The sequence below is a fragment of the Musca vetustissima genome, unplaced genomic scaffold (genome assembly GCF_032173495.1).
Source record: "Musca vetustissima isolate MV318-11 ecotype Yass unplaced genomic scaffold, APGP_CSIRO_Mvet_v1 utg36737, whole genome shotgun sequence".
NCBI classification, from domain to species: domain Eukaryota; kingdom Metazoa; phylum Arthropoda; class Insecta; order Diptera; family Muscidae; genus Musca; species Musca vetustissima.
In genome coordinates, this window is record NW_026885582.1 from 1 (window position 1) to 66,381 (window position 66,381).

At 37.4% G+C, this 66,381-nt stretch overlaps 4 protein-coding genes across 4 annotated transcripts; 2 read left to right on the forward strand and 2 right to left on the reverse strand.

Annotated features, from left to right (window-relative positions):
* Positions 1 to 2,420: 2,420 nt before the first annotated feature.
* On the reverse strand, positions 2,421 to 15,113 carry LOC133332824 (pickpocket protein 19-like). Its single transcript, XM_061541195.1, has 7 exons — positions 14,893 to 15,113; positions 6,774 to 7,410; positions 6,568 to 6,717; positions 6,301 to 6,433; positions 6,182 to 6,235; positions 5,845 to 6,087; positions 2,421 to 2,713 (listed from the first exon to the last, which is right to left on the reverse strand). Exons 1-7 carry the CDS (start codon positions 15,111 to 15,113, stop codon positions 2,421 to 2,423), a joined length of 1,731 nt encoding a protein of 576 aa, XP_061397179.1.
* Positions 15,114 to 19,305: 4,192 nt separating this feature from the next.
* LOC133332821 (pickpocket protein 19-like) lies at positions 19,306 to 23,155 on the forward strand. The gene is made up of 6 exons (XM_061541192.1): positions 19,306 to 19,466; positions 19,535 to 20,192; positions 20,251 to 20,400; positions 22,398 to 22,584; positions 22,650 to 22,895; positions 22,956 to 23,155. The coding sequence occupies exons 1-6, from the start codon at positions 19,306 to 19,308 to the stop codon at positions 23,153 to 23,155; spliced, it is 1,602 nt and encodes a 533-aa protein (XP_061397176.1).
* Positions 23,156 to 29,676: 6,521 nt separating this feature from the next.
* LOC133332822 (pickpocket protein 19-like) lies at positions 29,677 to 32,189 on the reverse strand. Its single transcript, XM_061541193.1, has 5 exons — positions 31,617 to 32,189; positions 31,405 to 31,554; positions 30,235 to 30,334; positions 29,923 to 30,168; positions 29,677 to 29,864 (listed from the first exon to the last, which is right to left on the reverse strand). Exons 1-5 carry the CDS (start codon positions 32,187 to 32,189, stop codon positions 29,677 to 29,679), a joined length of 1,257 nt encoding a protein of 418 aa, XP_061397177.1.
* Positions 32,190 to 36,791: 4,602 nt separating this feature from the next.
* On the forward strand, positions 36,792 to 48,525 carry LOC133332823 (pickpocket protein 19-like). The gene is made up of 6 exons (XM_061541194.1): positions 36,792 to 37,237; positions 42,632 to 43,286; positions 43,354 to 43,503; positions 43,565 to 43,754; positions 48,036 to 48,281; positions 48,347 to 48,525. The coding sequence occupies exons 1-6, from the start codon at positions 36,792 to 36,794 to the stop codon at positions 48,523 to 48,525; spliced, it is 1,866 nt and encodes a 621-aa protein (XP_061397178.1).
* The last annotated feature ends 17,856 nt before the right edge of the window (positions 48,526 to 66,381 follow it).

Sequence of the window (66,381 nt, forward strand, 5' to 3'; positions counted from 1 at the left end):
TCCACGCCTTATATTGGTCCTAGAAAAAATTATTTTAAAAATCCACGACATTGGTGGACCTAGAAAAAATTATTTTAAAATAATTTGGTGGACCTAGAAAAAATTATTTTAAAAATCCACGCCTTATATTGGTCCTAGAAAAAATTATTTTAAAAAATCTTATATTGGTCCTAGAAAAAATTATTTTAAAAATCCACGCCTTATATTGGTCCTAGAAAAAATTATTTTAAAAATCCACGCCTTATATTGGTCCTAGAAAAAATTATTTTAAAAATCCACGCCTTATATTGGTCCTAGAAAAAATTATTTTAAAAATCCACGCCTTATATTGGTCCTAGAAAAAATTATTTTAAAAATCCACGCCTTATATTGGTCCTAGAAAAAATTATTTTAAAAATCCACGCCTTATATTGGCCCTAGAAAAAATTATTTTAAAAATCCACGCCTTATATTGGTCCTAGAAAAAATTATTTTAAAAATCCACGCCTTATATTGGTCCTAGAAAAAATTATTTTAAAAATCCACGCCTTATAGAAAAAATTATTTTAAAAATCCACGCCTTATATTGGTCCTAGAAAAAATTATTTTAAAAATCCACGCCTTATATTGGTCCTAGAAAAAATTATTTTAAAAATCCACGCCTTATATTGGTCCTAGAAAAAATTATTTTAAAAATCCACGCCTTATATTGGTCCTAGAAAAAATTATTTTAAAAATCCACGCCTTATATTGGTCCTAGAAAAAATTATTTTAAAAATCCACGCCTTATATTGGTCCTAGAAAAAATTATTTTAAAAATCCACGCCTTATATTGGTCCTAGAAAAAATTATTTTAAAAATCCACGCCTTATATTGGTCCTAGAAAAAATTATTTTAAAAATCCACGCCTTATATTGGTCCTAGAAAAAATTATTTTAAAAATCTAGAAAAAATTATTTTAAAAATCCACGCCTTATATTGGTCCTAGAAAAAATTATTTTAAAAATCCCTTATATTGGTCCTAGAAAAAATTATTTTAAAAATCCACGCCTTATATTGGTCCTAGAAAAAATTATTTTAAAAATCCACGCCTTATATTGGTCCTAGAAAAAATTATTTTAAAAATCCACGCCTTATATTGGTCCTAGAAAAAATTATTTTAAAAATCCACGCCTTATATTGGTCCTAGAAAAAATTATTTTAAAAATCCACGCCTTATATTGGTCCTAGAAAAAATTATTTTAAAAATCCACGCCTTATATTGGTCCTAGAAAAAATTATTTTAAAAATCCACGCCTTATATTGGTCCTAGAAAAAATTATTTTAAAAATCCACGCCTTATATTGGTCCTAGAAAAAATTATTTTAAAAATCCACGCCTCATAATAACCCTTAAAAATCATCTTGTTTTTTTTTGGAGATCATATCTGTTTCCCCATTTATGTAAAATGTTGTTACATTAAAAGTTAAATTTTTCATTTCCCTAGACGAAATGAAATACAGAGCAAATTTATCTTCTCCGAACCGAGTGCTAGTAAACATTGTTGTTGTTGTTGCTGCTGTTCGGTTCATTACAAGTCTCAAGAGGAGAGGTCGGAATATAAGTTAACTTTAATTTTGATTAAGTTTTATGAGCATGTCTGTAGGCACACCGAGACACACACAAACACACAGGAAGGACACCAAGTGACACAGACAACAACAGCAACAACAACAAATATTCATTTTTATTAACAAGCATAATAAAGACCTGAAGGAGCAGCAGCATGAATGAAAGGACTACCACAAGGACTTATTATGGAAATGAATGAGCAGAGAAAATTGAACTGAACTCTCAACCTCCTTGCTTATCGAGGAGGAGACATTGGGACATGTCAACTGACTACCAACCACCATCAGAACATCACAAAAGTCATTCAGTCAGTCTTTGACCGATATAAAGACATCCGTCACAGGCAAAAGACCGAACTTGGTCGGGCCAAGTGGCAAATAGAAAAATTGAGAAGTCAAGAGCGAAAAAGGGAGACGAGACGAAGCAGAGCAACAGCTAGTTGAAGCTAAGTGACAAATTGACAGCAATTTGTTTTATTTTTACACTTTTCCTGTTAAGGAGCAGTAAATAAATTTGATTCAAAAAGAAGAAGACAACAAAAAATCTGGAAAAAAAGATTGAAAGCCCTCAGGGATGGCTAAGGTTAATAAAAAGACCTGCAGGATATATTGAGATATCACATTAAGGCAAGTAAGTTAAGGCGATAATCAGCAGGAGGGGCAGGGGCATAGAAAAAACAATCCACAACAATTCCCAATCTAAACTCAAATAATTGTTTTTAAAAATTCGATTTTTTTATTTCGAATTTTTTTTTATTCGAAAAATTTTTTTATTTTTGAAATCCAAAATTTTGTTTAATATTGATTCAATTTATTGCCTGTCAAATAATATTAATTTATATAATTATTTTTATTTAGATTCTCCACAATTGATATGCGATTTTTCGGCAAACTTTTCCGCTCCGTCCTATAGTAATCCGATTGCCTGCGATAGTTGTTGTTATTGCTATTTTGTAAAATATTTTGATTGTATTGTTGTTGGGCCTCTGTACGATGTAATTCCTGCCTGGCTTTATATTCCCGATAGGCAAAGGTTGGTATCTGTATGAAGAGGAAATAGAATACCTCCACAGCACTGATGAGGGAGCAGCCCATAAAAAGGCCAGCAATGCCACCAAAAGCCACTGGAAGAAATAAAACAAAGGAAAAGGATTTATAAAAAAATGTCAAGGTCCCTGAAAAAATTATTTAAAAAATCTACGCCTTGTCAAGGTCCCTGAAAAAAATATTTAAAAAATCTACGCCTTGTCAAGGTCCCTGAAAAAATTATTTAAAAAATCTACGCCTTGTCAAGGTCCCTGAAAAAATTATTTAAAAAATCTACGCCTTGTCAAGGTCCCTGAAAAAATTATTTAAAAAATCTACGCCTTGTCAAGGTCCCTGAAAAAAATTTTTTTTAAAAAATCTACGCCTTGTCAAGGTCCCTGAAAAAATTATTTAAAAAATCTACGCCTTGTCAAGGTCCCTGAAAAAATTATTTAAAAAATCTACGCCTTGTCAAGGTCCCAGTAAAATGAAATTGGATCCAAAAAATCTACGCCTTGTCAAGGTCCCTGAAAAAATTTTTTCATTTGGTCTGATATAAAAGCTTTATCTAAATCTGAACCGATTTCACGAAACTTAATACATATCATTCTACACCTAATTCATTACGCTGTTCAAAATTTCGTGCAAATCGAAAGATATTTAGGGACTGTGGTACACCATTTACCTTAAATCGGACGAAAATTTTTATGGGAGCTATATTAAAAAATCTACGCCTTGATTTTCAGAAAACTAAAAAAACATATTATTGTAACCTAGTTCATTACGCTGTGCCAAAGGTCCCTGAAAAAATTATTTAAAAAATCTTTGTCAATTTACATGAAAAAATTATTTAAAAAATCGCCTTGTCAACGAAAATATATATGGAGCTATATTAAAAAATCTGAACCGATTTTCCCGAAACTTGAAAAAATTATTTAAAAAATCACTCTAGGCTCAAAAAAGTACGCTATGCCTGAAAAAAATTTCGGGCAAATCCCTGAAAAAAGATAAAAAACATAGGGACTTTGGTGTACCATTTACATTAAAGGACCAAAATATATGTGGGGCTATAAAAAATTAAAAAATCTACGATTTGCACGAAACTTGGCAACATCACTCAAGACTCAATTCAGTACGTCATGCCAAATTTCGTGCAAATCTGAAAATAAATAGATACTTTAAATAGGAGGTCCCGAAAATATATACGGGAGCCTATATAAAAATCTAAAAAATCGATTTTCATGAAATTAGCAACATCACTCTAGGCTCAATACAGTACTTCATGCCAAATTTCTACGCCTTGCAAGGTCGAAAAATATAAAAAATTACGCCTTGTCAAGGACTGAAAAAATTGGTGCACCATTTACAATCAAATTATATATGGGAGCTATATCTTAAAAAATCACGATTTTCCCGAAACTTAACACACATCAAGGTCCTGAAAAAATTGGCTAAAAAATTCATTACGCTGTGCCGAAAAAAATTTCGTGCAAATCGAAAGATATATAGGGACTTTGGTGCACCATTTACATCAAATCGGACCAAAATATATATGGGAGCTATATATAAATCTGAACCGATTTTCATGAAACTTGGCAGACATCACTCTAGGCTCAATACAGTACTTCATGCCAAATTTCGTGCAAATCGAAAGATATTTAGGGACTGTGGTACACCATTTACCTTAAATCGGACGAAAATTTTTATGGGAGCTATATCTAAAACTGAAACGATTTTCAGAAAACTTAACACATATTATTGTAGACCTAGTTCAATACGCTGTGCCAAATTTCGTGCAAATCGAAAGATATTATGGGACTTTGGTGCACCATTTACATGAAATCGGACGAAAATATATATGGGAGCTATATCTAAATCTGAACCGATTTGCACGAAACTTGGCAGACATCACTCAAGACTCAATTCAGTACGTCATGCCAAATTTCGTGCAAATCGAAAGATATTTAGGGACTTTGGTGCACCATTTACCTTAAATCGGACGAAACTATATATGGGAGCTATATCTAAATCTGGACCGATTTGCACGAAACTTGGCAGACATCACTCAAGGCTCAATTCAGTACGCTATGCCAAATTTCGTGCAAATCGAAAGATATATAGATACTTTAAATCGGACGAAAATATATACGGGAGCTATATATATCTGAACCGATTTTCATGAAACTTGGCAGACATCACTCTAGGCTCAATTCAGTACTTCATGCCAAATTTCGTGCAAATCGAAAGATATTTAGGGACTTTGGTGCACCATTTACATCAAATATATATGGGAGCTATATCTAAATCTGAACCGATTTTCATGAAACTTGGCAGACATCACTCTAGGCTCAATTCAGTACTTCATGCCAAATTTCGTGCAAATCAGATATATAGGTACTTTGGTGCACCATTTACCTTAAATTGGACGAAAATATATACGGGAGCTATATATATATCTGAACCGATTTTCATGAAACTTGGCAGACATCACCCTAGGCTCAATTCAGTACTTCATGCCAAATTTCGTGCAAATCGAAAGATATTTAGGGACTTTGGTGCACCATTTACATCAAATCGGACCAAAATATATATGGGAGCTATATACAAATCTGAACCGATTTTCATGAAACTTAGCACACATCATTCTAGGCCGAATTCAGTACGATGTGCAAAATTTCGTGAAGATCGAAAGATACTAAGGGACTTTGGTGCATCATTTACCTTAAATCGGGCGAAAATATATATGGGAGCTATATATAAATCTGAACCGATTTTCATGAAACTTAGCACACGTCATTCTAGGCCCAATTCAGTACGCTGTGCCAAATGTCGTGCAAATCGAAAGATATTTATAGGGCTTTGGTGCACAATTTACATGAAATCGGACGAAAATATATATGGGATCTATATCTAAATCTGTACCGATTTTTCCTAATATGAATAGGCTTCGTCCTGGGGTCAAATAAATGAGCTGTGCCAAATTTCATCCAAATCGGATTATAAATGCAACCTGTACGGTGTTTACAATTTAACACCAACAGACGGACGGACATGCATAAATCGACTCAGATTGGTGATTCTATGCATATTCTCAGAAGGAACTATGGGCCCGAAAAAATTATCTTTAAAAATCCACCGTACTGAAAACCCTGCATTTTTTAAATTATCCGCTATAAAAAAGCCTGACTTGTTAGTTTTCCCTCCCCCTCAACACCCTCCTTCAACTTACCCATTAAATCAATCCAACTAAATACCAAATTTGTACAATAGACCATCATCGTTTCCGAACGGAAATGTATATCCAAATCCACATATGATTTATTGCCACGTACATCCGGTGGTAAAAATGTCGGTCGGACATAGGTCATGTACTGCAGTGAATAGCAATTATTGAAGCATTTACACTTCATGCCGGTGTGGGTGTGACGGACATATTCATCAGCGCCCTCTTGATGAGTATAACGGAAATAATCTGAAATCAAATGCAGGTGGTGAATGTGCGGAATGGAAACAATTAATGGTGGGGATGGGTTAATTTCTATGGGAAAAATAATAATTCGACATACCATTGTTACGTGCCAGGCACACTAGATCGGTAACACGGCAGGGTTTGTGTTGTCCTGTGGCAGAGAGTGGAGAGGAGATTATTTTTAGTGGAATTGTTTTTGAAGACCGATTATCATACCTGGTGGAAACAGTATATCCATGCTGCAGTTGCAATATTTCTCCAAATAGTCCTGATGACATTCCGCCTGACAATTTTCGATCATGTAGTCAAAGCCTTGCAATACCTTGAAGTTATGGTATTGGTGTTCGTCCTGTAAGGAAAATATATTTCAAAAATTTGGAGTGGATTTTTCCAGGATCTTATAGAAGGCATGGATTTGTCAAATAATTTTTGTCAGGCTCCTATATAAGGTGTAGATTTTTAAATAATTTCTTAGGGACTTACATTGAACACACACTGCCTTTGGGCTGATGTCAAGCTCCGGGTATTTTCATCAAAGAAATAAATTGTGGGATCTATGCCAATTGTGGTATCCGTATTCTCGGGTATGAAAAAGGGCTCACTATGCCAGACATTGGGCTCAGAGACCATGACCTACGAAGAAAACAGAAATTAACACAAAAAATCTCCTTACTCCCATTCATACTCACCATTATCCCCTTCTCCACGTCTGAGCTATAATGGCCCTCCCGATTAATAAGCACCTTCACTGTCAAAGCACTCTGCGGTCCAGCACTACCGGTACGCCATGGATATTTTGGATCGTCTTTCTTCCTTTGTCGACCCTCTTCCGTCTCGACGGTATTAAAACTCCAGCAGATACCATTTTTACTACGTCTCTGCAGGAATATTTCACAACAATTCATTGCACGATGACGCCAAACACAATCTGTCAACAACTCATCACAGTTCCATGTCATAAATTCATAGACCAGGGAAAAATTCACATTCGCCACTAAATTCAGTGGCTGATTTTCCAATGGGTCAAATAAATCGAAATGGCCGAATTCCAAGCGATCATAGCGGCCGATAACCAATTCGAAGACATTCAGGGTTTCATTGTCCGTTACACCCGGTAAGAAACGTTCCTTGGCCTCATCGATCCGCTGCCAATTCAAACGATTCACATTACAGATGGTGATGGTGGGAAATGGTATCTTGTAGACTGGGGCACCGGTATCATCGACAATCGATTGGAGATTGCCGGCATTGAAACGATCCGAAAGAAAAATGCAAACATAGGTTGTACCAAATATGGCCAAGCTAAGGGTTATTAGCCAGAATAATCTGTGGATTTTGAAAATATTTTTTTAGGCAACCATTTTTTTAGGCGTGGATTTTTTAAATAATTTTTTAAGGGACCTATATAAGGCATTGCCCTTTAAAATAACTTTTTGAAAGGATGGCATTGATTTTTTTTTTAATATTTTTTTAAAGGACCTATAAAAGGTATGGAGGTGGCGTAGGCGATGAAAGATACCAAGCAACGGCTCTGATTGGCTTTGATATGATGAAGTCCAGGCTTATATTGGTCCCTCTTTTATCTCAATTATAGACACTGACCTCCCCGCGGTGTCACCTGGGGTAGCTATTTGTAACCTGACCGCTACATTTCACACCACCTTATTATATACCCCTCGTTAATAAAATAATAGGATACCTACATTTAAGCAACTCACTATGCAATATAATAACTAGATAATAGACTTCAATGAACAATCATGAAACTATTTTCGAGATATAGGAAAGTAATTCTCATTAACTTTGTGTTGTCGTACAGATAAGTGTTCCAGTTTTCATTGGCAGAAATGGTCGAGAGCTGGAGTTAGACCAAGTACGAGAGAAAGCGACTTGTGGCAGCACCTTGTACCGAACATAGCCGAAGCCTTCGACCTGCTTCCGCGACTCGTTCGCTTAATGAGATTCGTTCGCTTAATGAGATTCGTTCGCTTCCTGCGATTCGTTCGCTTCGATATAACTCTTCTCGTTTCAGAAGGAGTTTGAACGAAGGGCCCCACCGATTACTACAACCCGAGCCGACTACTACAAGCCAAGTCGACTACACAATCCGAGACGGCTACGGCAACACGAGCCGAATACTGCAACCCGAGTCGACTACTACAACCCGAGCCGATTACTACAACCCGAGTCGACTACTACAAGCCGAGTCGACTACACAATCCGAGCCGACTACGTCAACCCGAGCCGACTACTACAACCCGAGTCGACTACTTCAACCCGAGCCGACTACTATAATCCGAACTAGGACAACCAACGAATTAATAACTCCATCGTATTGATGATCCTGCATGTTACTCTCTATCTAAACACAGAAGTATTGCAATAAAGAATTTGAATTTTACCACTCGTGGATTTTTTAACTTAAGGTTTGTGGTTCCTTGAGTTGACCCTGGCTGCGACTGAGCTTACTTCAGCCTTAGACAAAACCACTCGTTATATATTTATACCCTACACAACTATGTTGTCAGGGTATTATAGCTTTGTGCAGACCCAAAAGTTTGTAACGCCGCGAAATATTGGTCCTAGACCCACCTTTAAGCATACCGATCGTCATATCTCGACTAGCTGAGTCGATCTAGACATGTGTGGCCGTCCGTCCGTCCGTCTGTCCATTATAATTTGTAAACACGATACAGGCCACAGTTATGGACCAATCTTCACGAAATTTTGCATGTAGGATGGGTTCTGGCCAATGAAGACCCCTGTTGTTTTTGATAAAGATCGGTTAATATTTAGGGGATGAAATGGACCAAATACTAAATTTTTATCGGTTTTTCTGGTCGCTCCAGAGGCCGCAGTTATGGTCCGAACATCGTGAAATTTTTAGCGGGTCAAATGGACCCTGACTTTTGTGTGAAAAATTAAAATTTTTATATTCTGGGGCGTATATACTTGCTCCTGAAGGACATATACTCGAGATGTTGATAGTATGTCCAAGATGAGTTGTTGTCCTTCAAATTGTGGTCAAGGACGACGCTTATAAATTTCGGTGAAGTTGAGATTTCATTCAGGGCGTACAATGAACCGAAAACTTTAAAATTTTTAATTTTCTAGTCGCTCTAGAGGCAATTATTATATACAGAACATCACATATTTTACAAGGTGAAGGGGATCTTACCAAATACTTAGAGCGGTTGTTTAGATGATGATCGGTCAATTTTCCGAGTGTCAAATCAACCAAAACCTAAAGTGACCAATTTTTTATTGTATGGCGTAAAAATGGAGAATAAAAGACCTCGTCTACAGATTCACTCCAGTGGATAAGCGAATTGCTATAAACCGCTTAAAAGCGAAGTTCTTCTACATCAGTCTTATTTGCACCCATGCTCCGACCGAAGACAAAGTTGAGCAGACCAAAGACATATTTTACGAGCGCCTAGAAACAGCATGACATCAAAATTCTGCTAGGATATTTTAATGCAAAAATCGGAAGGGAAAATATCTTTGGCCCCGCCGTCGGAAAATTCAGCCTCCACGAAGAAACATCCGACAACGGCATGAGGTTGATTAACTTCGCAGCAGCAAAAAACATGGTAGTTAGCAGCACCAGATTCAAGCATGTCGGATTCAAGCATCACGGAGGAGCGAATATCGATTCGGACCACTACCATATAGCCACGGTTCACGCTCATCTTAAAATTGCAGCAAATGTGCGATCTAATACAACACAGAAACTCGACGTCGAAAAGTTGCAAACACAACATGTAGCCGAAGCCTACTCCGCTCAACTTACCCACCTGCTTGACGAAAACACTTCTTGTCCCGATAATAATATAGAAGCTCAATGGCAAAGAATTGCCCACTCCCTAAAAACTGCAGCAAAAGCAGCACTTGGGTACCAAAGACCACGATCAAGAAATGCGTGGTACGATAATGAGTGTCGTAATGCTACTGATATGAAAAACGCAGCATATAGGGCAACCCTTCGAACAGTAATGCGATGGAGAACTATCGGGAGGAAAGGACGGAGGAGAAACGTATTTTCAGAAAAAAGAAGAAAGAACAGGAAAAACGTGAGCGTGAGCAAATCGAGATGTACAGGAGTCAGAATGATATCCGGAAATTTTACCATCGAGTAAAACACCAAACCGAGATGAAGAAGGACACCTGGTGACAGATACAGACAGCGTGTTGAGGATATGGAAGGAGCTTCTGGTATCAAATAGTAGCGGCGAAGAGGATACCCCAGAACCAATAAGAGATGATGGTATATACACTCTATACATACCACCTAGCCAAGATGAGGTCATAAAAGCAATTAATCGGCACAAGAACAATAAAGCAGCAGTAGCCGCTGGTTTACCAGCCGAACTATTTAAGACTGTTGGTCAGAAGCTGGTAAGGAGCAGCTGATTAGTACAATTTGGCTAGAGGAATGCATGCCCAATGATTGGAACCTCAGAATCCTGTGTCCCGTGCACAAGAAAAGGAGACAAGACGATATGTGCCAACTATAGAGGAATAAATCTCCTTCCCATCACATATAAAGTGCTACCCAATGTGCTGTGTGAACGATTGAAACCAATGGTCAACGACATTATTGGACCACACCAATGTGGCTTCAGACCTGGAAAATCCACCAGATTTTCACTCCGAGCCAAATCTAGGAAAAAAAAATCACTAAAACACATCGACACATACCACCTATTCGTCGACTATAAAACCGCTTTCGACAGCCCTATCCGTTCAGAGGTGTTTAAAGCCATGTCTGCGTTCGGCATTCCTGCAAAATTAATACGGCAATGCAGCATAACTTTATGTGGCAAAAGGTCAGCAGTTAAAGTCGGAAAGGACCTCTCGGAGCCCTTTAATATCGAACAAGGATTCAGACAATGTGACAGTTTGTCGTGTGACCTTTTTAACATCCTGCTGGAAAAGGTCATACGCGACGCAGAGGTGAACAGAAATTACACTCTGTACACCAAACAACACCTGTTACTCGCCTATGCCGATGACATCGATATAATGGGCCGAACATTGCGAGCGATAACAGTCACCTTTGAACAAATTGAGAAGGGGTCTGCCAAAGTGGGTCTGGCAGTAAACGGCGAGAAGACCAAGCTGATGGTATCAACGCGCAAGACGTCCAGTAGACTTGGAACAACTGTGGAACTTAATAACTACAGCTTCGAGGTAGTCAAATATTTTATATACCTTGGTACCGCAAAAATTGAAACGAATGACAGCAGTTTTGAAATTCGGAGAAGGATTGTGATGGCCAATAGAAGCTACTATGGTCTAAGTAAGCAGTTTAGAAACTAGGTCACCTCCCGTCAGACCAAACTCACACTTTACAAGACGCTGATACTACCCGTGCTGTTATACGGATCTGAAGCATAGATACTTGGGCAAGCAGATGAGACAGATCTTAGGGTGTGCGAAAGAAAAATTCTCCGAAAGATCTACGGGCCGATCTGACCAGCGACGGTGAATATCGGCGAGCTTTACAATTTATACGCGAACATCGACATAGTCAGTCGTATTGAGCTTCAGCGACTACGATGGCTAGGCCATGTTGAGCAAATGAATGAGAATGCCCCAGCTCAAAAGGCATATAAAAACGAGCCTGCTGATGATTCCCGTAGAATGGGAAGGCCACGAATTTGATGGAAATACTAAGTAGAAGACAACATCTTGGAACGTGGTGTTTCAAATAGGAGGAGATGCGCAAAAGGCCGACGACCTTGGATATATATTCTTTAAGCTAGGCTTATGGAACAACCATTTTGTAACAAGCCAGCAAAGTAAGAAAGTAATGTAAGGCGTGGATTTTTAAGGGGACCCCCCCCATTCTCGGGGTCAAAATTTTTGTTGATATAATTCGAATCTACCCTGATTAAAGAATGTCTCTACAAAATTTCAAGTAAAAATATCAATAACTCTTGAAGATATAGCCGATTTATTGTGTCAGCATCAAGTGACGGCTGAAGGGCTTCTCAAACTTTAAACGCGTTTTTCTCTAAACATTTTTTTGCGAATGGCGGGCACGATAACTCAAAAACTAATAGTCCAATCGGTTCCAAATTTTGCAACGTTTCTCTGGGAGTGTAAAGCTCTCGTATGAACTAGGATAAAGCCAATCGGTGAAGATCTTCCTTATTTTTTAACTTGGTTTTTGGTAAAAAATCGGCGATTTTCCCAAAATATTTTTTCAAAGGTCCACCATTTTGTTAATTTTAGAGCGAAGTCAATAATCCTAGTTCAACGAGAGCCAGACATGTACTCTTTTAACACCGTTGGAAATATGGAGGAGTTATCATGCCCGCCATCAAAAATAAGGACTTTTCTTTAATTACAAAAAACAACAACAAAACAATAACAAAAATATATATTTTTCTTCTCTTTTAAATCTTCAAATATATATGTGCAAAGTTACAACCTTAACAAGCATTGGTATTAATTTACCAGCCCATTGAAATTCTTGAAAAATTAAAATCGAGAATGGGTGGGGATTTTTAAAACAAATTTTTAAGGGACCCATCTTAATGTAGTTTCTAAATATAAATTGGCTTTTGTGGATACTTCCTTAATTAGTGTTGATATTTGCAATGAGTGTCCGGCATAAATTTACACGCGACAATTTTGCAAAGCCACGTGCAACGTTGCGTGATTAAATCGTATATTTTTCACAAATAAAAATTTATAATATGAAAAAATGTGTCATATGTTTGAGGAGGTTATACAAAAAATATTTTAAAAATAACTTTTAAACCAGTGAGCGGAGCAGTATAGTCGGACGGGGCCGACCATACGATACCCTATACAACTACCACGGAACTCAAATTTTTTGCGGATGTTTATTCCGAGCCTGGGCAATATTTCGTGATATTTTCCCCCTCGTGCCCGATTAGAGGTAAACAGCACCTCACAGTGACATATTTTCCGAATACTTCGAGTATTAAGTACAGCTATTGTCCAGATTCCTTCGGCTTTCATTTGAGGTCTATAGATCGACTCGAAAATAACACAAAAAATTAAGTTTTCGGTCCACTTCATTCCAAAATTATTATCTGATCATCACCGAAAATTATAGGCGTTGTCCTTGACCATAACTGGAACCTCATGGAACATTTCAAAGCGATCAGCGCTATATTTCCGCCCTCCAGTATGGTAATGGGTAACTAAATAATATACGTATACGGAGATACCTGTAAATATTTGGGCGTAACTCCCACATCCGAGCACATACAACAATATAATTGGTATTAATTTAAAGGTCAACCACTCCTCTTGGTTATAAAATCAACTTCACGGGTCTATGTCCATCAGGGACAAATATATACGCTATAGAATAAAAATTTTGTAATTTTTCACACAAAAGTCAGGGTCCATTTGACCCGCTAAATATTGACCGATCTTTATGAAAACAGGCATGCTTATTCTTTGGCCCGATCCACTACTCCATGCAAAATTTCAAGATGTTCGAGCCAATATTGCGGCCTCTGGAGCCACCAGAAAAACCGACAAAAATTTAGTATTTGGTCCATTTCATCCCCTAAATATTAACAGATCTTTCCCAAAAACAATAGGGGTCTTCATTGGCCAGAACCCATCCTACATGCAAAATTTCGTGAAGATTGGTCCATAACTGTGGCCTGTATCGTGTTTACAAATTATAATGGACAGACGGACGGACGGACGGACACACATGTCTAGATCGACTCAGCTAGTCGAGATATGACGATCGGTATACTTAAAGGTGGGTCTAGGACCAATATTTCGCGGCGTTACAAACATTTGGGGCTGCACAAAGCTATAATACCCTGACAACATAGTTGTTAGGGTATAAAAATCCACGCCTGTGCTGGAGCCTCAAAAATAACTTTTAAAAAATCCACGCCTGTGATGGAACCTCAAAAATAACTTTTAAAAAATCCACGCCTGTGATGGAGCCTCAAAAATAACTTTTAAAAAATCCACGCCTGTGATGGAGCCTCAAAAATAACTTTTAACAAATCCACGCCTGTGATGGAGCCTCAAAAATAACTTTTAACAAATCCACGCCTGTGATGGAGCCTCAAAAATGAGTTTTAAAAAATCCACGCCTGTGATGGAGCCTCAAAAATAAGTTTTGAAAAATCCACGCCTGTGATGGAGCCTCAAAAATAACTTTTAAAAAATCCACGCCTGTGATGGAGCCTCAAAAATAACTTTTAAAAAATCCACGCCTGTGACGGAGCCTCAAAAATAACTTTTAAAAAATCCACGCCTGTGATGGAGCCTCAAAAATAACATTTAAAAAATCCACGCCTGCGATGGAGCCTCAAAAATAACTTTTAAAAAATTCACACCTGTGATGGAGCCTCAAAAATATTTTTTTTTTAATCTACGCATTGTGTTAGGCTCTCAAAACTAATTTTTAAAAAATCCACGCCTTGTGTTAGGCACTCAAAAATAATTTTTAAAAAATCCACGTCTGTGATGGAGCCTCAAAAATAACTTTTAAAAAATCCACGCCTTGTGTTAGGCCCTCAAAAATAATTTTTAAAAAATCCACGCCTTGTCTTAGGCCCTCAAAAATAATTTTTAAAAAATCCACGCCTTGTCTTAGGCCCTCAAAACTAATTTTTAAAAAATTCACGCCTTGTCTTAGGCACTCAAAAATAATTTTTAAAAAAATCCACGACTTGTGTTAGGACCTCAAAACTAATTTTTAAAAAATCCACGCCTTGTGTTAGGCCCTCAAAAATATTTTTTTTTTTTAAATCCACGCCTTGAGGTAGACACTCCTTTGCTGTTCGAACTCACCTTTCATATTTATTAGCATTTCGATTGAATAGCCTACCCATGCCATGCACAGTGGTTTTTTCACTAAACGCTGCCAACAGCTCCAAGAGGTCATCCTTTAATTTCAACAGATATTCCTTACGACTGGCATAGGTACGATTTTGTGAGTCGCGACGAGAATATTTTTGATTTAAACGGCGTATGGCTTCGGGTTGGGCTGGCTTGAAATCCGGAAAGGCCATAATGCCCATCAGAAACAAAAACTTGTTAAACGTTTTCTATAAAACCACTTCCGTTTGATAGCCACCAAAGGCTGGATATTCGTGTCCTTGTTGGCCAATGGCCAAATTACGACTAATCAGTCACAGGGCCAGTCAATTAACATTCAAGTGTGAAGAATTGAAGTTTATGGTCGCAACATAGACAACAATGAATGGTTTGATGACCATTGACATTTCTATTGTAGATTGTTGTTCTCTCTCTCTATGCAAATAAATTAACAGACACTTTGATGTTTGGGTAGAGGTGGGGGACACTGGGGAACACAAATATTTGAGCCTCATAGAAGACCTCTGATTTTTTTTTAAATCCCCGCCTCATAGAAGACCTCTGAAATTTTTTTTTCAAAAAATCCACGCCTCATAGAAGACCTCTGAAAAAATTATTTAAAAAAATCCACGCCTCATAGAAGACCTCTGAAAAAATTATTTAAAAAAATCCACGCCTCATAGAAGCCTCTACAAAAATATTATTTAAAAAAATCCACGCCTCATAGAAGACCTCTGAAAAAATTATTTAAAAAATCCACGCCTCATAGAAGACCTCTGAAAAATTATTTAAAAAAATCCACGCCTCATAGAAGACCTCTGAAAAAATTGTTTAAAAAAATCCACGCCTCATAGAAGGCCTCTGAAAAATTTGTTTAAAAAATCCACGCCTCATAGAAGACCTCTGAAAAAATTGTTTAAAAAATCCACGCCTCATAGAAGACCTCTGAAAAATTTGTTCAAAAAATTCACGCATCATAGAAGACCTCTGAAAAATTATTTAAAAAATCGACGCCTCATAGAAGGCCTCTGAAAAATTTGTTTAAAAAATCCACGCCACATAGAAGACCTCTGAAAAATTTGTTCAAAAAATTCACGCCTCATAGAAGACCTCTGAAAAAATTATTTAAAAAATCCACGCCTCATAGAAGACCTCTGAAAAAATTATTTAAAAAATCCACGCCTCATAGAAGACCTCTGAAAAAATTATTTAAAAAATCCACGCCACATAGAAGACCTCTGAAAAAATTGTTTAAAAAATCCACGCCTCATAGAAGACCTCTGAAAAAAATTGTTTATAAAATCCACGCCTCATAGAAGACCTCTGAAAAAATTGTTTAAAAAATCCACGCCTCATAGAAGACCTCTGAAAAATTTGTTCAAAAAATCCACGCCTCATAGAAGACCTCTGAAAAAATTATTTAAAAAATCCACGCCTCATAGAAGACCTCTGAAAAAATTATTTAAAAATCCACGCCTCATAGAAGACCTCTGAAAAAATTATTTAAAAAATCCACGCCACATAGAAGACCTCTGAAAAAATTGTTTAAAAAATCCACGCCTCATAGAAGACCTCTGAAAAAATTGTTTAAAAAATCCACGCCTCATAGAAGACCTCTGAAAAATTTGTTTATAAAATCCACGCCTCATAGAAGACCTCTGAAAAAAATTATTTAAAAAATCCACGCCTCATAGAAGACCTCTGAAAAATTTGTTCAAAAAATCCACGCCTCATAGAAGACCTCTGAAAAAATTATTTAAAAAAATCCACGCCTCATAGAAGGCCTCTGAAAAATTTGTTTAAAAAATCCACGCCTCATAGAAGACCTCTGAAAAAATTGTTTAAAAAATCCACGCCTCATAGAAGACCTCTGAAAAATTTGTTCAAAAAATTCACGACTCATAGAAGACCTCTGAAAATTTGTTCAAAAAATTCACGCCTCATAGAAGACCTCTGAAAAAATTGTTTAAAAAATCCACGCCTCATAGAAGGCCTCTTAAAAATTTGTTTAAAAAATCCACGCCACATAGAAGACCTCTGAAAAATTTGTTTAAAAAATCCACGCCACATAGAAGACCTCTGAAAAAATTGTTTAAAAAATCCACGCCTCATAGAAGACCTCTGAAAAATTTGTTCAAATAATTCACGCCTCATAGAAGACCTCTGAAAAATTTGTTCAAATAATTCACGCCTCATAGAAGACCTCTGAAAAATTTATTTAAAAAATCCACGCCTCATAGAAGACCTCTGAAAAAATTGTTTAAAAAATCCACGCCTCAAAGAAGACCTCTGAAAAAATTGTTTCAAAAATCCGCCTAGGTCTTTGAAAAAATTATTTAAAAAATCCACGCCTTATATAGGTCTCAGAAAAAAATTATTTAAAAAATCCAAATATCCAGCCTACTCCCCCCTCCACCTTTTATATTATTTTTTTTCATATCCATATCCTACAAAGAAGTGTGTCAATCCCTTTGGGTATTTGTCCCTCATTGAACAAAATGCCTTGACATTATATTAAATGTTATTTACACTTGGTTCCGTCGTGGCAAGGACATGTTTACTGGTGTTAATTGCATTGCATGTTAAACTAATTTCCCACGGTTGTTTTGTTGTTGTTGTTACAGTGATTTGTTCAGCGTGCAAGTGTGTAGACATATTGGTATGACTGTCAATTAGCAGTAGGCATTTCGACAAATGCAATGCTTGAAAATATTATGACGTATGAAAGTGATTGTAAAATGTCTCGATAGAAACATATACCCTTAAAAATAAATTTAAAAAAATCCACGCCTTGTATTGGACCCTTAAAAATTAATTTAAAAAAATCCACGCCTTGTATTGGACCCTTAAAAATTAATTTAAAAAAATCCACGCCTTGTATTGGACCCTTAAAAATTAATTTAAAAAAATCCACGCCTTGTATTGGACCCTTAAAAATTAATTTATAAAAAATCCACGCCTTGTTTAAGGTCCTTATAAAAAATCCACGCCTTGTTTAAGGTCCTTATAAAAAATCCACGCCTTGTTTAAGGTCCTTATAAAAAATCCACGCCTTGTTTAAGGTCCTTATAAAAAATCCACGCCTTGTTTGGACCCTTAAAAATTAATTTATGAAAAATCCACGCCTTGTGTTAGACCCTTAAAAATTAATTTTAAAAAATCCACGCCTTGGGTTAGACCCTTAAAAATTACTTTTAAAAAATCCAGGCCTTGTGTTAGACCCTTAAAAATTAATTTTAAAAAATCCACGCCTTGTGTTAGACCCTTAAAAATTAATTTTAAAAAATCCACGCCTTGTGTTAGACCCTTAAAAATTAATTTTAAAAAATCCACGCCTTGTATTGATGGCCAGAAAATATTGTTTAAAAAAATCTACGCCTTGTATTGATGGCCAACAAATATTCTTTAAAAAAAATCCACGCCTTGTATTGGACCCTTAAAAATTAATTTATAAAAAATCCACGCCTTGTATTGGACCCTTAAAAATTAATTTATAAAAAATCCACGCCTTGTATTGGACCCTTAAAAATTAATTTTAAAAAATCCACGCCTTGTATTGGACCCTTAAAAATTAATTTTAAAAAATCCACGCCTTGTATTGGACCCTTAAAAATTAATTTTAAAAAATCCACGCCTTGTATTGGACCCTTAAAAATTAATTTTAAAAAATCCACGCCTTGTATTGGACCCTTAAAAATTAATTTTAAAAAATCCACGCCTTGTATTGGACCCTTAAAAATTAATTTTAAAAAAATCCACGCCTTGTATTGGACCCTTAAAAATTAATTTTAAAAAATCCACGCCTTGTATTGGACCCTTGAAAATTAATTTTAAAAAATCCACGCCTTGTATTGGACCTTAAAAATTAATTTTAAAAAATCCACGCCTTGTATTGGACCCTTAAAAATTAATTTTAAAAAATCCACGCCTTGTATTGGACCCTTAAAAATTAATTTTAAAAAATCCACGCCTTGTATTGGACCCTTAAAAATTAATTTTAAAAAATCCACGCCTTGTATTGGACCCTTAAAAATTAATTTTAAAAAACCCCGCCTTGTATTGGACCCTTAAAAATTAATTTTAAAAAATCCACGCCTTGTATTGGACCCTTAAAAATTAATTTTAATTAATTTTAAGGGTCCAATACAAGGCGTGGATTTTTTAAAATTAATTTTTATTACTCCAAAAATTAATGTTGTTGTTTGGAACCTGACAAAAAATAATTACTGGGCTGCTGTTAATTATTTGACTGTTAACACCAACAAAGTTGTCAGATGCCAATCAAAAAAAATTGCAAAAGTGCACTTGTCACGAATATCTGACCTGCCAATCTGAACAGTCTCTTGGTAAACAACACGGATGAAAGTAAACAGTAAATCCTCAACCATGTATCGTCGAGAAAAATATCCAAATCTACGGAAGCAGGAGAAAAATGAAAAATTTGGCCTGGCCAAATTTCTGAATGGCATCTGGACGGATGTCCTGCGTATCACTACCGTACATGGTGTGAAAATTATTTTTTCCACAACAGCGAAAATTCTTGAGAGGTAAGGGAATTTTTGGTGATTTTTTTTTCAAAATTTTTTTCGAAAGGTATATTGGGGTTTCCTTCCAGAATCCTCCAGATTATCGGTCTAATAGTGTCGCTGGCCTTCTTTGGCATAATTATGTGGAACATTTTATATATTTGCCGTCATAAGCCATTTGAGACTTTCATTGCGGAGCTGCATTATCCGGTCTATAAAATTTCCTTTCCCGAGGTGACAATTTGCAATTTGAATCGCCTGAATTGGCAGAGGTACGAAGAGGCCAAGGTGAAATTTATGCATCCCAAACATCAGACGCCCGAATATGAAGAGGTTTTCCAAGAGACCCTAAATGCCTATGACACACTTCGATTTACTCGATTCGATATGTTTCGAAATCTCTATGAGTTCTTTCCGCAAAAACTCCTCTACGATCTGAATTATATAAATTTTACCCAGGTGGTGGAATTTATGGCATGGAAATGTGATGAAATGTTTTCCAACTGTGCATGGCAGAATGTCAGCTATGATTGTTGCGAAATGTTTACTCCGAGGCGATCCCAGAAGGGTATGTGTATGGCCTTTAATTCGGTAGAATCGGAGGAGGGTGCTCGAAGAGATCGAGAGGACCCCTATTACCCAAGGCGCTCAAGAGGCACTGGACCCAAAACAGGACTACGAGTTGTGGTGCACATACATGAAGGTTGGCAGTCGCCCACCAGTTCGCAGCTAAAGAAGGGGATATTGGTAAAAAATTAGATAGGTTTTTTTAAAATTTTTTTTTCGAGTTCCTACCTCTTTACAGGTAATGATTGTGGAGCCTCATGTCTGGGGTTATGTGCATACTGAAATTCCCACTAATACAAAGGCGTATATAACCGTTAAGACACATCTACACAGACACCATAAAAACACCAGGATTTTTCCTCCTAGTGTGAGGGAATGTGTGTTTCAGGTAAGGGTCTAAGGGATTTAAAAAAAAAAATCAGGGTCCTATTTATGGCGTGGTTTTTCAAATTATTTTTTTTGAGACCTATCTAAGGCGTGGATTTTTCAATGTATATTTTTTGGGGTCCTATATTAGGCGTGGATTTTTCAAAGTATATTTTTCTGGGTCCTATATAAGGCGTGGATTTTTAAATGATTTTTTCTGGACCCTATATAATCAAGGATTTTTTAAATGATTTTTTTCTAAGTCCTATCAAAGGCGTGGATTTTTTAAATGATTTTTTCTGGGTCCTATATAAGGCGTGGATTTTTTAAATGATTTTTTCTGGGTCCTATATAAGGCGTGGATTTTTTATATAAATTTTTCTGGGTCCTATATAAGGCATGAATTTTTTATATAAATTTTTCTGGGTCCTATATAAGGCGTGGATTTTTTATATAAATTTTTCTGGGTCCTATATAAGGCGTGGATTTTTTATATAAATTTTTCTAGGTCTTATATAAGGCGTGGATTTTTTATATAAATTTTTCTGGATCCTATATAAGGCGTGGATTTTTTAAAAATTATGTTTATGATCCTATATAAGGCGTGGATTTTTGATATCAATTTTTCTGGGTCCTATATAAGGCGTGGATTTTTTATATCAATTTTGCTGGGTCCTATATAAGGCGTGGATTTTTTATATTAATTTTTCTGGGTCCTATATAAGGCGTGGATTTTTTAAATGATTTTTTCTGGGTCCTATATAAGGCGTGGATTTTTTAAATGATTTTTTCTGGGTCCTATATAAGGCGTGGATTTTTTTAATGATTTTTCTGGGTCCGTGGATTTTTTTATATAAATTTTTCTGAATCCTATATAAGGCGTGGATTTTTTTATATAAATTTTTCTGGGTCCTATATAAGGCGTGGATTTTTTTATATAAATTTTTCTGGGTCCTATATAAGGCGTGGATTTTCTATATATAAATTTTCTGGGTCCTATATAAGGCGTGGATTTTTTATATAAATTTTTCTGGGTCCTATATAAGGCGTGGATTTTTTATATAAATTTTTCTGGGTCTTATATAAGGCGTGGATTTTTTATATAAATTTTTCTGGGTCTTATATAAGGCGTGGATTTTTTATATAAATTTTTCTGGATCCTATATAAGGCGTGGATTTTTGATATCAATTTTTCTGGGTCCTATATAATGTTTAGATTGTTCTGGGTCCTATATAAGGCGTGGATTTTTTATATAAATTTTTCTGGGTCTTATATAAGGCGTGGATTTTTTATATAAATTTTTCTGGGTCTTATATAAGGCGTGGATTTTTTATATAATTTTTTCTAAGGACCTACACAAGGCGTGGATTTTTTAAATAATTTTTTCTAAGGAGCTACACAAGGCGTGGATTTTTTAAATCATTTTTTCAGGGGTCTATATAAGGCGTGGATTTTTTAAATCATTTTTTCAGGGGTCTATATAAGGCGTGGATTTTTTAAATCATTTTTTCAGGGGTCTATATAAGGCGTGGATTTTTTAAATCATTTTTTCAGGGGTCTATATAAGGCGTGGATTTTTTAAATCATTTTTTCAGGGGTCTATATAAGGCGTGGATTTTTTAAATCATTTTTTCAGGGGTCTATATAAGGCGTGGATTTTTTAAATCATTTTTTCAGGGGTCTATATAAGGCGTGGATTTTTTAAATCATTTTTTCAGGGGTCTATATAAGGCGTGGATTTTTTAAATCATTTGTTCAGGGGTCTATATAAGGCGTGGATTTTTTAAATCATTTTTTCAGGGGTCTATATAAGGCGTGGATTTTTTAAATCATTTTTTCAGGGGTCTATATAAGGCGTGGATTTTTTAAATCATTTTTTCAGGGGTCTATATAAGGCGTGGATTTTTTAAATCATTTTTTCAGGGGTCTATATAAGGCGTGGATTTTTTAAATGATTTTTTTCTGGGTCCTATATAAGGCGTGGATTTAAAAAACAAAAAAAAAATTCTTTCTTCCAGGACGAACTTGGCACCATGTTCTTCAAATCCCTACAAAATCACAAATATATGTGGGAAAATTGTATTGCCGAATGCCAGCAAGAGCATATGGAGCTCTATTGCAATTGTTCGGTGGATTTATTTTATCCACCAGGACGATTTAGGCCTTGCCGATTATCCGATTTGCCATGCTTATATCGGCATGATGGTAAGCTAATGCATATGACCCGCCATGTACACAAGCGATTAAACTATAGTCTCTCCTCCGAACAGAATTTCTTCGATCCTTTGAAAACAACGATGAAGCCCCCTATGTCCAGAAAACCGGTAAAGGTATGAATTGTCCTTGCCATCTCAATTGCATGTCTATGGAATATTTTCCCGACTACTTTATACACCACATACCGAATGAGAATGTCGATTCGAATAATACCGACATTGAAATGTATGTTTATTATCGGCAACACACAATGATGATCTATGAGACGTCTGCTGTCTATCCTTTTGTGGACTTATTAGGTGAGGGAAGTGGCGGCAGGGTGTAATATGATCTGAAATAATTTTCTTTTCTAATTACAGCTTCTGTGGGAGGTCTGGCCGGTCTATTTTTTGGTTGCTCTCTCATTGGCATCACAGAAATTGTGTACTTTTTCTTTTTCGATGTACCCAAACAGGGAGTGCGAAGTCTTAGTTCAGCAAATCGCTCCAATTTGAAAAGGCAAAGCATAAAAGCTAAGCGGATTCTGGTGAAACAATATTCCCGTTCCGAATTAATATGAAGAGATTATATATACATTTTAATGCAAATATTCAAAAAAAAAAAAAAAAAAATCCACGCCTGATATAGGTCAGGGCAAACGGCCATGGTGTAAATCTAACAAAGTCGGAAGTGGTAATGTTCACTAGGAAGCGTAAACTTGGCGTTTGTGCTCCACCAACACTGGATGGAGTGCCACTTCATCTATCTCCCGAACCAAAGTACCTCGGCACAATTCTGGACTGTCAACTACGATGGAATAGGAACGCTGAGGAACGGGCGAAGAGAGGAATGATTGCACTCTATGCATGCAAGAACTCCATTGGGAAAAGCTGGGGGGCTAAATCCATCGACTATACACTGGTTGTATAACACCGTGGTAAGGTCCATCCTATCCTATGGTTCTCTTGTGTGGTGGAACTTTCTGCGCCACATGTCGACATCCAGCAAATTAGATAAGGTACAAAGAACCGCCTCGATTTTAGTTACAGGAGCCAGGAAGAGTACGCCACAAGCAGCTCTGAACGCAATGCTGGATTTTAAGCCTCTTGGCCTCAGCATTAAGGGTCAGGGCGCGCGCAGCGCCCTAAGGCTGCATGAACAAAACCTTTGGCCGAATTGTACCTTCGGGCATGGTAGTATTTTGAACGAGCCAGGTATGACATTAGACCAACGCGTTAAACTAAGTGACTATATATAACCAATCCTGAGATTTGACGATGTAGATGTCGTTATTCCTAGTAGATACGACTGGAACTGAAATAACCCTCCTCTGGACGGTCTGGCCTTCTATACAAGATGAAAGAAGGTACAGGGGGCGGGTGTCTACTGTGAAAGGCTAGTCCTTGAGTTAACCTACAAACTGGATTGCAACTGTAGTGTTTTCCAAGCTGAAATCTTCGCGATTTGGAAGGGGCAGCGGAATTGATAAAAAGTTTGAATGCAGAGGTCGTTGAACCGGTGACAATCTTCGTGAATAGTCAATATCAAATCTGAGGCCGTCCTCAAGTGTAGGGCAGCTTTGGAAGAACTTACTTACAGCTATCGGTTGTGTTGGGTACCAGGACATTGTGACATCTTGGGTAATGAAAAAGCGAACGAACTAGCTAGACGAGGATCTCAATCCACAGCTCTAGCAACTGTTGACTCAATCAAACCACCCATATGTCTTTTTACCGGAACTTTGAGGCCTACTTCGACGAAAGAGCCTATGAACTTTGGCACAACGAACCTAGGTGCAACGTGTCAATATCCATTTTGCCGACTCTGTCTACCAAAAGAACACACTCACTGTTGAACCTGAGCAAATCTGAATTAAGAGTAATTATAGAAATAATTACTGGTCACTGCAGTATCAGGGCGTTTACTAGTAAATGGGATCTTGATGCAATTTATTACTGTAGACTCTGCCTTGACGAGGAGGAGGCGCAGACAATTGAGCATATCCTGTGTCACTGTCCAGTCCTGGCTTACAGGCGGCACAGACTAGTGGGTGTCCATTTTCTACCGAGTCTTAGCTTCTTCTCAACAACCGAACCTGCTCTAATCTACAGCATAATTAGAAACCTAAAGTGGTTAGGAAAATACAACCTTGACACGTAACACATCTTCTGTCTGATTCATATAGCCATCGACCTTACTCCAATTTTACCTTTTTTTATAATTTTCTGTACGTTTGTCATCTCTCCAAACCTAACCTAACCTTCATTATACCTGTTACAAAAATATGCACAAAGACATAATAACCTGTACCACAGTGTGGTGATGGGTATAAATACACGCCTTATATTACTTACTTAGCTGGCTTGTTTACAGAACGGTTGTTCCATAAGCCGGGCTTGAAAAAGATTTCCAAGCGCGTCGGTCTTGTGCGCAAGTCCACCAATTTGGAAGACCACGTTCCAAGATGTTATTTTCTACTTGGTCTTTTCATCTGATTCGTGGCCATCCCCTTCTACGGGAACCATCAGTAGGCTCGCTTTTATATGCCTTTTGAGCTGGGGCATTCCTATTCATTCGCACAATATGGCCTAGCCATCGTAGTTGCTACAACTCAATACGACTGACTATGTCGATGTCCGCGTATAAATTGAAAAGCTCGCCGATATTCGCCGTCGACGCAGATCGGCCCGGAGATCTTTCGGAGAAGTTTTCTCTCAAACACCTCAAGAGCTGCCTCATCTGCATGCGCAAGTACCCATGCTTCTGATCCATATAATAGCATGGGTAGTATCAGCGTCTTTTAAAGTGTGAGTTTGGTCTGACGGGAGGTGGCCTTGTTTCTAAACTGCTTACTTAGACCATAGTAGCATCGTTTGGCCATCACAATCCTTTTCCGAATTTCAAAACTGATGCCAATAGTTTTATTTATGGCGGTACCAAGGTATATAAAATCTTTGACTACCTTGAAGCTGTAGTTCTCAAGTTTTACAGTTGGTCCGAGTCTACTGTACGTCTTGCGCCATCAGCTTGGTCTTCTCGCCGTTTACTGCCAGACCAACTTTGGCAGACTCCTTTTCAATTTGTTCAAAGGTGGCTGTTACCGCTCGCAGTGTTATATCGATGTCATCGGCGTAGGCGAGTAACATGGGTGGTTTGGTGTACAGAGTGCCATTTCGGTTCACCTTTGCGTCTCGTATGACCTTTTCCAGCAGGATGTTAAAAAGATCACACTACAAACTGTCACCTTGTCTGAATCCTCGTTCGGTATTGAAGGGCTCCGATAGGTCCTTTCCTACTTTAACTGCTGACCTTGTGCCACTTAAAGCTATCCTGCATAGCCGTATTAATTTTGCAGGAATACCGAACGCAGACATGGCTTTAAACACCTCTGAACGGATAGGGCTGTCGAATGCGGCTTTATAGTCGACAAATAGGTGGTATGTGTCGATGTGTTTTTTGTGGGTCTTTTCAAGGATTTGGCGCAGAGTGAAAATCTGGTCAATAATGGATTTGCCAGGTCTTAAGCCGCATTCGTATGGTCCGATGATGTCATTGATCATTGGCTTCAATCGTTCACACAGCACACTGGATAGGACTTTATATGCGATGGGAAGGAGACTTATTCCTCTATAGTTGGCACATATCGTCTTGTCTCCTTTTTCGTGCACGGGACACAGGATGCCGAGGTTCCAATCATTGGGCATGCATTCATCTAGCCAAATTGTGCTAATCAGCTAGTGCATGCTCCTGATAAGCATCTGACCACCAGTCTTGAATAGTTCGGCTTGTAACCCATCGGCTCCTGCTGCTTTGTTGTTCTTGAGCCGATTAATTGCTTTTATGACCTCATCTTGGCTAGGTGGTATACACTCTATACCATCATCTTTTATTGGTTCTGGGGTATCTTCTTCATCGCCACCAAAATGCTCCTTCCAGATCCTCAACACGCTGTCTGTATCTTTCCTTCTTCATCTCTACAGGAGGATGTGCCTGCACCAAAGCCTTCGGTTTGGTGTTTTACTCGTTGGCAAAATTTCCGGACTTCATTCTGGCTCCTGTACATCTCGATTTGCGCACGCTCACGTTTTTCTTGTTCTTTCTTCTTTTTTCTGAAAATACGTTACGACACTCCTGATCGTACCATGGGTTTCTGGGTGGTGGTTTGTGGTACCCAAATGTTGCTTTTGCTGCAGTTGGTAGGGAGTGGGCAATTCTTTGCCATTGTGCTTTTATACAATTATCGGGACAAGAAGTGCTTTCTTCAAGCAGATGGGTAAGTTGAGCGGAATAGGCCTCGGCTATCTGTTGTGTTTGCAGCTTTTCGACGTCGAGTTTCCGTGTTGTATTAGATCGCAGCTTTGCTGCAACATTAAGACGGGTGAGTACCTTGGCTGGTAACAAGGTAATGGTCCGAATCGATATTCATCCTCGGATCAATCGGACGTCTAAAACCCTGGATGAATGCCTTCCGTCTACCACAACATTATCAATTTGATTTCTCGTTACTTGATCAGGAGAGATCCAGGTGGCCTTGTGTATATCGAGATGCTTGAATCTGGTGTTGCTAACTACCATGGTGTTTGCTGCCGCGAAGTCAATCAACCTCATGCCGTGGTCGGATGTTTCTTCATGAAGGCTGAATTTTCCGACGGTGGGGCCAAAGATATTTTCCCTTCCGATTTTTGCATTAAAATCTCCTAGCAACATTTTAATGTCGTGGCCAGGGCAACGGTCATATGCTGTTTTTAAGCGCTCGTAAAATATGTCTTTGGTCTGTTCATCTTTATCTTCGGTCGGAGCATGGGCGCAAATTGGAAGGATGTAAAAGAACTTCGCTTTTATACGGATTATAGCAATTCGCTCATCTACTGGAGTGAATCTGGAGACAAGGTCTTTTATTCTCCTGTTAACCATAAATCCGCAGCCAAATTCAGATCTCGTTTCATGGCAGCTATAATACAGAGCCTAATCGTCTGATTTACTTACGCCTGTCCCTTTCCATCGCATTTCCTGTAAGGCAATAATATCGGCTTTGTACATCCTGAGTATATCCGCCAAAGCGAACACTGCGCCTGTTCTGTACAAAGTGCGCACATTCCAAGTGCAGATTCGCAGATCGTGGTCCTTTATACGTTTGCGGGGGTCGTCAACATTAAGGGGGTTTGGTTCTCTTTTTCTTAGTTTTTTCATAGTAGGTTGGGTTTTCCGAGAGTGGGCAACTAACCCGACGCCTCAACCCATTTTTTATACCCTACACAACTATGTTGTCAGGGTATTATAGCTTTGTGCAGCCCCAAAAGTTTGTAACGCCGCGAAATATTGGTCCTAGACCCACCTTTAAGTATACCGATCGTCATATCTCGACTAGCTGAGTCGATCTAGACATGTGTGTCCGTCCGTCCGTCCGTCTGTCCATTATAATTTGTAAACACGATACAGGCCACAGTTATGGACCAATCTTCACGAAATTTTGCATGTAGGATGGGTTCTGGCCAATGAAGACCCCTATTGTTTTTGGGAAAGATCGGTTAATATTTAAGGGATGAAATGGACCAAATACTAAATTTTTGTCGGTTTTTCTGGTCGCTCCAGAGGCCGCAATAATGGCTCAAACATCTTGAAATTTTGCATGGAGAAGGGGATCAGGCCAAAGAATAAGCATGCATGTTTTGATAAAGATCGGTCAATATTTAGCGGGTCAAATGGACCCTGACTTTTGTGTGAAAAATGACAAAATTTGTATTCTATAGCGTATATATTTGTCCCTGATGGACATAGACCCGAGAAGTTGATTTTATATCCAAGAGGAGTGGTTGACCTTTAAATTAATACCAATTATATAGTTGTATGTGCTCGGATGTGGGAGTTACACCCAAATATTTATAGGTATCTCCGTATACGTATATTATTGAGTAACCCATTACCATACTGGAGGGCGGAAATATAGCGCTGATCGCTTTGAAATGTACCACGAGGTTTCAGTTATGGTCAAGGACAACGCCTATAATTTTCGATGATGATCAGATAATAATTTTGGAATGAAGTGGACCGAAAACTTAATTTTTTGTGTTATTTTCGAGTCGATCTATAGACCACAAATGAAAGTCGAAAGAATCTGAAATCTGGACAATAGCTGTACTGAATACTCGAAATATTCGGAAAATATGTCACTGTGAGGTGCTGTTTACTTCTAATCGGGCAAGAGGGGGAAAATATCACGAAATATTGCCCAGGCTCGGAATAAACATCCGCAAAAAATTTGAGTTCCGTGGTAGTTGTGTAGGGTATCGTATGGTCGGCCCCGTCCGACTATACTGCTCCGCTCACTGGTTTATAGTTCTTATGGGTGAACTCGCGGCACATACTAGCTCACTATTTCATCGGGTGATGAGCATAGCTCCCCAGGTGGCACCGCGGGGAGGTCAGTGTCCACAATTGAGATGAAAGAGGGACCAAGATAAGCCTGGACTTCTCCATGTTAAAACCAATCAGAGCCGTTGCTTGGTCTCTATCATCCCCTACGCCACCCACACGCCTTATATAGGTCTCTGAAAAAAAATTATTTAAAACATCTACGCTTTATTTAGGTCTCAAAAATTTGACTTGGCCAAATTGTTAATTTTTTCTCCTCCTTCCGTAGATTTGGATATTATTCTCGCCTTTACATGGCTGAGGATTTACTGTTTACATTCCCCCAATTTGTTTACCAAGAGACTGTTCAGATTAGCAGGTCAGATATTCGTGACAAGTGCACTTTTCCCAAAATTGTTTTTTTTTTTTTTGTTTTTGTTGACTGGCATATGACAATGTTGTTGTTAACATTCAAATAATTAACATCAGCCTAATAATTATTTTTTATCAGGTTCCAAACAACAACAACAATAATAATTTGTTGAGACATAATCGATAGGGGTGGATTTTTTAATATTAATTTTTAATGGTTCAGCGGTTTTTAAACGATTTTTAAAGTCCCTATAAATGGCGTGTATTTTTTAAAAGTATTATTCCAAGGAAAAATAAATAGCGTGGATTTTTTAAAGACCCTGTATAGAGGGTTAATTTTTGTTCATTGGATCCATTACAATTTTATTCAATATTTTTCTAAATTTGAAATTCCTTTACATTAATGCGTTTCGTTTTTAAATCCTGAGATTTGGCTCGACTCGTTTTCTTCCATTTAAAGTATAGATAAAACTGTTTGGTCAGATCGAACAAGAGGAAATACAAAAATTCGATGACGCCTATTAGAGAGCTGCCAATGCACAGAGCGGCCAAGCCGCCAAATGAAGCTGAAAGGGCACAACAAAAATTATTCCAAATTTTATAAGATACCCTCCCTCACCTTACCCATCAAATCCACCAGGGTGTACACCGGTCTCGTCTGATACACCATAATCGTATCCCATAGAAAATACACCGACAATTCAATACGTGTATCATTCGGATCCATTTCCGCTTTGGGTAAATTTTGTACACGAAAATCACTTAGATAACGCAACGACTTGCAGTTCATAAAGCAGGGGCAGTACATGCCGCGACGGGTAAATTTCACAAAATCCATTTCACCAATTTGTTCAAAGACCTGTAGTTTTTCTGGAAGACAGCATATTAAGGGGTTTTAGGGAAATTTTCTGATTTTAGTTTTGCCTTCCAACATACCATCATTCCGATATAAACAAGGCAAATCTTTGAGACGGCATGCCGGAAATTCTGACGGAGGATAAAACAAGTCCACGGTACAATTACACCTTATATAGGTCTCAGAAAAAAAATATTTAAAAAAATCCACGCCTTATATAGGTCTCAAAAAAATATGTAAAAAAATCCACGCCTCATATAGGTCCTTGAAAAAATTATTTAAAAAATCCACGCCTCATATAGGTCCTTGAAAAAATTATTTAAAAAATCCACGCCTCATATAGGTCCTTGAAAAAATTATTTAAAAAATCCACGCCTCATATAGGTCCTTGAAAAAATTATTTAAAAAATCCACGCCTCATATAGGTCCTTGAAAAAATTATTTAAAAAATCCACGCCTCATATAGGTCCTTGAAAAAATTATTTAAAAAATCCACGCCTCATATAGGTCCTTGAAAAAATTATTTAAAAAATCCACGCCTCATATAGGTCCTTGAAAAAATTATTTAAAAAATCCACGCCTCATATAGGTCCTTGAAAAAATTATTTAAAAAATCCACGCCTCATATAGGTCCTTGAAAAAATTATTTAAAAAATCCACGCCTCATATAGGTCCTTGAAGAAATTATTTAAAAAATCCACGCCTCATATAGGTCCTTGAAAGAATTATTTAAAAAATCCACGCCTTCTGTGGAGGTCATTGAAAAAATTATTTAAAAAAATCCACGCCTTGTAAAAATTATTTTAAAAATCCACGCCTTCTGTGGAGGTCCTTGAAAAAATTATTTAAAAAATCCACGCCTTCTGTGGAGGTCATTGAAAAAATTATTTAAAAAATCCACGCCTTGTAAAAATTATTTTAAAAATCCACGCCTTCTGTGGAGGTCCTTGAAAAAATTATTTAAAAATCCACGCCTTCTGTGGAAGTCCTTGAAAAAATTATTTAAAAAATTCACGCCTTCTGTGGAGGTCCTTGAAAAAATTATTTAAAAAAATTCACGCCTTCTATGGAGGTCCTTGAAAAAATTATTTAAAAAATCCACGCCTTCTGTAGAGGTCCTTGAAAAAATTATTAAAAAAACCCACGCCTTCTGTGGAGTTGCTTGAAAAAAGTATTTAAAAAATCCACGCCTTGTGTAGGTCCTTGAAAAAACTATTCTGCCTTTTGACAGACCCCAAAAAATTACTCACCTCAAAAACACACTGCCTTACATCACTCGAGTAGACCCGACAATTGGGATGGTGAGTCCTCAAGAAAGCATCAATGGATATGGCAGTGCGTGTACTAGTGGGTACGTCCCGATGCAGATAGGACCAAACATACGGCTCATTGTGCATTACCTGTTGAAAAAAATATTTTTTTGTATGTATGCATGTATGTGTGTGTTTATCGTTCCCCTCACCAATATCCCCTTATCATTGTGGCTTAGCGGTGAATGCCAACCCTCTTTGATGTGTATGTCCACATACAACCCCTTCGTGGCCCCAAAGCCCACCACATGCCACGGATAGTAGGGGTCCAAAATATGCTTCAGGGCACCCTCCTTCGATTCAATGGTGTTGAAGGACAAACACAATCCCTTCTGTGATTTTCGCTGGGCAAATATTTTACAACAATCCTTTGTGGCATTCAACCACGAACAGTGGGACAGCATTTCATGGCATTTCCAGGCCATAAACTCCACCACCTTCGTGAGATTGACATAATTTAAATCTTCCAGCAGCTTCGGAGTAGCCTCATAAATCTCAGCCAAATCCTTCAAGCTTTGAAAATGACCAAAACGCATTGTATCATAGGCATTGACGGCTTGCCGAAATATTTCCTCATATTCCGGGGTCAAATGTTTGGGCCGAAGAAATTTCTCTCGGGCCTCCTCGTAACGCTGCCAATTGAGGCGATTTTGATTGCAGATGGTAATCTCAGGAAAGGGGATTTTATAAATCGGATATCTCAGATCGGAAATGACCGTTTGCATGGGCTTGTAGCGGTACACATAGGCAATGCTGGAGGCAATGTGGACAAAAAAATAAATGGCAGCAATGAATACGCAAACGACGAGGATTCTGAAAAATAATTTAAGCGACAGTTTTTTTCTTCTTTTTAATTATTTCCACTTATTCCGATCCATCGCTAACCCCTTATCCTTACTTCTCAATTTTTGATGAACTTCGCTCACAGACCCTTTCAACACCATGCACGGTTCGTATGCGCAGCACATCATCTCTAAGGGCCTTACCAAAATTGGTTTTATTGGCAGTGTCGTCCAGGGGTTCGGTTGCCTTGATCTCCGGCCAGAAGTTCAGCAACTTGGAGGTATGCTGCCTAATATATTTATAATTCTCTTCGAATAACATTTTTCCGCCTGGGATTTTTTTTTTCAATTATTAAGTTCGTCCTGGTCCTTTGCTGGGCTTTTAATGACTGCACTTTTATAAATCTTTTGAATTTCAAATATTCGTGTCTATGGCCACTTTGTAATGTTGTTGTAGTTGTAATTGGGGTCTGCAACAATTGTCGTTTTTCCGGCAATTTATTTGTGACAACATTGCTTTAATGAGTGTCAGGTCAACAAGTCTTAATGACGTCTGGCGGGTTAGATAATAGGAAAAAATCACTTTGCAGCTGGCTGTCAAATCAATTTCGATAAAGGCAACATTGTTAGGGAAGGTCAACGGTTCACAAAGGGCATGGATTTTTTAAATCATTTTTTTCAAGGACCTACACAAGGCGTGGATTTTTTAAATAAATTTTTCCAAGGACCCACACAAAGCATGGATTTTTTAAATAATTTTTTCTAGGGACCTACACAAGGCGTGGATTTTTTAAATCATTTTTTTCAAGGACCTACACAAGGCGTGGATTTTTTAAATAAATTTTTTCAAGGACCTACACAAGGTGTGGATCTTTTAAATCATTTTTTTCCAAGGACCTACACAAGGCGTGGATTTTTTAAATTATTTTTTTCCAAGGACCTACACAAGGCGTGGATTTTTTAAATAATTTTTTCAAGTACCTACACAAGGCGTGGATTTTTTTTAAGGCGTGGATTTTTTAAATAATTTTTTTTCAAGGGCTACTCTGTATGAGGCGTGGATTTTTTAAATCATTTTTTCAAGGTCTGTATGAGGCGTGGATTTTTTAAATCATTTTTTTCAAGGACCTACACAAGGCGTGGATTTTTTAAATAATTTTTTCAAGGACCTACACAAGGCGTGGATTTTTTAAATAATTTTTTCAAGGACCTACACAAGGCGTGGATTTTTTAAATAATTTTTTCTAAGGACCTACACAAGGCGTGGATTTAAATAATTTTTTAAGGACCTAGGCGTGGATTTTTCCAAGGACCTACACAAGGCGTGGATTTTTAAAATTATTTTTTTAAGGACCTACACAAGGCGTGGATTTTTTAAATAATTTTTTTCAAGGACCTACACAAGGCGTGGATTTTTTAAATCATTTTTTCAAGGACCTACACAAGGCGTGGATTTTTTAAATCATTTTTTCAAGGACCTACACAAGGCGTGGATTTTTTAAATCATTTTTTCAAGGACCTACACAAGGCGTGGATTTTTTAAATCATTTTTTCAAGGACCTACACAAGGCGTGGATTTTTCAAATCATTTTTTCAAGGACCTGCTCAAGGCGTGGATTTTTCAAATCATTTTTTCAAGGACCTACACAAGGCGTGGATTTTTTAAATCATTTTTTCAAGGACCTACACAAGGCGTGGATTTTTTAAATCATTTTTTCAAGGACCTACACAAGGCGTGGATTTTTTAAATCATTTTTTCAAGGACCTACACAAGGCGTGGATTTTTTAAATCATTTTTTCAAGGACCTACACAAGGCGTGGATTTTTTAAATCATTTTTTCAAGGACCTACACAAGGCGTGGATTTTTTAAATCATTTTTTCAAGGACCTACACAAGGCGTGGATTTTTTAGATCATTTTTTCAAGGACCTACACAAGGCGTGGATTTTTTAGATCATTTTTTCAAGGACCTACACAAGGCGTGGATTTTTTAAATCATTTTTTCAAGGACCTACACAAGGCGTGGAAATAAAAGATGGAAAAAGAAGGAAAAAAAAATAAAGTTGCGGTGCAGAGCCTAAATAAGTCAGCACCGGCGGGTGTCGTTGATCTGCCCACGAATCACGCCCGTCGTCATCCCGCGATTGTGAGAAATAACTTCGAGTTGGGTAACCACAGGGGAAGAGCAATCTTGACCCAGAGATTGGAGGGAACTGAACTTCGGACTCTGAGTCTGATCATGATAATTAGACAAACATAACCGTCTTAGAGAGCCGGAAGAGAGAAGAGGCTGACATCTCACAACCAGTATGAAGCAGTTGTCTGTGGCACAAAGGCGGTAGCTGGAAGCACAAAGGCTGATATCAGGAAGGCGAGTGCGGAGTCGGAATCTTCCGCAAAGACCGGGAATCCCAAAAGGACCAATCGGTATTTACGAAAGAGGAAGAAGACAGCAGCATATGGTAAGAAGCCGCCGTCTTATGCCAAGGTTGCCAGGAAACGCTATCGAGACGAGCTCTGATATGCAGTGATCAACGGAAATAGCGCGTCCGGTGAACTAAAAAAGGAGACCCATAAGGAAGTGCTAAATGCGGTCAACAGCGAGATCATGGAGTACTTAAGACAAGGAGGGGACTCTATTGAAGTGGATAGCAACGCTTTCAAAGGGGATTATCTAATGCTGAAATTTGAAAATCCAAATAGAATAGAAGCCCTGAGGATGATAGTGACAAGCATTGGACCCATAGATGGAACAATGAAACTCAAGCTGCTGAGGAAAAAGACATTCCTCAACTGCAAAAGAGTACAGTCTACACGGAACGCATGCTCGAGGTCTTCAGCCTACAAAACAAGACACTGCATGTGAAGAAGTGGGAAGTCATCCACAGGGACTCTATTGACCTGGATAGCTGCGCTTTCAAAGGAGACTATCTAATGCTGGAATTTGAAAATCCAAATAGCATAGAAGCCCTGAGGAAGATAGTGGCAAGCATTGGACCAATAGATGGAACAATGAAACTCAAGCTGGTGAGGGATAAAGACATTCCTCAACTACAAAAGGCTATAGTCTTTGTCAAAGGTTGGGGCAGCGATTTCGACACGAAACGCATGCTCGAGGTCTTCAGCCTACAAAACAATACACTGCATGTGAAGAAGTGGGAATGTTTCCAAAGGGAGGAGAAATAGGAAGGGACTCTCCTTGTATTAGGCTTGGACAGGTCTTCAATGGCGAAATCTGGCTAAAACCGAGGGCAAGGCGCACTACGTGTCCAATGTCGTTTACTTCAAAATCGGAAAAGCAAGAATTGGAGATGATGAAGCCAATGACAACAGCGAGGGGAAAGTACGCAGCAACAAAGAGGAGGGAGCCGAGGAGAAGATCACGGATTCCCAAGAAAACCGGTTACTTGAGGACCCTGATGGAAAAAATAAGAAAAGGTAAAATACACATCTGACTAAGACCAAGGGCAAGGCACACTACGTGTCCAACGCCGTGTACTTCAAAATCGGGAAGGCAAGGATTGGAGGCAATGAAGCCAAGGACAACAGCGAGGGGAAAATACCCAGCAACAAAGAGGAGGGAGCCGAGGAGAAGATCACGGACTCCCAAGAAAACCGGCTACTTAAACCTCCATCGGAGCGAGACGGCAACCCTGGCCCTGATGGAAAAATAATAAAAGGTAAAATACACATCGAACTGATCCAGGAACCTTGGACACTTGAAAACACGGTCTCTGGATTAAGCCATATAAATTAGCAACTATGTTATGCAAATACGGGTTCTCGTCCGAGAACTTGTATAATATGTCACAAAATGTTATGCTTTTTCTTCCCCCCATAGTTGTCAACATCGGACGCCACTGTACTGAAGCAGAGGAGCAGGGTAACATTTACCTGGCTTCAGTATATCTCCCGTTCGACTCGCCGATAACACCACCAACGGCGGAACTGCAGCGACTGGTGAAGAAAACACACGAAACAGGTAACGAAGTACTAATTGGTAGATATGCTAACTCACATCAGCCCTTCAGGGCCAGCCCTTCTAGATCACCAGCGATCTAACACTTAACATAGAAAATAAACCTACCTTTGTTAACAGAATTAGAGGGGAGGTATTAGATATAACAATATGTTCAGCAAACTTAATAGATAAGGTCCAGGAATGGAGAGTCTCAGAAGTGTAGAGGCCCGAAAGCTTTACAACAGAGCATAGACATGAATGCCAACAAATTAACGGAAATAATTGAAAAGGCTTTCGAAGAAAGTTGTCCTCTTCGAGAAAGGATATCTGCTATTGAAAACTCATGGGTGGCAGGGGAGGTTCGGAACAAAGGAAAAGAGATCCGATAGCTGTACAACAGAGCACGCCGAAAAATTCTACAGTTTTCTGGGACAACTTCCGCGATTAACGGAAAGAATACAATAAATTGACAAGAACCGCCAAACGCACTCCTGGAAGCTGTTCTGCGAACAGATAGACACTGACAAAGAGGTTTCAAAAAATCAAGAAGTTTCTATCGAAAACCCCACACCCAACCCAAAACTATGGTAGACAGTGAGGGTAATAGGATAGAAACAATCGAGGAAACACTAAGGTTCCTAATGAATGTTTACTTCCCATCGAACGCATCGACAATGGACGATGTCATGGCAGATAGGGAAGAAAGATCAGAGGAACCTATTATTGATAATTCAATGGTGTTAGAAGCCTTAAAACGCTTCTTACCATTGAAAGCGGCAGGACCGGTATTTTTATCACCACATCTAGCCGCAATCTTTAATGTATGTTTAGGGTTGACGTACACACCAAAAGCCTGGCAGGAAGCCAGGGTAGTCTTCATACCCAAGCCCGGCAAGGCAAACTACGTCACACCAAAATCATCTCGGTCAATAAGCCTAACTTCTTTCCTACTCAAAACCATGGAACGTACAATCGACACCATGATAAAGACCAGTATACCCAATGATACAGTGAAATACAAACAACATGCGTATGTAAAGGGGAGATCAGTGGACACTGCTTTGCATGAGGTAGTACACTATATTGAGGGCACCTTCGCTGAGAAGATTTATACCTTAGCAGTATGCATTGACATTGAAGGACCCTCCCAACAATGTCAACACTAATACGTTTATCCAATCCTTAGATACCTTCCAAGTTGACCGGGCAATCACAGACTGGGTTAACTATATACTAAGGAATCGATGGATTAGCTGTAGCCTACATGACATAACAATCAGAGACAAAGTAGGTCAGGGAACACCACAGGGAGGGAATTCGTCACCGCTCCTGTGGGAAACTACCATAAATGGACTCTTAAGGAACTTAACCGATGTAGAATTTGAACCAGTCTGTTATGCCGCTGACGTTATAATACTTCTTAGGGGAAGGAATCCTAATTTACTATGCACGAAAGACGTAACGGTGCTTAAAATCGCCTACGATTGGGCAAAACCGATGGGGCTTAAACGTAAATCCGGACAAAATGGAGATATGTCTTTTCACTAGAAAGACAAAAATAGGTCCGTATGAAGATCCCATCTTCCAAAACAATCGGATAGCCATATCAAACATAGTTAAGTATCTGGGAGTAATTCTAGACAAGAAACTTAAATGGAAAGCCCACATACAGCAAAGGGCTGACAAGGCCACAGATTCTGGTCTTTGTGTAGAAGAGCCTTAGGGTCTAATTGAGGTTTCAATCCAAAGAAGATACACCGGATCTATAAGAGCGTTATTAGACCAATTCTAACATACGCGTCTGTTGTCTGGTGGACAGCAATGTATATGTATAATATTCTACATATGTATCCTAACAGACGTCGCGTGTTTGTTATATATCTATATCTGAACTGTATTCAGAGAAACTTTCCAGAGACTAATTTATATTACTTCAGTACGTTGTGTCAATCGTCCTAGCTACGGATCTTTTCACGAAGCTCAGCAACATCATTCTAGACTTAATTCAAAAATCGTGAAAATCGAAAGATATGTAGGGACTTTGATACACCATTTACCTTAAATCGGACGAAAATATATATGGGAGCTATATCTAAATCTGAACCGATTTTCACGAAACTTTGCACACCTAATTCTAGACTAAATTCAATACGCTATGCCAAATTTTGTGCAAATCGAAAGATTTACCTTAAATCGGACGATTTTCATGAAACTTTGCACACCTCTTTCTAGACTAAATTCATTCCGCTGTGCCCAATTTAGAGCAAATCGAAAGATATGTAGGGACTTTGGTACACCATTTACCTTAAATCGGAAGAAAATATATATGGGAGATATATCTAAATCTGAACCGATTTTCACGAAACTTTGCACACATCATTCTATACTTAATTCAGTAGGTTATGCCAAATTTCGTGCCATCGAATGTTTTTCAGAGATTTTGGTGCACCAATTACCTAAAATCGGATGAATATATATATATATATATATGGGAGCTATATCTAAATCAGAACCGATTTTCATGGAAACTTTGCACACCTAATTCTAGACTAAATTCAATACGCTATGCCAAATTTCGTGCAAATCGAAAGATATGTGGGGACTTTGGTGCACAATTTATCTTAAATCGGACGAAGATATATATGGGAGCTATATCTAAATCTGAACCGAATCAACTAGCAAAGGGTGCTACTACGTGCAAATCGAAAGATATGTGGGGACTTTGGTGCACCATTTACCCTGAATCGGACGAAGATATATACAGCTGTATCTAAATCTGAACCGATTTTCACGAAACTTTTCACACATCATTCTAGACTTAATTCTGTACGCTATGCCAAATTTCGCGCAAATCTAAAGATATATGGGGACTTTGTTACACCATTTACCTAAAATCGGGCGAAAATATATATGGAAGCTATATCTAAATCTGAACTGATTTTCACGAAACTTTGCACACCTTATTCTAGACTAAATTCAATACGCTATGCCAAATTTCATGCAAATCGAAAGATATATAGGGGCTTTGGTACACCATTTACCTTAAATCGGAGGAAGATATATGGGAGCTATATCTAAATCTGAACCGATTTTCACGAAACTTTTTATACATCATTCTAGACTTAATTCAGTACGCTTTGCCAAATTTCGTGCAAATCGGAAGATGTATGGGGGCTTTGGTACACCATTTTCCCTTAAATCGGACGAAAATATATATGAAAGCTATATGTAAATCTGAACCGATTTTCACCAATTTCAATAGGGTTCGTCCGTGGGTCAAACAAATGAGCTGTGCCAAATTTCATCCAATTCGAATCTTAAATGCGACCTGTACTTCGTTTACAATTTAACATGGACAGACGGACGGACGGCATGCATAAATCGACTCAGAAAGTGATTCTATGCATATTCTCAAAAGGAACCATGGGTTTATCTCGATTATTTTTGCCTGTTACAAACATATGCACCAAGACATAATACCCTGTACCACAGTGTGGTGAAGGGTATAAAAAATGTAACGTAAAAGCCTTGCAGAAAGTTCAAAGAACGTGTTGCCTAGGTATATGTAGAGCAATGCGTACTACACCAACTAGGGCCTTGGAGACAATCTTATATATACATCCAATATACATCCAAATAAAATATGAAGCGGCGGTTGCAGCAATGGACGAGTGGATAGACAGACAACTAATGAGTCAACATTCAATACCTTTGATTCAGACCGCAATGGAATAGCGGAACACTAGTTCAGATGTCGCCTGGTAACTGTTGCTACACAGATGGCTCTCGATTAGGAAGAAAAACTGGCCTGGGACTTTTTATAGCAGAACCGGGTACCGAAATTTCTCTTCGTCTTACAGATCACAGCACGATCTTACAGGCGGAGGTTCAAGCTATAACAGAGTGTCGTGACTGGTTTATTTCAAACCAAGGGCAAAATACAATAAATATTATTACTGACTGCCAGGATGCTATAAAGCAATAAGGATGCTATAAAGCATAAGCAACGAGATAGCAAATCAACTAGCCAGGAGTGCTGCTGCATTACCCACAATAGATGTGAATACCGCCAAACCCTTTAGCGAAACACGCCACGACTGACGGGTATTCTAACGGGACACCTTAGCCTGAATGCACATCTACTTAAGATTGGATGCGAAGGTAGCAGTATGTGCAGAGCGTGTGGGGAAGACAGTGAAGCGCTACAATATTTCCTGTGTCATTGCCCAGCATTACCAAGCCTTCGGAAACAATTCATGAGAAATGACACTCTTCACGGACTAACCGATCTGAGGGCGTGTGAATGGAGAAGACTGAAGAAGGAGTTCACAAAAAATACGGAACTCCTAGATTCATAGGGGAATCAAAGCCAAATGCTTTTTAATCTAAACTTTCACTAATTCCAACTTTCTCCGGATTTCTAGAGCGCACAACAGGCCTCATTTGGCTTATGTGTATGTCGATTTCATGTTGGACATGTGGTGGTATCATCCACCCCTCTTTTCAACCCAACCTTACCTACACAAGGCGTGGATTTTATTAAATTTTAAAAATTATTATTTCTAAGTAAATATTTTAAAAATTTCAAATGGAATTGGCTTGAAAAGGAATAATAAATTTGTCCTTGTGAAAATAAACAAAACTGACCAGAGGCACCACACTCTGACTTAGTCCTCGAACGGGTGGTGACGGAGTGCCATGGTGGTCAATTATGTTTACGGACTTTGAACTATCTAGCCGAAATATTTATTTACAAATGAGAGTCCTTAATGCCAGGGAGAGGTTTCTCTTTGGCTAATAGAGAAAAATAGAATTTATTTCAAACAATATTTCGATTTGGAAATTAGTATAATTTGTTTTGTTAAATATTTCTAAATATTTACAAATCGTATTGACAATCCGGCCCGCATGTTTACACGTGTAAATGACACTTCATTTACCTATCGTTGGCTATTTATGTTTATTAGCCATTATACCGACACTTAGCGTATATAAAAAGGCAAATCCCATTTAGATTTACTGCAGTCCGGTTTCAATTGGTGTTGTTAAGTTTTTGTTCGGAAAACTATGAACAAGTCCAAAGCTTGGAGGAAGCAGAAAAATAAATTATTAGTTTTCTTGCCGGATGATAAAAGGCCGGAAACACCAAAAGTCTGGCGAGAACTTCTGGAAGATTTTTCTCATATATCGACAATACATGCCATCGATCGGATATTTCCCAGGGACTCAAAACCCATAGAAAGGTGAGATTTAAAAATATTTGTTTTGATTGTTTTGTTTTGAAATTGGGAAAAATCGGTCCAGATTTAGATATAGCTCCCATATATATTTTCGTCCGATTTAATGTAAATGGTGCACCAAAGTCCCTATATATCACTCGATTTGTACGAAATTTGGCACAGCGTACTAAATTAGGTCTAGAACAATGTGTGTTAAATTTCGTAAAAATCGGTTCAGATTTAGATATAGCTCCCATATATATTTTCGTCCGATTTAATGTAAATGGTGTACCGAAGTCCCTATATATCATTCGATTTGCACGGAATTTGGCATAGCCTACTGGATTGTGACTGGAGTGATGAGTGCCAAGTTTCGTGGAAATCGGTTCAGATTTAGATATAGGTCTCAGATATATGTACGACCGATTTATTGTAAATGGTGTGGACGAAATTTGACATAGCCTACTGAATTGAGCCTGGAGTGATGTGTGCCAAGTTTCCTGAAAATCGGTTCAGATTTGTATATAGCTCCCATATACATTTTCGTCCGATTTAAGGTAAATGGTGTATCAAAGTCCCTATATATATTTCGATTTGCACGAAATTTGGCATAGCGTAATGAATTAGGTCTAGAATGATGTGTGTCAAGTTTCCTGAAAATCGGTTCAGATTTGGACCTAGCTCCCATATACATTTTCGTCCGATTTAAGGTAAATGGTGTACCAAAGTATCTATATATACTTCGATTTTCACGAAATTTGGCATAGCATTCTGAATTAAGTCTAGAACGATGTGTGTTAAATTTTGTGAAAATCGGTTCAGATTTCTATATAGCTCCCATATATATTTTCGTCCGATTTTAGGTAAATAGTCCACTAAAGTCCCTATATTTCTTTCGATTTACACGAAATTTGGCACAGCGTACTGAATTAGTTCTAGAACGATGTGTGTTAAATTTCGTAAAAAACGGTTCAGATTTAGATATAGCTCCCATATATAGCTTCGTCCGATTTAGGGTAAATTGTGTACCAAAGTCCCTTTATATTTTTCGATTTGCACGAAATTTGGCATAGCGTACTGAATTAAGTCTAGAAAGATGTGTGTTAAATTTCGTGAAAATCGGTTCAGATTTAGATATAGTTCCCATGTATATTTTCGTCCGATTTTATCCGAATAAAAAAATTTTTAAAATTTTTGTTTTTCAGAATCCTTTGGTCCCTTGGCCTAATTGCTGCCATCATCATCTTTACCTTTGTCACTATGAAAATTCTCTACATACATACCCACAAACCTTTAAAAACGGTAATCTCCGATTTACAGCGTCCCGTTTTCAAAATACCCTTTCCCGAGGTAACGTTATGCAATAAAAATCGCCTTAATTGGCAACGTTATGCCGCAGTTAAGGAGAAATTTTTACGACGACGTCATCATACCCCACAACATGAGCGGGTTTTTATGGAAGTTCTCAATGCCTATGATACCCTGCAATTTGGAAAATTCGATAATTTTAAAAATCTCTCTGACCTCTATCCACCGATTTTACTGCGGGAATTGAATTACATAAATTTTAGCCATATCGTAGAGGTGATGGCATGGCGTTGCCATGAAATTCTCAGTGAATGTTCGTGGTCGAATCGAACCTATAATTGTTGTGATATATTTTCGCCACGTAATTCCCTGATGGGGTTGTGTTTGGCTTTCAATTCGGTGGAGAGCAAGGAGGGTATGTTGCGCCAATCCATGGATAAATATTATCCATTAAGTAGTTTGGGTAGTGGACCGAAAAATAGTTTGAAGTTGAAAATTAATCTGAGAGAGAAATTACATTCCCCTTTGGCGTGGGATACAAAGGGGGTGATGGTAAGCGGACCGATCTTCAATGTTGAAGTTTTTTTTTTTATAAAAAATATTTATTCTCTCTTTGAAGTTAATGGCAGTGGAACCCGGTGTCTGGTCTTATATCACCCATGAAATTCCCACAAGTACCCGCACAACAATAGGATTATCGGCGAATTTACAAGTGTTCGATAATACAACACGATTATTCTCCCAGACGGTCAGGGAATGTGTGTTTGAGGTGAGTCCGTTTTTTCAACTTTGTGGAGGAAATCGCTGTGAATATATATCGTCCTTTTCAGGATGAATTAAAAAGTCTGTTCTACAAATCCCTAATAAATCGTCCATACATGTATGAGAATTGCCAGGCGGAATGCCAGCAGGAATATATGACAGAATTATGCAACTGTACCATGGATTTGATGTATCCGCCCAATGATGTCTACAAGCCTTGTAGGCTACGTGATTTGCCCTGCCTCTATAAGAATAATCGTAAGTCCCTCTCAAAAATCAATTAAACGACCCACGCCTTGTAGAGGTCCTTGAAAAATTATTTAAAAAGTCCACGCCTTGTAGAGGTCCCTGAAAAAATGATTTAAAAAATCCACGCCTTATATAGACCCCTGAAAAAATTATTTAAAAAATCCACGCCTTGTAGAGGTCCCTGGAAAAATGATTTAAAAAAATCCACGCCTTATATAGACACCTGGAAAAATGATTTTAAAAAATCCACGCCTTATATAGACCCCTGGAAAAATGATTTAAAAAAATCCACGCCTTATATAGACCCCTGGAAAAATGATTTAAAAAAACAACGCCTTGTAGAGGTCCCTGAAAAAATGATTTAAAAAATCCACGCCTTATATAGACCCCTGAAAAAATTATTTAAAAAATCCACGCCTTATATAGACCCCTGGAAAAATGATTTAAAAAAACAACGCCTTGTAGAGGTCCCTGAAAAAATGATTTAAAAAATCCACGCCTTATATAGACCTCTGAAAAATGATTTAAAAAATCCACGCCTTATCTGGACCTCTGAAAAATGATTTAAAAAATCCACGCCTTATGTGGACCTCTGAAAAAAATATTTAAAAAATCCACGCCCTATGTGGACCTCTGAAAAATGATTTAAAAAATCCACGCCTTATGTGGACCTCTGAAAAATGATTTAAAAAATCCACGCCCTATTTGGACCTCTGACAAATGATTTAAAAAATCCACGCCTTATGTGGATCTCTGAAAAATGATTTAAAAAATCCACGCCTTATATAGACCCCTGGAAAAATGATTTGAAAAATCCACGCCTTGTAGAGGTCCCTAAAAAAATTATTTTAAAAATCCACGCCTTATATAGACCCCTGAAAAAATTATTTAAAAAATCCACGCCTTATATAGACCCCTGGAAAAATGATTTAAAAAATCTACGCCTTATATAGACCCCTGGAAAAATGATTTAAAAAAATCCACGCCTTATATAGACCCCTGGAAAAATGATTTAAAAAATCCACGCCTTGTAGAGGTCCCTGAAAAAATGATTTAAAAAATCCACGCCTTATATAGACCCCTGAAAAAATGATTTAAAAAATCCACGCCTTGTAGAGGTCTCTGAAAAAATGATTTAAAAAATCCACGCCTTGTAGAAGAGGTCCCTGAAAAAATGATTTAAAAAATCCACGCCTTGTAGAAGAGGTCCCTGAAAAAATGATTTAAAAAATCCACGCCTTGTAGAGGTCCCTGAAAAAATGATTTAAAAAATCCACGCCTTGTAGAGGTCCCTGAAAAAATGATTTAAAAAAAACACGCCTTGTAGAAGAGGTCCCTGAAAAAATGATTTAAAAAATCCACGCCTTGTAGAGGTCCCTGAAAAAATGATTTAAAAACTCCACGCCTTGTTGAGGTCCCTGAAAAAATGATTTAAAAAATCCACGCCTTGTAGAGGTCCCTGAAAAAATGATTTAAAAACTCCACGCCTTGTTGAGGTCCCTGAAAAAATGATTTAAAAAATCCACGCCTTGTAGAAGTCCCTGAAAAAAATTATTTGAAAAATCCACGCCTTGTAGAGGTCCCTGAAAAAATGATTTAAAAAATCCACGCCTTGTAGAGGTCCCTGAAAAAATGATTTAAAAAATCCACGCCTTATATAGACCCCTGAAAAAATGATTTAAAAAATCCACGCCTTATATAGACCCCTGAAAAAATGATTTAAAAAATCCACGCCTTATATAGACCCCTGAAAAAATGATTTGAAAAATCCACGCCTTATATAGACCCCTGAAAAAATTATTTGAAAAATCCACGCCTTGTAGAGGTCCCTGAAAAAATGATTTAAAAAATCCACGCCTTGTAGAGGTCCCTGAAAAAATGATTTAAAAAATCCACGCCTTATATAGACCCCTGAAAAAATGATTTAAAAAATCCACGCCTTATATAGACCCCTGAAAAAATGATTTAAAAAATCCACGCCTTGTAGAAGAGGTCCCTGAAAAAATGATTTAAAAAATCCACGCCTTGTAGAAGAGGTCCCTGAAAAAATGATTTAAAAAATCCACGCCTTGTAGAAGAGGTCCCTGAAAAAATGATTTAAAAAATCCACGCCTTGTAGAAGAGGTCCCTGAAAAAATGATTTAAAAAATCCACGCCTTGTAGAGGTCCCTGAAAAAATGATTTAAAAAATCCACGCCTTATCCCTGAAAAAATGATTTAAAAAATCCACGCCTTACCCCTGAAAAAATGATTTAAAAAATCCACGCCTTATATAGACCCCTGAAAAAATGATTTAAAAAATCCACGCCTTATATAGACCCCTGAAAAAATGACTTAAAAAATCCACCCCTTATATAGACCCCTGAAAAAATGATTTAAAAAATCCACGCCTTATATAGACCCCTGAAAAAATGATTTAAAAAATCCACGCCTTATATAGACCCCTGAAAAAATGATTTAAAAAATCCACGCCTTATATAGACCCCTGAAAAAATGATTTAAAAAATCCACGCCTTATATAGACTCCTAAAAAAATGATTTAAAAAATCCACGCCTTATAAAGACCCCTGAATAAAATGATTTAAAAAATCCACGCCTTATGTAGACCCCTGAATAAAATGATTTAAAAAATCCACGCCTTATATAGATCCCTGAAAAAAGTAATTTAAAAAATCCACGCCTTATGTAGACCCCTGAATAAAATGATTTAAAAAATCCACGCCTTATATAGATCCCTGAAAAAATGATTTAAAAAATCCACGCCTTATATAGACCCCTGAAAAAATGATTTAAAAAATCCACGCCTTATATAGACCCCTGAAAAAATGATTTAAAAAATCCACGCCTTATATAGACCCCTGAAAAAATGATTTAAAAAATCCACGCCTTATATAGACCCCTGAAAAAATGATTTAAAAAATCCACGCCTTGTAGAGGTCCCTGAAAAAATGATTTAAAAAATCCACGCCTTATATAGACCCCTGAAAAAATGATTTAAAAAATCCACGCCTTATATTGGACCCTGAAAAAATGATTTAAAAAATCCACGCCTTATATAGACCCCTGAAAAATGATTTAAAAAATCCACGCCTTATATAGACCCCTGAAAAAATGATTTAAAAAATCCACGCCTTATATAGACCCCTGAAAAAATGATTTAAAAAATCCACGCCTTATATAGACCCCTGAAAAAATGATTTGAAAAATCCACGCCTTGTAGAGGTCCCTAAACAAATTATTTTAAAAATTCACGCCTTGTAGAGGTCCCTAAAAAAATTATTTTAAAAATCCACGCCTTGTAGAGGTCCCTAAAAAAATTATTTTACAAATCCACGCCTTGTAGAGGTCCCTAAAAAAATTATTTTAAAAATCCACGCCTTGTAGAGGTCCCTAAAAAAATTATTTTAAAAATCCACGCCTTGTAGAGGTCCCTAAAAAAATTATTTTAAAAATCCACGCCTTGTAGAGGTCCCTAAAAAAATTATTTTAAAAATCCACGCCTTGTAGAGGTCCCTAAAAAAATTATTTTAAAAATCCACGCCTTGTAGAGGTCCCTAAAAAAATTATTTTAAAAATCCACGCCTTGTAGAGGTCCCTAAAAAAATTATTTTAAAAATCCACGCCTTGTAGAGGTCCCTGAAAAAATGATTTAAAAAATCCACGCCTTGTAGAGGTCCCTGAAAAAATGATTTAAAAAATTCACGCCTTGTAGAGGTCCCTGAAAAAATGATTTAAAAAATCCACGCCTTGTAGAGGTCCCTGAAAAAATGATTTAAAAAATCCACGCCTTGTAGAGGTCCCTGAAAAAATGATTTAAAAAATCCACGCCTTGTAGAGGTCCCTGAAAAAATGATTTAAAAAATCCACGCCTTATATAGACCCCTGAAAAAATTTATTTGAAAAATCTACGCCTTATATAGACCCCTGAAAAAATGATTTAAAAAATCCACGCCTTTATAGACCCCTGAAAAATGATTTAAAAAATCCACGCCTTATATAGACCCCTGAAAAAATTTATTTGAAAAATCCACGCCTTATATAGACCCCTGAAAAAATGATTTAAAAAATCCACGCCTTATATAGACCCCTGAAAAAATTTATTTGAAAAATCCACGCCTTATATAGACCCCTGAAAAAATGATTTAAAAAATCCACGCCTTATATAGACCCCTGAAAAAATGATTTAAAAAATCCACGCCTTATATAGACCCCTGAAAAAATGATTTAAAAAATCCACGCCCCCTTCTATGCCTTCAAAATTTATTTTTTTATTTCCTCCTCCCCATCCAGGCGTCCTGGTAAATATCGAACAGGTTGGTGCCCGACAATATGTGGTCTTCAATCAGAAAGGTATCAATTGTCCTTGCTATTACAATTGTAAATCCCTAAGCTATTCCCTGGACGTCCATGCTGATAATTTACCCAATGTGTCATCGAATCAAAGTGAAACGGAAATTTTATTGGAGGTCTATTTTCTGGGTGACTCGATTATGGTGTATCGAACCACAGCCGTTTATACCTTGGAGGACTTAATGGGTATGTTTGGAGAATTTGACCGATACTTAGGATAAAATAAAAAAATAATTTTTATTTCTTTTCAGCTTCCTTTGGTGGCCTGGCTGGCCTCTGTATGGGCTGTTCCTTGGTGGGCATAACGGAAATTTTATTTTTCTTCTTCTTCGATATACCCAAGAGGACAGTTAACATGTCGGAGTTATCACGCCGCCTAAAGAACAAAAGGAAATTGATAAAAACTGAACCTGTTATAATCATACCTTGAAAGTGGTCTGCAAGGAGCTTCGCTGCTGACCTCCAACTGCAAAAAGGCGTGAAATTCAGTTTCTTGTAGATTTTTTGTTGAAAAAAAAAAAAACATTTAGAAATGTCAAAAAAATATATTTACAAAACTGAAGCACTGCTGTTTTCTTTTCTTGAAAACTTCTTGAAGTCCATGATTGTCGGAGACACAATGAACAAAAATTCTGACCTCTTCTTCAATTGTGGCTGCACGAAGCTGCTTGACAAGGAAGTTTTGTTTTCTTTCTTCTAAAGTTTTCTATTTTTTCTATTTTCATTAACATCAACTTGTCATTAACAGTAGATTTGAGTGTTATGTTCCGCCGAAGTGGAAGAAGAAGAAGAGCAAGGGTCAGAAATGGTTGATTGTTGAGGAGGAGCCACTAAAAGTCATTCACTTCACTTTTGTCGCAAAAAGGACAAATGTTCAGTTGTCATGGATTTGTGATTTTTTTCTTTACAATTGCACTTGTATTCTGTGTGGCAAGATTGTTCATGATTTAATGGAAAAATATTTAAATGAAATGTTCATATGAACCAATATAAAAAATAAAACCAGTAAGGAAAGTAGTAAAGTCGGGCGGGGCCGACTATATGATACCCTTCACCACTTTGGGTATATTCAACAGATGAATGCTAAGAGACGCCGAATTCTGCAACCTATACTAAATTTTTCATTTGTTGCTTCAATGGGACAAAATTACCTAAATTTTGTGTAAAATCGGACGAAAATATATGTAGGAGCTATATCTAAATCTGAACCGATTTTCAGGAAACTTAACACACATCATTTTAGACCTAATTCATTTCGCTATGCCAAATTTCGGGCAAATCAAAACATATATCGGGACTTTGGTACACCATTTACCTTAAATCGGACGAAGATATATATGGGGCTATATCTAAATCTGTCCCGATTTTCACGAAACTTTGCAGACATCACTCTAAGCTCAACTGAGTACGTTATGCCAAATTTCGTGCAAATCGAAATATATATAGAGACTTTGGTACACCATTTACATTAAATCGGACGAAAATTTATATAGAAGCTATATATAAATCTGAACCGATTTTCATAAAACTTTACACACATCACTCCGGACTCATTTCAGTACACTATGCCAAATTTTGTGCAAACCGAAATATATGTATAGGGACTTTGGTATACCATTTACATTAAATCGGACGAAAATTTATATAGGAGCTATATGTAAATCCAAACCGATTTTCACGAAACTTAACGTGCACTATTCTAGACTTAATTAAATACGCTATGCCATATTTCGTACAAATCGAAAGATATATAGGGACTTTGGTACACCATTTACCTTAAATCGGACGAAGATATATATGGGCCTATATCTAAATCTGTACCGATTTTCAGGAAACTTAACACACCTCATTCTAGACCTAATTCATTACGCTATGCCAAATTTCGTGCACATCGAAAGATATATAGTGACTTTTGTACACCATTTACCTTAAATCGGACGAAAATATATATGGGAGCTATATCTAAATCTGAACCGATTTTCAGGAAACTTAACACACATCATTCTAGACCTAATCCATTTCGCAATGTCAAATTTCGGGCAAATCAAAAGATATATAGGTACTTTGGTACACCATTTACATTAAATCGGACGAAAATATATATGGGAGCTATATCTAAATCTGAACCGATTTTCAGGAAACTTGACACACATCATTCTAGACCTAATTCATTACGCTATGCCAAATTTCGTACATCATTTACCTTAAATCGGACGAAGATATATATGGGAGCTATATCTAAATCTGAACCGATTTTAAGGAAACTTAAGACACATCATTCTAGACCCTATTCATTATGCTGTGGCAAGTTTAGTGTAAATTGAAAGATATATAGGGGCTTTGGTACACCATTTACCTTAAATCGGACGAAAATATATATGGGAGCTACATCTAAATCTGAACCGATTTTTCCCAATTTCAATAGGGTTCGTCCTTGGACCAATTAAGTGATGTGTGCCAAATTTCATCCAAATCGGATCATAAATGCGACTTGTACTTTGTTAAAAAAAAATACATGGACGGACGGACAGACGGACATGCATAAATCGACTCAGAAAGTGATTCTATGCATATTCTCAAAAGGAACCATGGGTCTATCTCGATTATTTTTGCCTGTTACAAACATATGCACAAAGACATAATACCCTGTATCATAATGTGGTGAAGGGTATAAAAATCGAAAAATATTTTTTAAAAAATACACGCCTTAATGTAGACACTAATTTAAAACCAGTGAGCGGAGCAGTATAATCGGACAGGGCCGACCTTATTATACCCTACACAACTTCCACGAACTTTGTGTGGTTCTATATTCTGAGCTTTGGCAATATTTCGCTATATTTGCACCCTATTGACCGACTGGAGGTCAACAAATATTACTGGTATTCAGTACAGCCCTTTTAATTACCTGTTCCCTTCACAGTGGTTGTGTTGTGATGTTCGGCTTTCAATTGTGGCCTACATCCGTGTACATACGACAATATAATTGGTAGCAATTTAAAGGTCAACCACTCCTCTTCGATATACTATCACCTTATCGGGTCTATGTCGTTCAGAAGTAATACAAATTTTGTCATTTTTCACACAAAAGTCAGGGTTCATTTGACCCGCTAAATATTGACCGATATTTATCAAAGTAGGCATGCTTATTCTTTGGTCCGATCTCCTTCTTCTGGAGCGATCAGAGGAACCGACAAAAAGTTAGTATTCGGTGGATTTCATCCCCTAAATAATAACCGATATTTACCAAAAACAATAGGCGTCTGCATTGGCCAGAACCCATCCTACATATAAAATTTCGTGAAGATTGGTCCATAACTGAGGCCTGTATCGTGTTTACAAATTATAATGGACAGAATGACGGATAAACACACATGTCTAGATCGACTCAGCTAGTCGAGATATGATGATCGGTATACTTAAGGGTGTGTCTACGACCAATATTTCGCGGCGTTACAAATTCTTAGGGCTTCACAAAGCTATAATACCCTGACAACATAGTTGTGTAGGATATAAAAATCCACGCATTAATGTAGACCCTCCAAAACTTTTTTAAAAATCCAAGCCTTATTATAGATCCTCAAAAATATATTTTTAAAAAAAAATCCACGTCTTAATAGCGGCTCTGAGAAATATTTCCAAAAACTACACTCTAATGTAGACCCTCAAAAATATTTTTTAAATTGTTTGCCTATTCACAATAGTAGCATATTGTGAATTCAGTATCCCTACCGTATTATTGTGCAAGACACAAACCATTACATACCAATATTTCACTAGACTATTCTTTTTAGTTCAACCTCCAGATGACAGCACTGTGTATCAAATCTATTCTTCTTAGACGTGAACCGTATTGTCACGATCTCTTTTTCACAACAGATGTCTCAGTGGGAGTTCTGTTATTCCTCACCAGATGGACCTTTGTCATTATTTTGTCTCACAACCTAAACGGTTTGGGAACGAAAGTAAATTTTGTATATGTTATTTGATTTATATTTTCCTTTTGTACTATGATGGACCTTACCATAGCGTCCTATAAATGGTCTTCTAGAAATTAAATATTATAAAATCCACATTTACGAATTTGCAGACCTTCTAATAGACATTTTTTGAAGCAATTAAAATAATTTTTTCTCCAATTATATTATGAAAAAAATACAGAATTTTCAAAATAATTCTGATGACGATAGAGTGTAGGTCAATTTTTCGAAGTCGTATCACAATTATAGTTAGCTATTACAGTATTTTTCGGTTAATTGAACCTATGGTTAATTGGTTTCCACGCTTAATTGAACCTCATGATGGGTCAAAAATATTTCATTTCATAGTAAGCGGGTTCGGATAATTGGTTCCTCGGTTAATTGAACAAAAATTTGTGCAAATTTTGATGTGCAATTAACCGAAAAATACTGTATATAACTGTATAGCTATTGGATAGGATATTGATCCAATAGCTATAAGTTATAGCAACATCATTCTGGCATTGTCACATTACCATTTATTTACTGTCCCAATAAAAATTCCCAGTTTTCTATTCGAATTCGTAATTCGAAGTTGATTGTTCGATTTTATAACACTGACCTTTAAACTGTACAGTACTAAATATTATGCACACGTACTGTTTACGAACTAAAATTTATAAAAACTGTACAACATCGAAGTGAATATTTGCGAAAAACAAATTCTTTCAATAGATGGTATCACTGTAGCTGAAAAAATCACCCTATCTTTCAACCCCATAACAACTGTTTAATTCTGTTGTAAGATGTCGCCGTAATAATCCACACTTTGGCCACTTGGTGGATGCTTCACATATTTTCATCAGGATGAGCAAAAACCTTTAAACATTCCAGTATTACAATACCCTAAACAAAGTATCTAAGTGATAGAAATTAAAAAAAAACATAAAATCGCCTAGTGTTGACCCTTAAACATTTATTTAAACCAGTGAATCGGACGCGGTCGACCATACGATACCCTACAAAACTACCACAGAACTCTATCTTTCTGCGGATTTTTATTCCGAGCCTGGGTAATATTTCTTGACCTCTTCCTTACACTGACATATTTTCCTAATATTACCAATATTCAATACAGCCCTGCTAATTACTTGTCCATATTCCCTTCACCGTGGTTTCTGTTGTCATGTTCGGCCTATTATTGGCATCGACTCGAAAAAAACACAAAAAATTAAGTTTCCGGCCCACTTCATCCCAATATTAAAATCTGATCATCACCGAAAATTATAGACGTTGTCCTTGACCATAACTGGAACCTCATGCAAAATTTAAAAGCGATCAGCGCTATATTTCCGCCCTCTAGTGTGGTAATGGGTTACTAAATAATATCTGAATACGTAAGCACCTGTATATATAAGTGTAACTCCCACATCCGAGAACATACGACAATATAATTGATATCAATTTAAAGGTCAAGCACTCCTCTTGGATATACTATCGACTTCTTGGGTCTTTCAGGGGTAAATATATACGCCATAGAATACAAATTTTGTCATTTGTCACACAAAAGTCAGGGTTCATTTGACCCGCTAAATATTGACCAATCTTTATCTGACCAATCTTTATCCCCTTCTCCATGCGATGTTTGGGCCATAATTGCGGCCAGTGGAGCGACCAGAAAACTCGACAAAAATTGAGTATGTGGTCAATTTCATCCCCTAAATATTAACCGATCTTTACCAAAAACAATTGGGGTCTTCATTGACCTGAACCCAATTTTGTGAAGATTGGTCCATAACTGTGGCCTGTATCGTATTTACGAATTATAATGGACAGACGGACGGACACACATGTCTAGATGGACTTAGCTAGTCGAAATATGACGATCGGTATACTTAAAGGTGGGTCTAGGACCAATAATTCGTGGCGTTACAAATTTTTGGGGCTGCACAAAGCTATAATACCCTGACACCTTGTGTAGACCCTTGAACAATATTTTTAAAAACTTCACGCCTATTTTGGAAAACTTTTGCAATGATAGCAACGCCAGTGGGCGAATATGAGTGTGCTCCAAACTTCTAGCCGATTCTAAAAATGCTTCAGTAATTATCGACATAAAATTGTTGTACCATTTGGTGGCAATCCTTATCCTTCAATTGTTACAAGAGTTATCTCGTAATATGCCGTTGGAAAAAAACTTTAATTCTACTGTAAAATTAGGACTTCGTTCGGTATTATCCAATTATCTACAAATAATATTTCCATTCGAACTCTATTATCACAATTCAATAATGGTCGATTAAACCAGCCAAAGAAAATGATAACTCAGTTTTCTAATGGATACTGTGATGCCAACCATATTACAGCTCCAAAAAGGAGTCAGGATTTTTATCGGCCTTATCAAGGCTTTAATGGTACAACCGTTAACCCTAAAAAGCAGATGCAGATACCAAGCAATATTCTCATCACAGATACCTTGTTATCACAGATATCATTGGGTTCGGAGTTGTAGTCATTTCCTTCGAAAGTCTTAAAAGCCCATTATGGGCTTTTTAAGCTTTCAAGCCACTGCGGTAATACTGCAGTGTTGTGAAAGTTGTGGACAAAAAGTTGTGATAATTACACCCAGTGTTGTTGCTATGTATATGTGAAGGACATTCTCAGCGAACTACCCTGTGCTAGCATTGCAACAACCCTTATAAGACTGTTTTATACGATGCTTCGCCTTAAACAATATTAACAAGCCTTATAAAAATTGTGTGTGTATAACACATACACATGCATGTAAAAGCTCTTATATCGATGTTCTAACTGCTGTCCTCAGAATGTGGATACTGGAATATGGAAACAGTGCATAAAGCGGAGGCAGATGTCGCCCTAAGATAAACAAGGACACCATTGAAAGACTTCTCATATAACTGAGACCGGAAATGAAATACGAATACAAACAATGACTAATTTATAAGATAAATATATAAAACAATTTTTTTCGAGCACCATCATAACGCACGGATTTCTGAAAAATATTTTTTTTTAAGGAACCTAAATAGGTGTGGATTTTTTAAAAAATATTTTTCAGGGTATATACAGAGGCGTGGATTTTTATATCCTACACAACTATGTAGTCAGGGTATTATAGCTTTGTGCAGCCCCAAGAGTTTGTAACGCCGCGAAATATTGGTCCTAGACCCACCTTTAAGTATACCGATCATCATATCTCGACTAGCAGAGTCGATTCAGACATGTGTGTCCGTCCGTCAGACTGTCCATTATAATTTGTAAACACGATACAGGCCACAGTTATGGACGAATGTTCACGAAATTTTGTATGTAGGATGTGTTCTGGCCAACGAAGACCCCTATTGTTTTTGGTACAGATCGGTTAATATTTAGGGGATGTAATGGACCAAATATTAAATTTTTGTCGGTTTTTCTGGTCGCTCCAGAGGTTGCAATTATTGCCCGAACATCGAAATTTTACATGGAGAAGAGGATAAGGCCAAAAAATAAGCATTCCTGTATTGATAAAGATCGGTAATAATAATGGACCTTGTCTTTTGCGTGAAAAATGACAAAATTTGTATTCTATAGCCTATATACTCACAACTAAAGGACAAAGACCCGAGAATTTGTTAATATATCCAAGAGGATTGGTATCGATTGATACCAATTATATGGACGTATGTACACGGATGTGGGAGTTACACTTAAATATTTACAGGTGCTTAAGTGTTCAGATATTATTTGGTAACCCATTACCACACTGTAGGGCTGAAATACAGCTCTGATCGCTTTGAAATGTTCCAGTTATGGTCAAGGACAACGTCTATAATTTTTGGTAATGATCAGATAATCATTTTGGTATGAAGTGGACCGAAAACTTAATTATACCCTTCACCAAACTGTGGTACAGCGTATTATGTCTTTGTGCATATGTTTGAAACGAGATAGACCCATAGTTCCTTTTGCGAATATACATATAATCACTTTCTGAGTTGATTTATGCATGTTCGTCCGTCCATCCGTCCGTCTGCCCGTCTTTTGGTGTTAAATTGTAAACAAAGTACAAGTCGCATTTATAATCCGAATTGAATGAAATTTGGCACAGCTCATTTATTTGTCCCACGGACGAACCCTATTGAAATTGGGAAAAATCGCTTCAGATTTAGATATAGCTCCCATATATATATATATATATATATATATTTTCGTCCGAATGGTGTACCAAAGTCGATAAATATCTTTCGATTTGCAAGAAATTTTGCACATCGTACTGAATTAAGCCTAGAGTGATGTGTGCAAAGTTTCGTGAAAATCGGTTCAGTTTTAGATATAGCTCCCATATATATTTTCGTCCGATTTAAGATAATTGGTGCACAAAAGTCCCTATATAGGTTTCGATTTGCACGAAATTCGGCACGACTTACTCAATTAGGCCTAGAATGAAAGTTTCGTGAAAATCGGTTCAGATATAGATATAGCTCCCATATATATTTTCGTCCGATTTAATGTAAATGGTACACCTAAGGCCCAATAAATTCTTCGATTTGCACGAAATTTGACATAGCCTACTGAATTGAGCCTAGATTTATGTGTTCAAAGTTCCGTGAAAATTGGTTCAGATTTAGATATAGCTCCTATATATATGTTCGTCCGATTTAGGGAAAATTGTGCATCAAAGTCCCTATGTATCTTTCGATTTGCACGAAATTTCTCATAGCGTACTGAATTAAGTCTAGAATGATGTGTGCTGAGTTTCGTGAAGATCGGTTCAGATTTAGATATAGCTCCTATATATATTTTCGTCCGATTTAAGGTAAATGGTGCACCAATGTCCCTATATATCTTTCGATTTGCATCAAATTTGGCATAGCGTAATGAATTAGGTCTAGACTGATGTGTGTCGAGTTCCCTGAAAATCGTTCCAGATTTGGATATAGCTCCTATATATATTTTCGTCGGATTTAATGTAAATGGTGCACCAAAGTCCGAATATATCTTTCGATTTGCACGAAATTTGGCACAGTGTAGTGAATTAAGACTTGAATGATGTGTGCTGAGTTTCGTCAATATCGGTTCAAATTTAGATATAGCACTGACTCCTAATGTTTGTCCGATTGACACGAAAATGCACGTGTATTATGTTCGCTACAAATCGATTTAAATAAGTTTGTCCCATTGTACGCAAACCACTGTAATTCTGCCTGAATGAAATGAAACTTAGCATAGGTTTCTGAATATATGTACGGATTGATGTTAGTCAGTTCACCACATATAGATAAAGATCACATACTTGAGTTTGTTCAATTTCAATGTTCCTTCGAAAAGGCGACGTCTATTACGATATATATATATATATACTTTGCACAAAGTATACCAAAGTGGCGAAGGGTATTATATAGTCGGCCCAGTTCGACTTTACTTCTTTCCTTACAGGTTTAAACATGTTTTTTCAGGGTTTTATTACAGGCGTGGATATTTTAAAGACGTGGATTGTTTTAAAAATATTTTTGAGGGTATATTTATAGGCGTGGATTTTTTTAAAAATATTTTTGAGGGTATATTTATAGGCGTGGATTTTTTAAAAATATTTTTGAGGGTATATTTATAGGCGTGGATTTTTTAATTAATTTTTGGGGGGTATATTTATAGGCGTGGATTTTTTTAAAATATATTTCAGGGTATATTTATAGGCGTGGATTTTTTAAAAATATATTTCAGGGTATATTTATGGGCGTGGATTTTTTAAAAATATATTTCAGGGTATATTTATAGGCGTGGATTTTTTTAAAAAAAATTTCAGGGTATATTTATAGGCGTGGATTTTTTAAAAATATTTTTCAGGCGTACCAATAGGCGAAGATTTTTTAAAAATATTTTTCAGGCGTACCAATAGGCGTGGATTTTTTAAAAATATTTTTCAGGGTATATTTATAGGCGTGAATTTTTTAAAAATATTTTTCAGGGTATATTTATAGGCGTGGATTTTTTAAAAATATTTTTCAGGGTATATTTATAGGCGTGGATTTTTTAAAAATATTTTGTAGGGTATATTTATAGGCGTGGATTTTTTAAAAATATTTTTTCAGGTCCTACTATAAGGCGTGGATTTTTAAAAACATTTTTTCAAGTTCTTCTATAAGGCGTGGATTTTTTAAAAATATTTTTTCAAGTTCTACTATAAGGCGTGGATTTTTAAAAATATTTTTTTCAAGTTCTACTATAAGGCGTGGATTTTTTAAAAATATTTTTTTCAGAGAGGCGTGGATTTTTTAAAAATATTTTTTTCAGAGAGGCGTGGATTTTTTAAAAATATTTTTTTCAGAGAGGCGTGGATTTTTTAAAAATATTTTTTTCAGAGAGGCGTGGATTTTTTAAAAATATTTTTTTTCAGGCTCTACTATAAGGCGTGGATTTTTTAAAAATATTTTTTTTTCAGGCTCTACTATAAGGCGTGGATTTTTTAAAAAATATGTTATAAAAGTAAATTTTTATTTTAATATATTGTTACACAACCACCAAGCTATGTCATCAACTCCCTAAGGGCTATTTTCCAATAACATTTTCAATATCAATAAATTTCCTGTTCACACATTCGGCACCAGTATCAGCTTCAAATCTAAATTTATTTTTGCTCGCATTTCACATCAATAATATTAGCATTTAAACAAAATTGCAAAACGAAAACGAAAAACCGACAATCCATTTTATTAACACTTAAATTTGTGGCAATCTGAATATGAACTCTATTAAAGTCCTATTTCCAACAATTTAGAAAATAATCTCCGTAATATCAACTGTGCAATATTTATTTGGATTTTTGTTTCATCGTCTCGGTCGCATTCGAGTCGATCTGTGTATTGTTGCCGATACTGTTGTTGTTGTTGTCGTCGTTGTTGTTTTTGGCTTTACCATAAATCTCAACATATTGTTAAATTTTTCAACAACTAACGAAGGCGAGCAAAAACCAAAAAAAAAAAGTGCTAAATTGAAAATCCCTATGACCGCACACATACATACATAAATATATTAGGATTTTTTGAAAAACAAAAAAATACAAACGGATGGATATAAAGTACACAGACACATATATGTGTATACAATACATATGTACAAATTAATTTTATGTTATTTAGTAACGTATATATTAGGGTGGTTTCTTTTCCAGGACCACAAAAAGTTCCGGATTTTTTTTAAATATTTTTTGAAGAACTATAAATGGAGAGAGGCTTCAAGAGGCCTGGATTTATTTAAAAATACTTTAAGGAGGCTTCAAGAGGCCTGGATTTATTTAAAAATACTTCAAGGAGGCTTCAAGAGGCGTGGATTTATTTAAAAATACTTTAAGGAGGCTTCAAGAGGCTTGGATTTATTTTAAAATACTTCAAGGAGGCTTCAAGGGGCGTGGATTTATTTTAAAATACTTCAAGGAGGCTTCAAGAGGCGTGGATTTATTTTAAAATACTTCAAGAGGCGTGGATTTATTTTAAAATACTTCAAGGAGGCTTCAAGAGGAGTGGATTTATTTAAAAATACTTTAGGCGGATGAACAGGATAAATAGGATTTAAAAAAATTAGTAGTATCATAAAAAGGAGTGTGTTTTTTTAGAAATATTTTTCCAGGTTCAGATTTTTATATTACTCACTTAGCTGCCTTGTGACAGAACTTTCGTTCCATAAGCCGAGCTTAAAAAAGATTTTCAGACGCATCGGTCTTTTGCGCAGTTTTTCCAATTTGAAAGACCATATTAGGCAATGTTGTCTTCCACTTGATCTTTCGAACGTATTCGTGGCCTTCCCCTTCTGCGTGAACCATCAGCTGGTTCGCTTTTATATACCTTCTGGGCTGGTGCATTTTCATCCATTTTCACAACATGACCTAGCCAAGTAGTCGCTGCAGCTCAATACGTGTGACAATGTCGATGTCCGAGAATAGCTGGTACAACTCATGGTTCATTTGATGGCGATATTCACCATCAACGCAGATCGGCCCATAGATCTTTCGGAGAAATTTTCTCTTAAACACTCCCAGAGCTGCCTCATCTGCTTGCGTAAGTACCCATGCTTCAGACCCATATAACAGCACGGCTAGTATCAGCGTTTTGTAGAGTGTGAGTTTGGTCTGGCGGGAGGTGGTCTTGCTTTTGAGTTGTTTGCTCAGACCATAATAGCATCGGTTGGCCATCACAATCCTGCTCCGAATTTCAAAACGTATGCCATTCGTTTTATTTATGGCGGTACCAAGGTATACAAAAACTACCTCGAAGCTGTAGTTCTCAAGTTCCACAGTTGATATTCACCAGCAACGCAGATCGGCCCATAGATCTTTCGGAGAATTTTTTTCTCAAACACTCCCATGCTTAAGATCCATATAACAGCAGGGGTAGTATCAGCGTCTTATAGAATGTGAGTTTGGTTTGGTGGGAGGTGGCCTTGCTTTTGAGTTGTCTGCTTAGACCATAATAGCATCGGTTGCCCATCACTATCCTTCTCCGAATTTCAAAACTGATGTCATTCGTTTTGTTTATGGCGGCGCCAAGGTATATAAAATCTTTGACTACCTCGAAACTGTAGTTCTCAAGTCCCACAGTTGATCCGAGTCTACTAGACGTCTTGCGCGTTGATACCATTAGCTTGGTCATCTCGGGAGCCGTTTACTGCCAGACCCACTTTGGCAGACTCCATCTCAATTTCTTCAAATGTGGCTGTTACCATTCGCAATGTTCGACCAATTATATCGATGTCATCGGCGTAGGTGAGTAACATGTGTTGTTTGGTGTACAGAGTGACATTTCTGTTCATTTTTGCCTCTCGTATGACCATTTCTAGCAGGATGATAAAATAGTCACACGACAAGCTGTTACCTTGTCTGAATCCTCGTTCGGCATTAAAGGGCTCCGAGAGGTCCTTTCCGACTTTAACTGTTGATCTTGTGCCACTTAAAGTTATCCTACATAGCCGAATTAATTTTGCCAGGAATGCCAAACGCAGACATGGCTTTAAACACCTCTGAACGGATAGGGCTGTCAAATGCGGCTTTATAGTCGACGAATAGCTGGAATGTGTCGATGTGTTTTTCGTGGGTTTTTTCCAAGATTTGGCGCAGAGTAAAAATCTGGTCAATGGTGGATTTGTCAGGTCTGAAGCCGCATTGGTATGCTCCAATAATGCCATTGACCATTGGCTTCAATCGTTCACACAGTACGCGATGGAAGGAGGCTTATTCACTTTGTAGTTGGCACATATCGTTTTGTCTCCATTTTTGTGCATGGGACACAGGATGCTGAGGTTCCAATCATTGAGCATGCGTTCTTCTAGCCAAATTGTACTAATCAGCTGGTGCATGCTTCTTACCAGCCTCTGACCACCAGTCTGCAATAGTTCGGCTATTGATTGCTGTTGTCAATACCGTCATCTATTATTGGTTCAGGGGTATCCTCTTCACCGCTACTATTTGATACCAGAAGTTTCTCAAAATGCTCCTTCCAGATCCTCAGCACGCTATCTGTATCTGTCACCAGGCTTCCTTTTTCATCTCTACAGGTGGATGTGCCTGCACCAAAGCCTTCGGTTTGGTGTTTTACCCGTTGGTAGAATTTTCGGACTTCATTCAGACTCCTGTACATCTCGATTTGCTCACGCTCACGTTTTTCTTGTTCTTTCTTCTTTTTTCTGAAGATACGTTTTTCCTCTCTCCTTTTCTCCCGATAGTTCTCCATCGCATTATGTGTTGCTACTGTCCGCAGTGTTGCCTTATACGCTGCGTTTTTCAGATTAGTAGGTACGACATTCCTGATCTACCGCGGATTTCTTGATGGTGGTCTTTGGTACACAAGTGTTGCTTTTACTGCAGTTTGTAGGGAGTGGGAAATTCTCTGTCACTGTGCTTCTGTATTATTATCGGGACATAATTCGTCCGATTTTAGGTAATGAGTGCACCAAAGTCCCTATACATCCTTCGATTTGCACGAAATTCGGCCTAAAGTACTGAATTAAGTATAGAACGATGTGTGTTAAATTTTGTAGAAATCGGTTCAGATTTAGATATAGCTCCCATATATATTTTCGTCCGATTTTATGTAAATAGTGCACCAAAGTCCCCATATATCTTTCGATGTGCACGAAATTTGGCATCGCGTTATGAATAAAGTCTAGAAGTCTAGTGTGCTAAGTTTTGTGAAAATCGGTTCAGATTTAGATATAGCTCCCATATATATTTTCGTCCGATTTAATGTAAATGGTGCACCAATGTCCCTATATATCCTTCGATTTGCACGAAATTTTGCATAACGTACTGAATTAAGTCTAGAACGATGTGTGTTAAATTTCGTGAAAATCGGTTCAGATTTAGATATAGCTCCCATATATATTTTCGACCGATTTTAGGTAAATAGTGCACCAAAGTCCCTTTATATCCTTCGATTTGCACGAAATTTGGCATAACGTACTGAAGGGTATCATATAGTCGGCCCAGTCCGACTTTACTACTTTCCTTACTGGTTTAAAATTAATGTTAATTAATTGTTCAAGGACCACCACAAAACTGAGATTTTGTAAAATTTAATTTTTTCAAGCACCACAACACCCTAATACACCTAAGAGCCATCCATATTCCCCACTATTTTTGTGCGGAAACTTCCGTATTTTCGAAGTTTTTTTTGGCCAAAAAAGCTCGAATCCCCTAATGATATGCCTGGTGAATAGAATAAAAACAAATTAAATTTTATACAAATAATCCAAAATACATGTGCATATGTGTGTGTGCGTGTGTCCTGGAAAATACATGACTGAAAACAATACATAAATGAACACCAACAACAACAACAAATGCCAAAAAATCGTAAGAGCACCGTTATAAAATGCAAAATAAATACTCGGATATGCACCATCTCACACAGCAGCTCAATGAATTCATCCTGTCGATATGTTTTGTTTTTGCCATTTTGTGTTTGAATATAAATCCGGTAATGAATGTGTGTTAGGTGGCGGTGTTAATGTGTGTTCTATACGCACACTCATACACACACACTCACATATATACATACTCAGTTATTCACATATCCTAGGTGGAAAAGTGGATTAGTAATAAAGCCAAACAAAGTTGCAGCGTGGGGTAGTACCGACTAGCAATGGAAAAATGGCGGGACAGGAGGGAATTTTTTAAAAACATATTTTTTCAAGGGTCTCCATAAGGCGTGGATGTCTAAAAAATATTTTTTCAAGGGTCTCCATAAGGCGTGGATTTTTAAAAAGTATTTTTTCAAGGGTCTCCGTAAGGCGTGGATTTCTAAAAAATATTTTTCAAGGCCCAACACAAGGCGTGGATTTCTACAAAAAATATTTTTTCAACGGTCTCCATAAGGCGTGGATTTCTAAAAAATATTTTTTTTCAAGGGTCTCCAAAAGGCGTGGATTTCTAAAAAATATTTTTTCAAGGGTCTCCATAAGGCGTGGATTTCTAAAAAATATTTTTTCAAGGGTCTCCATAAGGCGTGGATTTCTAAAAATTTTTTTTCAAGGGTCACCACAAGGCGTGAATTTCTAAAAATATCTTTTCAGGGGTCTCCATAAGGCGTGGATTTCTATAAAATATTTTTTCAAAAGTCTCCATAAGGCGTGGATTTCTAAAAAATATTTTTTCAAGGTCCTCAACATTTTGTGATCCCTTTCTGCAACCCCTTTGCCACACCAACTTTCCTCCACTCCAAAAAAAATCCGAAAATCTATTTTTCGCAAAAAGTTCCAGTTTTTAAGCTTAAAAGCAAACAACATCAACAACAACAACAAAGTTTGTCTGCTGTGTTGACCATGTTGTCGTGGTATTAGTTTTGTCTGAAATATTTATAAATATGTTTGCATGCTGGACACAAGCACACACACACCCATAAAACTCACTACAAAAAATATAATCACATATATCTCAATGATGATGCCGATATTCGTTTATATGTGTTTTGAAATACATTTGCATGGGTATGATTGTGTGAGTGCGTGTGTGTGTTTTTATAAAAATTATGTTAAAGTAAATTAGACAACATTTAATTTAGTTTGAAATCCGATAGGAAACGGATGTCAGGATGTGTAGCGGAAGCTGTAAACAAAATAATAAAGAGTGGAAACGAATTTTTTGGGCCTTACAAAATTTTTGGAGGGTCTAATAGAGGCGTGGGGTGGGGTAGAGGATGCTAGATACCAAGCAACGGCTCTGATTGACTTTAACATGGCGAAGTCCAGGCTTATCTTGGACCCTCATTCATCTCAATTGTGGACACTGACCTCCCTGGGGTAGCTATTTTCATCACCCGATGAAATAGTGAGCTAATATGTGCCTAGAAACAGCATATGATCGTTGCCCTGGCTATGACATTAAAATTCTCATAGGAGATGTTAATGGAAAAATCGGAAGGGAAAATATCTTTGGCCCCACCGTCGGAAAATTCTGTCTCCATGAAGAAACATCAGACAACGGCATGAGGTTGATTGACTTCGCTGCAGCAAAAAAACATGGTAGTTAGGAGCAAAAGATTCAAGCATCTCGATATACACAAGGTCACTTGGATTTCTCCCGATCGAACAATGAGAAATCAAATCGATCATGTTGGGATAGACGGAAGGCATTCATCCAGTGTTTTAGACGATCCGGGGAGCGAATATTGATTCGGACCAGCACTCGTCTTAATGTAGCAGCAAAGGTGCGATCTAAAACAACACGGAAACTCTGCACGGAAAAGCTGCAAACACAACAGGTAGCAGAAGCCTACTCCGCTCAACTTACCCACCTGCTTGACGAAAGCACCCCTCGTCCCGATAATAATATAGAAGCACAGTGACAGAGAATTTCCCACTCCTACAAACTGCAGTAAAAGCAACATTTGGGTACAAAAGACTACCATCAAGATATCCGCGGTACGATCAGGAGTGTCGCAATGCTACCAGGGATGGTCCGTGTGACGAATTTTTAGGTTTTCGACTGTCAAAAAGGTGTAAACGTCGAAAACGTCATATACCTGTATAAAATGTAATAAACGTAGTAAACGTTATTTATATCAATATTATCAGCATATACAGTTATTTTCAAGAATATATATTATTTTTACATATATGACTGATATATGACTGACTATTCCTTACTAGAACTGATAAAAATTTCTCAATTTTTTGAGAAGAAAATTTTGAAATTTTTTTATCGATTTGAGTGAAGCATGCGTAATTCCCAAATTGATTAATGAAAATAGCTAATTTGCCAAAAACATAATGGATTTAGGTTAGTTTCCGACGATTCTGACGTATGTATTATACGTCGGAAATGTATGTCATTTACGTCACTGTTTCTGGCAGGCCATCTCTGAATGCTACTGATATGAAAAACGCATCGTATAGGACAACCCTGCGGACAGTAGCAAGACGAGGGAGAGCTATCGGGAGAAAAGGAGAGAGGAAAAAAGAAGAAAGAGCAAAAAACATGAGCGTGGGCAAATCGAGATGTACAGGAGTCAGAATGAAGTCCGAAAATTCTACCAACGGCTTTGGTGCAGGCATATCCTCCGAAGGCTTTGGTGCAGGCACATCCTCCTGTAGAGATGAAGAAGGAAACCTGGTGACAGATACAGGCAGCGTGCTGACGATCTGGAAGGACCACTTTGACAAACTTCTGGTATCAAATAGTAGCGGTGAAGAGGATACTCCAGAACCAATAATAGATGACGGTATAGAGTGTATACCACCTACCCAAGATGAAGTCAGAATAGCAATCAATCGGCTGAAGAATAATAAAGCAGCAGGTGCCGATGGGTTACAAACCGAACTATTCATGACTGGTGGTCAGATGCTGGTCAGGAGCATGTACCAGCTGATTAGTACAATTTGGCTAGATGAATGCATGCCCAATGATTGGAACCTCAGTATCCTGTGTCCCGTGCACAAACAATGAGACAAGACTATATGTACCAACTATAGAGGAATAAGTCTCCTTCCCATCGCATATAAAGTGCTATCCAGCGTACTGTGTGAACGACCGAAGCCAATGGTCAATGACATTATTGGACCATACCAATGTGGCTTCAGACCTGGCAAATCCACCATTGACCAGACTTTCACTCTGTGCCAAATCCTGGAAAACCCATGAAAAACACATCGACACATTCCACCTATTCGTCGACTATAAAGTCGCATTCGACAGTCCTATCCGTTCAGAGGTGTATAAAGCCATGACTGCGTTTGGCATTCCTTCAAAAAATTGCAGGATAACTTTAACTGGCACAAGATCACCAGTTAAAGTCGAAAAACAGAGGATTCAGAAAAGGTGACAGTTTGTCGTGTAGCCTTTT

Bases quoted from the DNA above. Each gene is read 5' to 3' on its own strand.
- LOC133332822 (XM_061541193.1), bottom strand. From the start codon at position 32,189: ATGCAAACGGTCATTTCCGATCTGAGATATCCGATTTATAAAATCCCC. The intron at 30,335-31,404 runs GTGAGTAATTTT...TTTTTTTCTGAG, and splicing joins TAAGGCAGTGTGTTTTTGAG to ACCTATATAAGGTGTAATTG. The intron at 30,169-30,234 runs GTATGTTGGAAG...GCTGTCTTCCAG, and splicing joins TTGTTTATATCGGAATGATG to AAAAACTACAGGTCTTTGAA.
- LOC133332821 (XM_061541192.1), top strand. From the start codon at position 19,306: ATGTATCGTCGAGAAAAATATCCAAATCTACGGAAGCAGGAGAAAAAT. The intron at 19,467-19,534 runs GTAAGGGAATTT...GTTTCCTTCCAG, and splicing joins ACAGCGAAAATTCTTGAGAG to AATCCTCCAGATTATCGGTC. The intron at 22,585-22,649 runs GTAAGCTAATGC...TCCTCCGAACAG, and splicing joins ATGCTTATATCGGCATGATG to AATTTCTTCGATCCTTTGAA.
- LOC133332823 (XM_061541194.1), top strand. From the start codon at position 36,792: ATGGTAGACAGTGAGGGTAATAGGATAGAAACAATCGAGGAAACACTA. The intron at 43,504-43,564 runs GTGAGTCCGTTT...CGTCCTTTTCAG, and splicing joins TCAGGGAATGTGTGTTTGAG to GATGAATTAAAAAGTCTGTT. The intron at 43,755-48,035 runs GTAAGTCCCTCT...CTCCCCATCCAG, and splicing joins CTGCCTCTATAAGAATAATC to GCGTCCTGGTAAATATCGAA.
- LOC133332824 (XM_061541195.1), bottom strand. From the start codon at position 15,113: ATGGCCTTTCCGGATTTCAAGCCAGCCCAACCCGAAGCCATACGCCGT. The intron at 7,411-14,892 runs GTGAGTTCGAAC...CAAAATCCACAG, and splicing joins AATGCTAATAAATATGAAAG to ATTATTCTGGCTAATAACCC. The intron at 6,434-6,567 runs GTAAGTCCCTAA...TTTTCCTTACAG, and splicing joins AAAGGCAGTGTGTGTTCAAT to GACGAACACCAATACCATAA.